The 72089-nt window shown below is 42.9% G+C and overlaps 2 non-coding genes across 2 annotated transcripts; both read right to left on the bottom strand.

The window, feature by feature from the left end:
• Positions 1 to 13596: 13596 nt before the first annotated feature.
• On the bottom strand, positions 13597 to 13734 carry LOC114812593. The gene has a single exon (XR_003760244.1). It is a non-coding gene; the product is annotated as a small nucleolar RNA SNORA7 (small nucleolar RNA).
• Positions 13735 to 43691: 29957 nt separating this feature from the next.
• LOC114812685 lies at positions 43692 to 43828 on the bottom strand. The gene has a single exon (XR_003760336.1). It is a non-coding gene; the product is annotated as a small nucleolar RNA SNORA7 (small nucleolar RNA).
• Positions 43829 to 72089: the final 28261 nt, after the last annotated feature.

The raw sequence follows: 72089 nt of genomic DNA, 5'->3' as shown, positions 1-72089 counted from the left end.
TTTGAATACAAAATTTTGCCAATATTTCTATGTCTGCCTTCTCCCTTAGAGTAAAAGTTCCTTGTGGGCAGAAAATGCATCAGTTGTTTGGTATTCTTCAAAACATTGATCTCAATACACTCTTCTTAGTGGCTGCTCAATAAATTTCAATGCCATTATTTTCTCCTCTTTGTTTCCCTAGAGTGAAGGGGTGAATCTGATATTGGTTAAATAAATGAAATCCCAAAATCCCTTCAGAGCCTGAGTACAAATTATGTCCTCTAGGTAGCTAGATAAAGGACTGGTGGGCCTATTATTTTCCAGCCCGAGGCTCTATACAGGTAACTGCAACCTAGTTGTTTTAGAAGAGGTTCATAAGCAGTAACGCTTAAACAGCAACCTTTTCAGTGGGTTGCCACTGTAGCTTTAAGGATGCTTCATTTTCTAAGAGAGCTAAGAACCATGGAAACATACACCAGACCCCCAAAGTGTTACCTGGATTCTAGGGTGTGAGTCTCCAGAGAGAAGTAGGTAAGGAAGAAGATGATGGGGGTGGAGGAGGTATGTGAGGGACAAATGAAAGGACCAAGGAAAGTGAAGTTTCACTAGAGGAAATGATCGCTAAGCAGTGTTCAATATAAGAAACTCACTCACCCCAGAGGAGATGAACTAGTGAAATCTGTTGCAGGAAAGATGTGTAAGGTAAGATTCTTGGACTTTGCAAGGCAAAAGTGTAAGGGTTACATGTTGGGATGATAGAAAGCAGCATTCTGAATCACAAAGAAGGAAATGATGGTTATGGCTCACTTTGCCATATTTGCCACCCAGCAAGCCGGGGCCAGAGCAGAATTGAACAGTTACTGAGGCAGCAGGCTGGATCCTGGGCCTCGTTTTGAATCATGGGGAATGAAAATTAACATGTAAAAAGCCATATGGATCCAGCATCGGAAACAAAGACAGGAGGAACGTGGGACAATGTGATTACCTTGTATCTAGCCCAGTGCTTAGAACAGTGCTTGGCACATAGTAAGCACTTGACAAATACCAACATTACTACTATTATTATTATTTTTGTTATTCGATGATTGTTAAATGATGCTAAATTACAAGGGTAGTTAGGCCTTCCAGAATCTGGGAATGTTCGGAATGAAGAAAAATAAGTTAGCTCCTATTAGACTAGAATATTTATGAAATTTTACAACTGGGGAGAACAAGGCAATTCTCCAGATATCAGTCTTAGCTTTAAAAATATCATCTATTCTGCCACTGATCCCTCGCCTACGTTCCCCCTCAGTTCTGGAACTCCTTCCCCTTCATATCTTACAGTCTACCACTCTCTCTTCCTTCAGAACTCTCCTAAAATCACATGTCCTCCAATAGGCCTTCCCAGACTAAGCTCTTTATTTTCCCTATCATCCTCCCCTCTGTGTCAACTATGAACTTGGCTGTGTTCCCCTTACGAACTTGGATGCTCATCCAAGTTCCACATTTCCTAAGTAAATATTCTTACACTCCACTATTTCCCCTATCCCTAATCTATTTTGATATCTGCCTCCCCTTGTAGACTGCAAGCTCACTGTGGGCAGGGATGGCATCTACCAACTCTTTGACATTTTACTTTCCCAATCATTCAATTAATCATATTTATTGAATGCTTACCATGTATAGTAAGTGCTTAGGAAAGTACAATATATCAGAGCTGGTAGATGTAACCATAAATTATGGTTACGAACATTATTGCTGTCGGTCTGATGGGGTGGATGATAAAAGGTACAGAGTGCTAAGTACAGTGTTCTGCTCATCATTAGAGTTAATGCTCTATAAATATCACTGATTTAACTGATCAGTATCCTAGGGAGAGAAGGTGAACAGAGACATGTGTGATTTTTAGAAAAACTGAAGATACAGAAGAATTTCAGACACCCACCAGACAGGCCAGATAAACTATATAAATTATGTATATATATATATCTTATTATATGTACATTTCTTCATATATGGTTGGTTTCCCTAGCTGCTTCATTTAATGTCAGTCTCACCAACTAGATTGCAGGCTTCTGAAGGGTAAGAATCATGTCTACTTATCTACTTATTATATTATTCCCTCTCAAGTGCTAAATTCAGTACTCCTCACACTGTAAGGGCTCAGTAAATATTACTGATTGATATGAAGTAAAATCAATTTCTAACTGGAAATCTTGGGATCATACCAAGCTTCTCTAAATGTGGAATTTTGTCATACACTTCTGAAATGAATAAATATAAACCCTACTCTTCTCAGCAAGGAAGTGTATTTCTAAACAATACAGTGTGCCTCAATTCAAAGATTGACATAAAGAATGATCTGAAACCTGAATTACATAGTGCAGAATAACGAAGTGAATGTTCGTCCATGTATCCCAACCTTATCAACACTTTAATTGCCTGTATAGAAATATCATCTATTTATAACCTATTCTGTGCCCAAGCATTCTAACTAAGCAAAACTAGGAATGACTGAATCACTGTGACTACGAAGAGTTGCAAAATTATAAGCAATATCAGAAGCAGGGTTGCATCTTGGAAAGAACACAAGCCTGGGAGTCAGAGGATCTGCCAGCTCCACCACTTTCCTGCTTTATGATCTTGGGTAAGCCACTTAAGTTCTCTATTCCTCAGTTTTCTCATCTGTAAAAAGGGGTGATATTCCTGTTCTCCCTCCTACTTAGCCTGTGAGGGACAGGGACGGTGTCTGACCAGAATATCTAGTATCTACACCAGTACTTAATACAGTACTTAGTAAGCACCTAAATACTGCACTTATTATTGTTATTATTATTCTATTGTTATTATTATGAGTCCTATGTGGGACCTGATTATCTTGTACTTAATCCCATGCTTAGTACAGAGCAGGGCAGATAGTGCTGAAGAAGTCCCACAAATATTACTATTATCATTATTAATCAATCGATGGTATTATTGAACACTTATGTGCAGAGCACCGTACCTAGTGCTTGGAAGAGTATAAAACAACAGAATTAGCAGACCTGTCCCTGCCCATAATGAGCTCACAGTCTAGTATTATTACTGTTACTACTCTTATTGTTATTATTTTCAACTATTCATTATTAGGACCTGAAATGAAAACACCTCACCAAGAAATTGTAATCAACCTCACTTGCCAAATGTTAACATGTCAGTCTCTAAGAGCACCTGAAGCTGTTCAGTCAAAAGTTAACATGTCAGTCTCTAAGACCACCTGAAGCTGTTCAGTCAAATGTTAACATGTCTGTCTCTAAGAGCACCTGAAGCTGTTCAGTCAAGCATGTGATATAAACCACTATCTCCCAGTAGCGTAACCTCCAGCTCTTGCTCATCCCAAGGGTAGGAGGGGCCCTTTGCTCCTGCTAATGTTCCAAGAGAGGGTTCAGTGAACAGTTCTGGTATTTAGGAGCCATTAAACTTTCTCTCAATCCTTCAAGCATAATAAAAACAGCAGCCCATGGTTGGAAACTTCTGGGGATTACCATAGCCTAAAGGCCAACAGGGGAACAAACATTCAGTGGAGACCATTTTAATTACTAATAGGAAATGTTGTGCAGGCATAAATGAAAAAAACTAATAAATTTATCAACAAAGATAGGAATAAGGAATTCAAATTCCTGTGAAAAGAAAATGTATGATGATTGTATCTAAGTATCAAACTGAAAGAGCAAAGACTCATTAACAGTGGAGACAGATACAGATTTGCAGGGGCAATAAATACATCTGTAGAGGTGTTTTTCGGGTAAAAAAATGACTAAATTCCCTGAGACAGTTCATTGGTGATATTCAACAAATGTTTTGTTCTAAACACAAGAATCATATTTTGTAGTTGTCTTTCATATTTAAAAGATGGCTCAATTGATGGTGGCTAGTTTGTGGGCATGTGGTTGGCTAAAAATGTGGAATTGAGAGTGCTGGCTGCCCTAAACATATCCAGAGATTTTCCTTTGTTGTGTTCATTCATTCATTCATTCATTCAATCATATTTATTGAGCACTTACTGTGTGCAGAGCTCTGTACTAAGCACTTGGGAAGTCCAATTCAACAACAAATTGCTTTATTTTATTTCATTTTTATTTTAGTGTGTTGAAAACTCATTGGGGGCAGGGAACATGTTTACCAATTCCGCTTACATTATACTCTCCTAAACTTAGTACAGTGCGCTCTCTGCAAACAGCAAGCACTCAATAAATACAACTGCTTGCTATGTTTGCTGTTTGCTTGTGATTGATTGGGTTTTGGACTCTGTCTCACAATCCTTTTGAATCTTGGAATGGCTCTTTTCTTGATTTCACTGTGCAGAGCTGGTCTGCCTGTCATAGGTGCCTCAGTTTTCAGATGTGATACCATGTCATTCGAAACCCCAATTGACAGTATCCTGAAAGCAATTCCTCTTCCTCAGTTGCTTTTGGCTTCTATACTGCAGCTGTTGAGGTATCCTACTGACATGCATTCTCCTCACATGGCTCACTAAGGGAATCTGTGAGGAGATGAGCAAAACTTTAATACTAGAAACCTGGCTTTCTTCCAGGACTTCATTGTGATGCTCTTGTCACTTTGATGTTAATGTATTTTATAAATTAAATTCTGCCTACAAGTATAGAGCACGTCAACAGGTTTTTCAAGCCTCTTGCATACTGAAAGCATTTAAGATTTCCCCCCTATTATTCTTCACCCTTCCTTCTCTTGGCCCATTTCCATGTCCTCCCCACTTCTTCCTCCCTTCTCTCTCTCTCTCTCTGGAAATGTCCATGGCATTTCATAAACCTGTTGATTTTAAGATGTCTGGCACAGCAATGAAAAAATATGTCCAAGTATGGAGCATTCTGGAAAACTCAGACGTTTGAAGGAACTAGGGTTTGAATCTAACACTGCAATTTTTTTAAAAAAAAAAACTTGTGTTTCTCATTTGGGATTGAGGAAAAATGGGAAATTTTTTAATGCCAAACAGTTTTACTAAAAAGCTGAGAGTTTTAAAGTTAATTCAGACTCACATGAGTAGGAAAGACAGATCAATAAATACAGTTTGATATCCATTGTATAATAAGGATGTGAATCTAAGTTGCAAAAAATGGAGCAATTTTCTGGTTCTCTGAAATGGCTCAGTTCCAATAAAGCACTTAGTGAGTCTTTCCCTTGGCAAGGTCAGACAGAGGAGACATTTCTTGCATTGAAACAAAAATGGTTTGAGAGAAGATCTATGCGTTTTACCATAATTTCTACAACTGAGCAGATTTTACAATAATCCACATTGTTTTCATTATGGGAATGAGTTGCTGATTCTTGAATGTGGCCCTGGATATCTTTGCTGTGAATTTTGACCTCTCAGATGTGTTAGTGTAAGCCTCTCCCAATCACACTGAAGAGTGATGAATTTATGGACCGTAATACAGTGTAGCAAATACCATTAGAGTAGGATGTTCTGAATATTGGAATATCCAAATCCATAAAGTGATGATGATTATTGATTAAATGCCAAAGGAAAGGTCAGAAGGACATTTCTACATTGGGGTTTTTACAATCATGTAAGCAACAGTGCAAAAACAAAAAAGGCAAGCTTCCATTTAAATGCCTTTAGAGCTTTGGATAGAATAATGTGAACAGGTGAAACACAGAATTGTTATTCCCTTAATCCCAAATGGGATTCAAGAAGTCTCCCATTGAAGGACTAAAGTCCTAGGTTCAAAATAGAAAAAAGGCAACATTTCTTCACCCAGCAATAGGTTCATGGTTGTTTTTACTACAGGAAGTAATGCAGGACAAAAAAATCACTTGATTTGAGAAAGGTTGATTGTCTTCATTAAGGAGAGGTTCATAATGAGTTTTAGAGATGTTAGAGTTAAAGGTTAAGGATGTTAAGTGTTTACAAAGATTCACAGGTGATGTGTCCATGGAGGGCTATTCAAGGGAAGAACTAAGGATGATAAATGTATGTCCGCAGTTCTGAGGATGGGTCATGAGAGCAACCATCACATGGTTCCACCAAGTAACTTGTCATTTCAAGATAAAGAATAGTGGGATGGATGGAAGGCAGTATGGTCTAGTGCAAAGAGTACAGGACCCAGGTTCCACCTCCCGCTATTCCACTGACCTGCTGTGGGCTTGGGCAAGTCATTTAACCTTTCCTTAACTGTAAAACGTAGCTGAGTCACTTGATCTCCTCTCCTCTTAGTCTGTGAGCCATGTATCTGATCTAATAATCTCTGTCTACCCCTGTTCTTAGGCATGTAGGAAACTCTGAATGCAATAATTAATACTTCAAGGATAAAAATGTTAATAGGGTAATCATAGTATTTATTAAACACTTACTACTTCCTCTCCCTTCTGTGTCACCTATGGCCTTTCTTCTGTACCCTTTAGGCATTTGCTATTCACCCCATTCTCAGCCCCAGAGCACTTACATCCTCAGCCATAATTTATTTTAATGTCTGTCTCCTCCTCTAGACAGTAAGCCCTTTATGTCTACCAATTCTTTTGCACTGTACTCTTCCAAATATTCAGCACAGTATTCTTCAATCAGAAATTGCTTAACAAATACCATCAATTGATCGAATGATACTTTGTGTCAAAGACAGGTATAGCTATAGATTGGACACACTCTCTGTCCCATATCATCTCACATTCTAAGAAGGAGGGAGAATAGGTATTTTATCCCTACTTAACTGATGAGGAGACTTTAGGTCCAGAGAAGGTTTTACTTGTTCGAAGTCACCTAGCCATCATGTGGTGACTCCCTGTGCTGTGCTCTTTTCACGGTTCATGTTGTCATACTCTCTTCCTATTGGTAAAGTGGAAAGGTTTTCCTGACATTTTACTGTCATACTCAACAATGACTTACAAACGGAGGAGGTCACAGGAGTGTCTGTTGAAATCTCAGAGATATTCTGTTCCATGATCTTTTCTTCCTACCAGTTGGATTGTAGTATATGCCATTGGGAACAGAGGAACTAGGATCAAAGCAAACCAAATCACTCTGACAAAGAGTCCCCACCAAAATAAATAAATAAATAAATAACCTCCAGCACATATACTGTTGGTCAAAGGTCAGTGGTGTCTGAGTGATGTTCACCCTCCATGGAAAGGAGCCAGATTGCATTGTTATGGACAGAGTTTGTAAAATAGTTTTTCTCTCTCTCTCTTTCTCTCTCTCTCTCTCTTTGTGACACAGATGCTATCTCACATCAGCATCATTGTCTTCTAATGGAAGGGCAGTTCCACCCAAGAATCTGTAGATAAAATCCTTTGCAAATTGGAAGCCTATATGTAAAGGATGATTTTGTTAATTTGATCTGATCTGAAGCAAAAGAAGGCTAGTAAAATCCAAGCAGTGTTCTTATTATGGCATTAACACACCCAGGAAGATTTCATAGTAAAATGCTGTATAATGTTGGAATCGTTTCAGAAAAAAAAGTTAATTACATACCTAGAGGACATTCACAGTATGCAGACAACCACAGTTGATGGAGGGTACTTAGCATTATGTTTTATGCAGCAGTATACATTTGGAATTATCACCAATTAATCTGTGGTGCCAGCTGAAAGCAAGACATTCAATATTTTATTCAAAGAACGAGTGCACCCTTATGACTGAAGTTAACAACAAACAATTTAGATGAAACATGTTTATGTTGGATTGACCTCTGTTGAAGACACAGTACCTACTGCAGTGCACCCATATCAGCTGTGGTTATAGGAGATTCATGCCACCAGAATATCCTTAAAGAAAGGACCATGAGATCACAAACAACATTAAGAAACAAAGGAAAAATACATCAGTCCCTTGCAGCTCCTCACGATCTTAACAGAACAGTTAAGCTGGAGGCAACAGCAGCAGACAGACCAGCAGCTGATAGCCCAGCCTGGCAGATGGCAATCAGGAGGATTTCTTTCTCTGAATGGCATTTACAGAAGTTTTAGAACCAAGAGAGAAATTTGAACTGGTAAAGATGGTTCTACAAACGATTACTGTCACTTTCAACTCTAACCCGTTTATCTGCCAAAGACCTCCAAAATGAATGTCAAAGCAGCTGACTTAGTGGAATGAGCCCGGGCTTGGGAGTCAGAGGTCATGGGTTCTAATCCTGGCTCTGCCACTTGTCTACTGTGTGACCTTGGGCAAGCCACTTCACTTCTCTATGCCCCAGTTACCTCATCTGTAAAATGGGGATTAAGACTGTGAGCCCCACGTGGGACAACCTGATTATGCTGTATCTACCCCAGTGCTTAGAACAGTGCTTGGCACATAGTAAACACTTAACTAATAGCATTATTACTATTATTATAAGCTGCCACAATTTCCTATCCATTCATTCATTCATTCATTCAATAGTATTTATAGAGCGCTTACTATGTGCAGAGCACTGTACTAAGTGCTTGGAATGCACAAATCGGCAACAGATAGAGACAGTCTCTGCCCATTGATGGGCTTATTCATTCATTCATTCATTCAATAGTATTTATTGAGCGCTTACTATGTGCAGAGCACTGTACTAAGCGCTTGGGATGAACAAGTCGGCAACAGATAGAGACAGTCCCTGCCGTTTGACGGGCTTACAGTCTAATCGGGGGAGACGGACAGACAAGAACAATGGCAATAAACAGCGTCAAGGGGAAGAACATCTCGTAAAAACAATGGCAACTAAATAGAATCAAGGCGATGTACAATTCATTAACAAAATAAATAGGGTAACGAAAATATATACAGTTGAGCGGACGAGTACAGTGCCGTGGGGATGGGAAGGGAGAGGTGGAGGAGCAGAGGGAAAAGGGGAAAATGAGGCTTTAGCTGCGGAGAGGTAAAGGGGGGATGGCAGAGGGAGTAGAGGGGGAAGAGGAGCTCAGTCTGGGAACGCCTCTTGGAGGAGGTGATTTTTAAGTAGGGTTTTGAAGAGGGAAAGAGAATCAGTTTGGCGGAGGTGAGGAGGGAGGGCGTTCCGGGACCGCGGGAGGACGTGACCCAGGGGTCGATGGCGGGATAGGCGAGACCGAGGGACGGCGAGGAGGTGGGCGGCAGAGGAGCGGAGCGTGCGGGGTGGGCGGTAGAAAGAGAGAAGGGAGGAGAGGTAGGAAGGGGCAAGGTGATGGAGAGCCTTGAAGCCTAGAGTGAGGAGTTTTTGTTTGGAGCGGAGGTCGATAGGCAACCACTGGAGTTGTTTAAGAAGGGGAGTGACATGCCCAGATCGTTTCTGCAGGAAGATGAGCCGGGCAGCGGAGTGAAGAATAGACCGGAGCGGGGCGAGAGAGGAGGAAGGGAGGTCAGAGAGAAATGTAAGCCCATTGTCTAAGCAGTTAAAACTACATAGCTGCCAGCCTAGCTACAAAAGTGTGGAGCCAGGAAAGAGAGAGGTGGGACATTTTGGTGAGCCCAGCTTCTCCCCATACCTCTGTGTCCTCTCTGTCCCTCTTCAAAGACACAACCACTTCTTATGACTCCCTCTGTTTCTTCTCTATTCTCCGGATAGATGAAGGACACAGAGGACAGCAGTTATGGGGTGAAATGCTCTGGCTGGTTATGATTTTTCTTGAGGAATTGGGAATCACCTCTGTTTTTCCTTCTCCTGAGGACCTGGGATGAGGTGGTGTGAGGTTTGTTGGGGCAGCAATGTTGGCAGCGAGACTGGAGGTAGGGAAGGATGCTGGTTTTGATTCTTCAGAAATATTCTTTCTGTCCCTTGGCCTGTGTCCCACTATGATGGAGATAGGATGAATGCTGGGTTTTGCCACTGTTTTTATGAGATGTTCTTCCCCTTGACTCTATTTATTGCCATTGTTCTTGTCTGCCTGTCTCCCCCGATTAGACTGTAAGCCCATCAAAGGGCAGGGACTGTCTCTATCTGTTGCCGACTTGTACATTCCAAGCGCTTAGTACAGTGCTCTGCACATAATAAGCGCTCAATAAATACTATTGAATGAATGAATGAATGATTTTTCAGAAACATTCTCTCTGTCTCTCAGTCTCTGTGTCCCACTATCATTTCACTGCATTAGAAGATTGGCAGATACTCCAATCAATCAGATCCTGTCTGCGGGAACCAATCAGAGGACATAGCTCATTAGCAAGTTGCCTGTAATCCAATCAGATGCACTTTAGCCACTTGGCACCTGAATTGTGCTCCCATAGAGACATCAGCCCAGCCAAAGAGACCCTGCTTTTCATTCCCACAGAGTAGGAGGCATGGTGACCACACCTAGATCTCTTCAGACACATCTGCACTCAAAGTTGAAGTATATGGATGATTTATTTGGCTGACAATCCCTTTCATAATGCAGGGAACAGCTTCTTTTACAATGATCTATTTGTTATTTTCAGGCTGGGCTGCAGTAATTGGGAAGATGCAGGAAGAATGAACTATGAGATGCCATGCTAAGGGGGGTCCCCCAGTGAGGGGCCCCTAGCTCCTTGGGACAGTGGAAATCACCTGACACCCATGAAGTGAGCACATCCCTTGGAGCTGGAAGGGGTCAGAAATGGAGGCCTCTATTCATTGTAGACCACAGGTCTCTGCAACATTATCAGAAATTGTCTGGTTTCCTCTCACCACAGCTAGGTTCCGAGATTTGGGTGCTGACTCCTTTAGCCCCCAGTCTTCCCATTCTCTCAGCTCTCATTGTCTTTTTTCATTCTTCTCATCTTCTGTCCCTGCCTCTTTCCCTCCTATTTTCCCCTCTCCCCATTGCTCACTAGTCTGCCTTTGTGCCTTCTCCTTGTTTCCCCTTTCTACTCATCCTTTCCCTAGTTCACTACCCAAGCAGAAATTCTCTCTATTAATTCTATTTTATCTTCCCAACCATTTAGAACAAAGTTTTGCATGCAGTAGGATCTCAAAAATACTACTAATCGAATCACCACTAGAGAACTTCAGATGTATCAGAAAGCATTAAGACAGACAAAAATCACTTGCAAAGCTGCAAGTGATTTGTAAAAAGGACCTCGACGAAGTTCCACATAATAAAGCTTGAAAAATTACCCCAAAATCTAGTAATCATTGCTGGGTGTAAGGGGCGAGGGTCCTAGCACTTGTATAGAGAGGATCTGCTGTAGTGCAAGACTTATGGCTTTGACTCCAAGGACATTCATGAGGCTTGAATTTTCTGGACACTCAAGGGAACTCGGGACTCTGCATATAGGACATGACACAAATGTAGCAGACATACAATTGTATTCAGCATCATGAATATCAGGGCGTCTTGTGATAACAAAATTATATCCTGTAATAATAATAATAATAGCGATAGCATGTAGGACATGTCTAGATGCTCTAGGGGTTCTTATCTCCAGGGATTCAGCATCAGCATATCCTGAGTCTGGTTTTACTTGGCAACATGACCTACCAACTGAGCCATCCTGATAGACAGGACTTGAAAGGGTAGACTCAAAAGAGGAATCACTCTGAAACCAACTTAGAGGGAACTCTAACATGCAAATCTTATGTATAACTATATAAGTGTATATGTATAGATACATACACACACACACACACACACACACACACACACACACACACACACTATTTAAAGGTCTCTATAAGAAGCTTGGAAAAAGAGGAAATCAAGATAGTCCTGGGAACAAGAATAGGGATGGCACTTAGCACAGGTTTGGGAGTGAGAGCTCATGGATTCTAATCCCGGATCCACCACTTGTCAGCTGTGTGACTTTGGGCAAGTCACTTCACTTCTCTGGGCCTCAGTTACCTCATCTGTAAAATGGGATTGACTGTAAACTCCATGTAGGATAATCTGATTACCTTGTATCCCAGCCAGTGCTTAGAACAGTGCTTGGCACAAAGTAAGCACTTAACAAATACCATTCTTATTATTATTACTTGAGAGGAGAGAGCGGGAGATGTTCCAGATAATGCATCATCCAGGGGATGGGCAGATATTGCACATAGAGAGGAATATGGAACGCACCTGAGTCAGCCTGTTGGCAGTGGCCAGCTCTCCCATTGCTAGCGCCGAGTAGGGTAGGGCACAGGTCAAATGAGGCATGCTGCGGGAAAACTTGAATTTCAAAAAATATAATTTTGCTATAGCCCAAAACTCTGTTTCTTCACTGACTCTACACTGACTCAACTTTGCAACAATCATAGGTTTGGAGGAAAGATCCTTCATAGTCATAAAACAAGGGACATGTTTAGCAGTCGCTTTTTAGAATGAAAAGTGTGAAGAGCACTCTGGAAAGCAGTACTAAAGCCTGTTTTGCATTACCTATTTAAGGAGTGTGCACCTCCTTCTAATCATGTTTAAGGCACCTAATCAGCTCTCCCTTCCCCACCTTATCTTTAATTTTCTACTAAAACCCAGCCCAGGTACTTTACTCCTCTAATGCCAAAGTACTCACTGTACTTCAACCTTGCCTTTCTTGCCACCAACACTTTACCTACATCTTCTCTCTGCCTGGAACTCACTCCCCTTTTATAGGTCATGGGTTCTAACGCTTACTCTGCCACGTGTCTGTTGTGTGACCTTGTGCAAGTCACCTCACTTCTCTGTGCCTCAGTTACCTCATCTGTAAAATGGGGATTCAGACTGCGAGCCCCATTTGGGAGAGGGACTATTTCCAACCCAATTTGCTTATAACCACCCCAGTGCTTAGTACAGTGCCTGGCACATAGTAAGAGCTTAAAAATACTATTATTATTATCTGGGAGAGTACCATAGTCCCCATCTTCTAAGCTCTACTGAAACTGTTTCTCCTCTAAGAAGCCTTCCCTGACTAAACCCTTTCTTTCCCTATCTCTCACTTCTGTGTCATCTATGCACTCAGGTCTGTACCCCTTAAGCCTTTTGATTTTCATGCCACCCCTACAGCACTTAGATACTTGTCCATCTATAATTCATTTTAATGTCTTTCTCCTCCCCCAGTCTGTAAGCTCCTTGTGGTAAAAATCATGTCTACCAACTCTATTGTATTGTACTCTTCCAAGCACTTATTAGAGTGTTCTGAATAGTCTTTAAAAAAATACCACTGATTGCTTGATTAGTTGTCATTTGTATATCTTTCTCCTCACCCGTACACTGATTAAATCTAATAGTCACTGGGCATAACAACAACAATTATAATAATGATGGCATTTTTTAAGCACTTACTATGTGCAAAGCACTGCTCTAAGCACTGGAGAGGACACAAGGTGATCAGGTTGTCCCACATGGGGCTCACAGTCTTAATTCCCATTTTACATATGAGGTAAATGAGGCACAGAGAAGTGAAGTGACTTGCCCAAACTCATACAGCTGGCAAATGGCTGAACCGGGATTTGAACCCATGACCTCTGACTCCCAAGCCCGTGCTCTTTCCACTGAGCCATGCTGTTTCACATTTGTGAGTTCTGAGGAATCACACTTTGCATTCATCTATATTTGTTTTGTCTAGTCTTATGCTGTTGAGTAGTCTCTGAACCATAGTGATTCCATGGACATATCTCTCCCAGAACACCCCACTCTCCATCTGCAATCATTTTGTTAGTGTATCCATAGGGTTTTCTTAGTAAAAATCTGGAAGTGGTTTACCATTGCCTTCTTCAGCACAGTAAGTCTGAGTCTCTGTCCTCAACTCTCTCCCATGCTGCTGCTGCCCAACACAGATGAGTTTTTACTTGTAGCAGATTGTCTTCCATACGCTAGCCACTGCCCAAGCTAGGAATGGAATGGTTATGCCTCTGCTTGATTCTCCCTCCCATAGTCAAGACTGGTAAAGTACTGAAAGCTCTCCAGAAGCAATCCTGAGAAGGATATATTTGCCTAGTCTCTTTTAAAAACATATCCCTTGTCGGGAAATAATTGCATTTTCAGGGTCATGATAGTCTTCAAATAATCTTTATTCCAGGAAGAAGAGTATAAAGGAAAGAGAAATGGATTTTTAGATTAAATGAATCACTCAATCAATGCTAACATTGTACTAATCTCTTAGGGGAAGGAGCAGGAACTGAACCACCCAACTCAATGCATGCTTAATGTGTAGCACTGACAGGGTTTGGGGTCCCTCTCAGACTTTTTCCCAGTGAAGAAACCTCAAAGTCATTTTAAAGAAGGTTCCCGGACACCTAGACGTATCAATCAATTAATTAATGGGATTTATTGAGCACCTACTACATGCAGAGCTTTGTGTCCTCTTTGGAGTCTTAAACCCTCTCAGAGTTTCCCTTCTCTATCAGGGCAAGTTTGGAAGTTCAGGACACATATCCCTAAGAGCTTAGAGAAGCATCACAGTCTAGTGGAAAGAGCATGAGCCTGGGAGTCAGAGGACTTGGGTTCTAATTCCAATTCTCCCACCTGTCTTTTGTGTAACCTTGGTCAAGTCACTTAACTTCTCTCTGCTTCAGTTATCTTATCTGTAAAATGAGGATTAAAACTGGGAACTCCTACATTCATTATTTCAGTCATATTTATTGAGCACTTACTATGTGTAAAGCACTGTACTAAGCACTTGGAAAGTACAATTCAGCAGAAAAGAGAGACAATCTCTGACCACATCGGGCTTACAGTCTAGAGGCGGGGAGGCAGACATCAAAACAAGTAAACAGGCATCAATATAAATAAACAGAATTATAGATATATGAATATATACATAAATGCTGTGGGGTGGGGAGAGAGGGGAAAGAGCAAATGGAGTGGGTTGAGATGATGCAGAAGGGAGGGGGAGCTGAGGAAAAGGGGGACATGGACTGGGTTCAATCTGATTAGCTTGCATTTAGTATAGTGCCAGACACACAGTAAGTACTTAAATACCATTTAAAAAATAAAGAGACACGCCTACCAGTCTCTATCACCACCAATTGACTGCCTCATCTGTATGTCCCAGAGTGGCCAAAGATCACCTGTGGTCCAGCCAGTCAGAACATATTTCTGCAGTGCTGCTAGAAGTTTGGAAAGCTTTAACAAGCTTTCTCTCCTCTATATTCAATTAGTCTTTATCTCCAGCAAGTATGGGTTTGTTTCACCTCCCAGATTCCCTCAGACACCCAGATAAATTATAATAACCAACTATTAATAGTTTTCAAAGGATAACGATCAATCAATCCATGGTATTTATTGAGCACTTACTACATGCAGCACACTTGATCAAACATAGTATACTTTTTGATCTCATAATAAGTAAGGTCCTCAGAGACCTTATCTACTAACTTTATTGTATTGTGTACTAACAGGGCTTAATTCAGTTCAGAACTATCACAGTTCCTTGGGGGTTAACTGCCCCTCTTCCCTAGAACCCTTGTACCTTTCTTACATTTTTGCAAGACTTCCCCATGACAGCCACTCTGAGTTCATCTTTTACCCTTCATTTCAGCTCACCACTTCCTCCATGAACTCCTCTCCTCAGGACTGCACTCTGAATTATTTCCTCAAGATGTAGCTAAACTCTCTGGTCACTTTATGTCCACAGACTCTGGGTTGCATGTCCTTTCCTTTCTCTTAAACATCAATGACCCTTACTCTTGAATCACTTCTCTGATTAGCTTCTACCTTGATGGTTCAGGTGACCAATTGACACATAATGCAAATTAACTTCCTCTAGGAGGAGGAGGGGCTCTCATTAGCATTTTCCCTTGTTGAAGAGATTTACTTGTGAGAGGTGCATAAGGTAAGTACCTTTCTGCCTTATTTTTTGTCCTCACCAACTGAATTCCTGTCTCAACTTTATTGTCTTGAATTGATGGTTAAATATGCCACTTTATCAAAAATTCAGCTTCCTACTTTGAATTTCTAAGTTATTTTTTTCCTCATTCATTCAGTCATTTTTATTGAACGCTTACTGAGTAGAGAGCACTGTACTAAATGCTTGGAAAGTACAATTCCTCAGGAGTGTTTTTTCCTTCTTTTCTGTCTCCCAGGTGTAGGGGCTACCTAGGATGATCATTCTTAAGGATTTATATCGGATTAGCTGAATTTCAAACAAAAATCATCTCACTGTTATTCCAGACTGAGACAGAGTATGGAGACTCCCCTTCCCTAAAAGAAATATAGAAATGATCGAAGTTACAAAGAGATCAGTCGAAAGGAAAAATATTTCATGTTCAGGTGAAACACTTTTAATAATAAATCACCATCAAGAGCAAACCAAATACCAACATGATTCTCTAAGGGAAGAAAAACCTGAAACAGAATTTTTCATATTCCACCTAATACATGGATTGATTTGATGAGGTGTTGGGTTTCCTATAGAAGAATTAACAGTTCTAGCTAACAACTCTAAGACATACTCCTGTGTTGTATTCTGGGAATTAAGTACCTCAGTATACACCTACTAGGTGTCAGACCTATCTGTAAGAGACTAACTTCCTGTCACATGGACAGGATTTTCACATCCTTAAGAAATCCCTTTCCTCTCTCCCTCCTTCTCTTCTTCCCTTGCTCTTTCCTCTTACTAAGATCCAGAATCCAGGAAGGTAACCAAGACTACCTTAGTGCCCCTAGCTGGTTAAGCTATGGCTGACTGAAGTACTGGGACAATATGCTCCCCATCAGGGCATAATACATTCACATTTGAATTTCCTTTTGATTCTTAGCCAACCTTAGTATTTTTGTTTTTTTTAGTATCCCATTTCCCAGTATTACCTTTAAGCAGATGGTGGGATAATTCATTCTTGATATTTTCCAGAGAAGAAAAAGGATCAATTACTTAAGGTGTTAAAACGGGCAGGATATTTCCTGGTTTAGCAGTAAAAACAACAGGCTTGGGAGTCAGAGGACATAGGCTCTAATCCCGGCTCTGCCACTTGTTTGCCATGTGACCTTGGGCAAGCCACTTAACTTCTCTTTGTCTCAGTTACCTCATCTATAAAATGGGCATGATGACTGCAAGCCCCACGTGGGACAACCTGATTGCCTTGTATTTGTAAGCACTTAACAAATACCATTATTTGAAGTTTGAAGAGGATGCTTTTAATTGTAAGAGTTTCCCATGTTATGTGGGTTTGGATGAACAATCCCTATCACATCAACTAATCCCAGATTAAGCCCTGGTTTTCCTCTGCTCCCACTTCCCTTCCCATTGTCCCGACTCTTTCCCTTCACTCTACCCCCTCCACTCCCCATAGTGCTTGAGTATGTATTTATAATTATAATTCTATTTGGTTTTATTAATGATGTGTATATATATATAATTCTATTTATTTATAATGATACTACTGATGCCCATTTACTTGTTTTGATGTCTGTCTCCCCCCTTCTAGACTGTGAGCCCACTGTGGGCAGGGATTAACTCTATATGTTGCTGGATTGTACTTTCCAAATGCTTAGTACAGGACTTCCCACTTCAGTCTATAGTTCACTCTGCTGCCTGGATTATCTTTCTACAGAAACTCTCTGGGTATGTGTCACCCGTCGCTGGGGACAGGTTCTTTCGGAATCGGCGGGGCAGAGAGAGAGAGAGAGAGGGTGGAGATGGAAGACCTGGGTTTTGTATAGAATTTATTCCGTGGGGCGGATTGAATTAATTATTTAGACGCGACAGTCGGCCTTCCCTTTTGGGGGAAGTATGGTGTTAAAACTTCCCTTTTGGGAGGAATTTGGTGTTAAAGCTTCCCTGATGGGAGGATTACACTAGTATGTTACTCGAGTGTGGGCGGACCAGGGCCCGCCCAGGAAGAGCTCGTTAATGGTTTACTAACAACGTGGTGAGGCGGCTAGTTCCCATCATGTGCACACCCACTTGGGAGGAATCCACTTAAGCGTTCAATCTACTTACGCGCCGACCTCATTTAGGCCTTAGATTTATTTATGTGTTACACACTCGTGCGTTAAACTCACTTGCGCGTTACACTCGCTTGTATGCTACCCACTTACGCACTAAACTCACATGTGCATTATACTCACTTATACATTGCCTGCTTATACACTAAGCTCACATATGCGTTACACTCATACATTACCCACTTATGTATTTAACCCAGTTATGTGTTACACTCACCCGTCCCGTGACCCCTGTCTCTGTGCGTTGTTACTGGTGGCAGAATGGCGTCTGGTGCTCGGGACAGGAGAGACACATGGGTGGCCGTTGCTACTGCTGTGATCTTCCCAGAGAGAGAGACCCGAGCACCAGAGGCAATAGGTATTTATTACCTTGGTTTGGGTGGTCCCCACTTCCTTCCTGTTCAATCTCCGCCCCCTTCCACTCCCTTCCCTTCCATACCTTATTGGGTGGGCACGGAGGTGAGGGACACCTATCTTCCCGTCCTGCCTCCTCTGGCCAGAGAGGTTACGTCACCGATGGCATTTTGACCTTTGGGTAGCCAGTGCCCAGGTCCACCTTGGCACAGTATGTCACCCCCTTCCTCAAAAATGTCTATCAACCTTCATATCGAGCAAAACTCCTCACTCTTGGCTTCAAAGCTCTCCATCACCTTGCCCCCTCCTACCTCACCTCTCTTCTCTTCTTCTACAGCCCAGACCGCCCATTCTGTTCCTCTGCTGCTAACCTTCTCACTGTGCCTCGTTCTCTCTGGCCCACGTCCTACCTCTGGCCTGGAATGCCCTCCCTCCTCACATCTGTCAAACTAACTTATTTTCCCCTTCAAAGCCCTACTCTGAGCTCACCTCCTCCAGGAGGCCTTCCCAGACCGAGTCCCTGTTTTCCTTTGCTCCTCCTCCCCTCCCCATCACCCCTACTCCCTCACTCTGCTCTACTTCCCTCCCCGTCCCACAGCATTTGTGTATATATGCACATATTTGTTATTCTGTCACCCAACACATCCAATCAGTCACCAAGACCTGCTGGTCTTACCTTTATAATATCGCCAAGATCTGCCCTTTCCTCTCCACCCAAACAGCTATCTTACTGGTATGGGCTCTCATAATATCCCGGCTGGATTATTGTGTCAGCCTTCTCTCTGATCTCCCTTCCCCCTGTCTCTCCCCGCTCCAGTCTATTCTTCATTCTGCTGCCCAGCTAATCTTCCTGCAGAAACGCTCTGGGCATGTCACTCCCCTTCTTAAAAACCTCCAGTGGTTGCCTATCAACCTTCGCACAAAGCAAAAACTTCTCACTCTAGACTTCAAGACTCTCCCTCACCTTGTCCCCTCCTACCTCTCCTCCCTTCTCTCTTTCTACTGCCCACCCCGCCCGCTCCGCTCCTCTGCCACCCACCTCCTCACCGTCCCCCATTCTCACCTATCCTGCCGTTGACCCCTGGCCCACGTCCTCCCGCTGTCCTGGAATGCCCTCCCTCCTCACCTCTGTCAAACTAACTCTCTTCCCCTCTTCAAAGCCCTACTGAGAGCTCATCTCCTCACAGAGGCCTTCCCAGACTGAGCTTCCCCTTTTCCCTCTGCTCCCTCTGCTGCCTCTCTGCCGCCCCTTCACCTCCCCTCAGCTAAGCCCCCTTTCCCCCCCTTTTCCTCTGTTCCTCCCTCTCTCCCTTCCCCTCCCCTCAGCACTGTGCTCATCTGCTCATTTGTATATATTTTTATTACCCTATTTATTTTGTTAATGAGATGTACATCCCCTTGATTCTATTTATTGCTATTGTTTTTGTCTGTCTGTCTCTCCCGATTAGATTCTAAGTCCATCAATGGGCAGGGATTGTCTCTTTCTGTTGCCGAATTTTACATTCCAAGCACTTAGTACAGTGGTCTGCACATAGTAAGTGCTCAATAAATACTATTGAATGTTTGAATGATGTATATATATATGTATAATTCTATTTCTTTGTATTGATGCTATTGATGCCTGTTTACTTGCTTGGTTTTGTTTTGTTGTCTGTCTCTCCCCTTTCTAGACTGAGCCCATTGCTGGGAAGATATTGTCTCTGTTTGTTGCTGAATTGTACTTTCCAAGCACTGAGTACAGTGCTCTGCACATAGTAAGTGCTCAATAAATACAATTGAATGAATGAATGCTCTGCATGCAGTAAGCACTCAATAAATCGATTGACCGAATGAATGCTCTGTGCACAGAAAGTGCTCAGTAGATACAGTCTAATGAATTGAATAGATGAATGAATAACCAAACCAAACAGCACAATCCAAGCTTAAATGAAAAAAGATTGACCAAAGTTCATGGATCAGTACCAATATCCATCGATTACTCAATGGTATTCATTGCACATACAGCCCTGTACTAATGCCTGGAAGAGTTCAGTACAAGAAAGTTGTAATGAAAGCAGTTGGTAGCAGCATGGTGTAGTGTGAGCCCCACGTGGGACAACCTGATTCCCCAGTGTCTACCCCAGCGCTTAGAACAGTGCTCGGCACATAGTAAGCGCTTAACAAATACCAACATTATTAGTGGATAGAGGTCAGGCCTGGGAGTGAGGAGGACCTGGGTTCTAGTCCTGACTCTGCCACATGTCTGCTGTGTGACCTTGGAAGAGTCACTTAACTTCTCTGGGCCTCGTTACCTCTTCTATAAAATGAGGATTAAGAGTGTGAGCCCCATGTGTGACCGAGACTGTGTCCAACTTGACTAATTTATATCTACCCCACTGCTTAGAACAGTGCTTGGCATATATTAAGCGCTGAACAAGGACCATAATTATTGTTAAACATATTTCCTGCACTCAGTGAGCTTACAGTCCAGAAGAAAATAAATTACAAATACATACTGTGCTGTGGGGTCGAGGGTGGGGTAAATATCAAATGTTTAAAATGTATAGCTTCAACATGTGTGTCTATACATATCTAGCTATCTCTCTATAAGTGTATATTATGTATGTATACATGTACCCACATTTGGGGATGTAAGAGATAATTTCTCCAAAGGTTGGCTTCATAACAAGGCTGATCCATAAAATTGTGGAGAATATCATAACATTTCACTGAACAACGGTTTTATTAACATGAAAATGTCAATCCAAATCACTATTCCAAGCCAGGAAGCATAGTAAGGGACACAAGTGGATGTGTAAAAGATGCCAACTCGGGACAGATGTCAGCAAGCTTCTTTTTCTCTCAGAACATAAGAAACATATGGAAGGGCCTACCAGGCCCAGTCACTGAGACAAAACATTAGGATCTTTCAAGAAACAATTAGATGCCATTCTAAAGGAATGGAATACTTAAAAGAGTCCTGTGGGGCCTTCAGTCCTGGTAGGCAAACAGCTCCAGTTCAAAGTGCTTTACATTCTTATCTCGTTGGAATGTAAATCTCATTCCAATCTGCTCTTCAGAGTTAGAAATACTCTTTTGATAATGGAGGGTTTGTAATTTTCCATTTCTAAATTTTAAGAAGTCTACATTTTCTCTCTTTGAGGTTGAGAGCTAACAAGATGGTCTGAGAGCTAGGGTCTCCCCCCAGAGATGTCTCAAGTAGGAGGTTTTTCTCAGTTGAGGCAGTAGAGGCATTGTGGGGCTAAAACCCTTTCAAGACATTTTTTCAAAAAAAAATTATATGAAAAGGGAACACTCTTTCTGGGAGAGAAGCGAAAATTTGGAATTATACGTGAAATCACGGGAAAACAGGTTATATAATCTTTCCGTCCTTCCTCACCCCAGCTGCTTATGGGGAGGATGTAGGTCTTGGAACAGGATGAGTTTATGTGGTCAAAGCAATCTCTTTAGCCAGAGGAGCCAATAGAGAATAGAAAATTGGCATGGCCTAGGGGTGTGGCATGGGCCTAAGAGTCAGAAGACCTGCGTTCTAATCCCATCTCTGTCTCTAGTCTGTTGTGTGACCTTAGGCAAGTTACCCTACCTCTCTGTGCCTCAGTAATCTCAGCTGTAAAATGGGGATTACGATTGTGAGCCCCATGGGGGAAAGGGACTTTGGCCAACCTGATGATCTTGTATCTACTCCAGCGCTTAGAACAGTGCTTGGCACATAATAAGGATTTAGCAAATACCATAAACAGTGGAAAATAGTTTATGTGTTATCCGGTTAAAGAGTAGAATTCTCTCAGGCCCATTTATCTCTCTTCGACTGTGAGTGACAGGACAGATATTAATTTGCAATGTACCCTAGTGGCAATCAATCATCAGTGGTATTTATTGCGAGCTTATTAAGTGAACAGGAGAGGGAATCAGAAGATCAGATCCAAATTCCAGCTCTGACATTGGTCTGTTGTGTGACCCTGGGCAGGTCACTTAACTTCCCTGGGCCTCTATTTCATCTTAAATGAAAAGAGAATAAGATAGATTGTGAACTTCATGAGTGAGGCTGTATCTGATCTGAAAAACTTTAATTTTACCCCATTGTTTAGTACACAGTAAGTCTTTAATAAAAGCCATAATTATTTGAAAACATAAATTCATCTCTACAGGCTAGCAGGGACAAGGGTGTCAGACACACACAAATTGTCTTACAAACTCAAAACGTCATCATCAGTATTTCTTGAATAAGTGCTTATGGTGCCCAGCACACTATCAATCAATCAATACTATTAATTAAGTCTTTACTGTGTATAGAGCACTAACAGGGCACCTCCTTAGTGTAGACCCCAGTAAGAAGCTTTTGATTAGTTTACAACTAATAGGGAAGACAGATGCACACAAATCATATACATAGAATGGGAAGAAGAGGGGAACACAATTGATAAAACCAGAGTAAGAAGTGAACTGCATTACTGCTCTTTTGACCTTTTTCAGTGTCTCTGGTTAATCGACAGTTTAGGTACAAACTGCCTTCTGTTGACAAAGGGCTTGCTCTCTGATCCTGCAAATCACCAGACAGACCATGCCTATTAGTTGCTCTGTTGCATGTTCTGCTTTTGCGAGGTTGATCAGCGACAGTGTATTCCCACAAGAGTTTCCCTTGACTTTATTATAAAACCATGTCAAAAGACCCTGGACCTGAGCAAATTAGACTGGGATATGAGAAACAGGGCACCTTGGCTTACTCCAGCACTTTTAAACCTGTATGGAGTTGGGACAGCAAGTTTACACTGACCCGAACTTCCACGCCCTTCAAAGTAATGGAGGACTACACTCAGTGTGTGTGAGGAATAGATAATAGACTCATCGAGTATTCAAAGCAAAACGATGGCAAGTAATGGATATGTCCTGGTAGATCACCACTAACAATCTCATTTTCCTATAATGGGACAGTTCACTTTAATGAGCATATGCCACTCTGTCTTTCTCCTCCCCAAAAAGAGACACTTAGATATTATCTGCAGCTCTGGTGCTATGTAGCAAATATGAAAGATGAAGCACCAATGGGGAACCTGCATTTAAAAATAGTTGAACACATTAGAAAAGGAAGATTAGACAAAGGACTAAGAATAGCTTTTCCTACTTTCTTCCATTTGACAGAGAGGTCACTGCCAAGGACAGACTATTAGACTATTGTTATGGTGAGGAACATGGTTCCTATTCCTAAGTGGGTGTCTGAAAAGGTCTGGCATGGACTATCAGGTTATTTTTGCATGAGAAAAGTGTGATGGGAACTTTGCTTTTTTTTTTAATGGCATTTATTAAGTGCTTATTATGTGCCAGGCATGGTACTAAGCACTGAGGTAGGTACGAACTAAGCAGGTTGGACACAGTCCACGTCCCACATCAGGCTCACAGCCTTAATCCCCATTTTACAGTTGAAGTAACTGATACCTAAAGAGGTTAAGTGAGTTGCCCAAAGTCACACAGCAGACAAATGGCAAACAAATGACACCCCCACACACACACATCCATAAACGCAAACACAATACTTTAACTTTTAAGACCTCGCTCAAATCAGTCACAAGAGATCATAGAGCCAAATGAGGAAATTTGCCCAGAACTTGGGTGGGAGCTCAAGAGGAAAAAAAAACCACTTTCCTAAGAAATAACAATGACCAGCTTCTGATGAGTGAAATCATTTTTGATATTTGAAAGTATATAAGGAAGTTGTATCTAGAGAAGTGTCTAGATACAGTGAGACCCAATGGGTAGAGTATGGGCCAGGGAGTAAGAAAGATCTGGGTTCTAATCTCTGATCCATCACTTGTCTGCTGTGTGACCTTGGTCAAGTCACTATACTTCACTGTGCCTCAGTTACCTCATCTGTAAAATGGGGATTAAGACTGTGAGCTCCATTTGGGACAAGGACTATGTCCAAACCAAATTATTTGTATCCACCCCAGTGCTTAGTACAGTGCCTGGCATATAGTAAGCACTTAACAAATACTATTATTATTATTACAATTATTATCATTATTATTATTGTTATGTTGCATTTTTAAAACAAAGCCAGAGACACAGATTGGTAGAAAATAAATGTAGGGAAACAGCTCAGAGAGTAAATATGGGGAGAAATGAAAAGACATATATCATTCCTTCACTTAGGAAAAATATTTATTTTATTTATATTTTTGAGTTTTTTGAGTATTTATATTGACTGGACTAAGCTTTTTGACCTCTCTGCCTTGATTCATAGCTGTTAATTTGAAATGCTTAAATTCTACTCTCTGGATTAGAACATGACTAGTAACTTCTCTGTCTCGGCCTCAGAGGATCTGGGCCTTACACAGCAATTGCCCTAGAATGCTGAAATACTTTAGCCACCGTTTCTTCCTTTCCCATTTCTCACAGCCATTGAAATAGAAGGGGTAGGTGTGTAAGCTGGTGATAGTGTTCTCAAGTCTCAGTGTTCAGCAAATGTATCATGGTAAACCTTGATATTCAGTAGCAGAATGTCTTGCTGGACTAAATAACAGGTTACATGCTACCAGCTTCAGTAAAACACAGAGGCTAGATGCTGTAGGCAAGGGGCCCCATTTCTGTGTTCTAGGGGAGAAGAAGCAGGCTGCAGGACATGCAGAGTTGTTGGGAAGGTTTGGGAATGGGGAGGCCCCAGGCCCCAGACTGGTGAGTCAGGAGAGTTAAAATGAGCATCTTTAGGCAGGGGTCTGGCTTCTAAAGTCAACACTTGAGGCATATTTCAGGACAGGGTTTGTAAGGGACAGACAGAGTGTGAGGGGCTATGGCAGTGGGGTGAAGTGGAAGGAGGACTAGTAGGGTCCCTTCCCCAAACCCGCTCCCCTCAAATGCTCCTCTTACCTCCCTCCCACACTGCATACCTGACGGCTTCCGGTAAGTCTTCTGGATTTGCCCAGTTCCTGGCTCCGTAGTCTCAAGCTCACCCAGGACTTGCAGGAGGGGTGATAGACTAGTTCTTGGGACAAAATAATTTATTCAAAAACACTCATCAAACCGGAAGAATAGAAATCTGACTGGTGGTGTGCCCCAGAGGGACAGAGACTGTGTATGACCTGATTATATTGTATCTAACCCAGTGTTTAGTACAGCGCTTGGCAAATAGTAAGTGTTTATTCATTCATTCAATAGTATTTATTGAGCGCTTACTATGTGCAGAGCACTGTACTAAGCGCTTGGGATGAACAAGTCGGCTTTAATTGATATGACAAAAACTCTCTTGTTTTTAAACAAGAAAGGGAAGAATGGGAGGGGAAGAAAGAAAATGCATAAAATTATCCGGCGGCTCGGGAAGTTATTGGTCCATGAAGTGCTAGGTGTCATGAGTCTGATCGGGTAGGGTCGGGTCGTCCCCCGACCCTGGTCATCGCCTGCTTATTAACACTATTGTATTGTGTGTTACTGTACCATGTTGCTATATTAGCGATTTCGCTTGTTATCGTTTATTGTCGTCAGTGCTGCCACCCACCTCTCTGGCCTCACTAGCTGCCTGACTTTCAGTTTGATCAGGTCGCCCCTTAACCGAGTCTACCCCCGACTCTGGTCATCGCCTGCTTATTAACACTACTGTATTGTATCATACTGTATCATGTTGCTATATTACCGATTTCGTTTGTTACTGTTTATCGTTGTCAGTGCTGCCACCCACCTCTCTGGCCTCACCATGTCCCTCCTCCCCCCCTCCTCCCTCCCGCCCCTTCCTATCCTCCCCTTCCTCTTCCCCTCTCTCACTCAGCTCTTTCCCCCTCTCTCTGCCTCCTCCCCCCTCCTCTCCACCGACTAAGAACCCCGCTTTGCCAGCGCCACCCCTCTTCTCCCTCCCCCTACTCTCCCCCCCATCAAACCCCCTCCTCCCCTTCTCCCCCCTTCTCTCTTCCCCACCCACGCCACATCCCAGTCCTCCTGTCCCACCGCTACCCCTCATCCCCCTCTCCCCGTCCAGGGCCCCGCCACCTCCTTCCCAACCAAACCCTCCCGTCCCCCCCTTGCACCCACAGCTACTTTCAAGTGTGGCCTCTGGAACCCCTGCTCCATTACAGGTAAGCTACCTTTTGTCCATGACCTTTTCCTCTCCCGTTCTCCCCTCCTCCTCGCCCTTTCAGAAACGTGGCTCACTCCCGAAGACACGGTCTCTGCCGCTGCTCTCTCCAGCAGAGGCCTCTCCTTCTCCCACTCCCCCAGACTCACCGGTAAGGGAGGAGGCGTCGGCTTCCTCCTCTCACCCCACTGCCGCTTCTGCACTATCCCTCCTCCCCTCTCCCTCTCCTTCCCCTCCTTCGAAGCCGATATCATCGCCTCTACCACCCCCTCCAGATACTTGTCGCTGTCATCTACCGCCCTCCCGGTCCCACCTCCGACTTCTTCAACCACCTAGACCCCTTTCTCACCTTCCTTCTCTCCTTCTCTCTGCCCACTCTGATCCTCGGAGACTTCAACATCCATATGGATGTACCCGACGACTCCTCTGCCGCCCTCCTGCTATCCCTCCTCCACTCTGCTGACCTCCTCCTCCACCATACCGCACCCACTCACCAACTCGGTCACACCCTCGATCTCGTCATCTCCTACCACTGCACTATCTCCTCCCTCACCAACTCTGAAATCCCTCTCTCTGACCATAACCTTCTCACCTGCCTCATCTCTCACACTCCCTCCCCCTGCAAACCTTCACTACTGCCCCACAGAGACCTCCGCTCTCTTGATCCCATCCGTCTTTCCAAAAGCATCTCTCCTACCCTTACCGCCCTGTCCTCACTTCCCACTCTCGATGATCAGGTCTCCGCTCTCAACTCCACCCTCTCTACTCATCTCAAATCTCTCGCCCCCCTTTCCCTCCGCTGCTCTCGCTCCACTAACCCACAGCCCTGGATCACCTCCTCTGTCCACCTCTTACGCTCCTATGCTCGAGCTGCTGAGTGCTCCTGGCGAAAAGCCAAGCACCAAGCCGACCTCACACACTTCAAATTTATCCTTTCCTGCCTTAACTCTGCCCTCTCCTCCGCCAGGCAAAACTTCTTCTCCTCCCTCATCGACACCCATGCCCGTCATCCCCGCCAATTGTTCCGGACCTTTAACTCTCTCCTTAGGCCCCCTGTTCCTCCCCCTCCCCCATCCCTCACCTCCAATGATCTGGCCACCTATTTCATCACAAAAATCAACACAATCAGGTCTGAGCTCCCCAAAGTCACCCCTCCGCCTCTCCCCTCCCCCCCACCAACCCTCTCCCCTACTTTCCCATCCTTCCCTGCAGTATCCTCAGAGGAGATCTCCTCCCTCCTCTCAAGTGCCACCCCCTCCACCTGCGCCTCGGACCCCATTCCCTCTCACCTTAATAAAACCATCGCCCCTGCCCTCTTCCCTTCCTTAACTTCTATTTTTAACCGCTCAATCTCCAATGGCTCCTTCCCCTCTGCCTTCAAACATGCCCACGTCTCCCCCATCCTAAAAAAACCCACTCTTGACCCCACCTCCCCCTCCAGTTATCGCCCTATCTCCCTACTACCCTTCCTTTCCAAAATCCTAGAACGAGTCATCTACAATTGCTGCTTAGAATTCCTTAACTCCCATTCTCTCCTGGACCCCCTCCAGTCTGGCTTCCGTCCCCTCCACTCTACCGAGACTGCTCTCTCTAAGGTCACCCATGACCTCTTTTGTGCCAAATCCAATGGCTCCTACTCCATTCTAATCCTCCTCGACCTCTCTGCTGCCTTTGACACTGTCGACCATCCCCTCTTCCTCCACACCTTATCTCACCTTGGCTTCACGGACTCCGTCCTCTCCTGGTTCTCCTCTTATCTCTCTGACCGGTCATTCTCAGTCTCCTTTGCAGGTGCCTCCTCCCCGTCCCATCTTTTAACTGTTGGAGTTCTTCAAGGGTCAGTTCCTGGCCCTCTTCTGTTCTCCATTTACACTCACTCCCTTGGTGAACTCATTCGCTCTCACGGCTTTGACTACCATCTCTACGCAGATGACACGCAGATCTACCTCTCCGCCCTGTCCTCTCACCCTCCCTTCAGGCTCGCATCTCCTCCTGCCTCCAGGACGTTTCTACCTGGATGTCTGCCCGCCAAGTAAAACTCAACATGAGCAAAACTGAGCTCCTCATCTTCCCTCCCAAGCCCGGTCCTCTCCCAGACTTCCCTATCACCGTGGATGGCACGACCATCCTTCTCGTCTCTCAGGCCCACAATCTCAGTGTCATCCTTGACTCGTCTCTCTCGTTCACCCCACACATCCTATCCGTTACCAAGACCTGCCGGTTTCACCTCTACAATATCGCCAAGATCCGCCCTTTCCTCTCCACCCAAACGGCTACCTTACTGCTACGGGCTCTCGTTATATCCCGGCTAGACTACTGTGTCAGCCTTCTCTCTGACCTCCCTTCCTCCTCTCTCGTCCCGCTCCAGTCTATTCTTTACTCCTCTGCCCGGCTCATCTTCCTGCAGAAACGATCTGGGCATGTCACTCCCCTTCTTAAATAACTCCAGTGGTTGCCTATCAACCTCCTCTCCAAACAAAAACTCCTCACTCTAGGCTTCAAGGCTCTACATCACCTTGCCCCTTCCTACCTCTCCTCCCTTCTCTCTTTCTACCACCCACCCCGCACGCTCCACTCCTCTGCCGCCCACCTCCTCACCGTCCCTCGGTCTTGCCTATCCCGCCGTCGACCCCCGGGCCACGTCCTCCCGCGGTCCTGGAACGCCCTCCCTCCGCACCTCCGCCAAACTGATTTTCTTCCCCTCTTCAAAACCCTACTTAAAAATCACCTCCTCCAAGAGGCCTTCCCAGACTGAGCTCCCCTTCTTCCTCTACTCCCTCTATCACCCCCCCCTTCACCTCTCCGCAGCTTAACCCTCTTTTCCCCCCATTTCCCTCTGCTCCTCCCCCTCTCCCTTCCCATCCCCTCAGCACTGTACTTGTCTGCTCAACTGTACATATTTTCTTTACCCTATTTATTTTGTTAATGAATTGTACATCGCCTTGATTCTATTTAGTTGCCATTGTTTTACGAGATGTTCTTCCCCTTGACTCTATTTATTGCCATTGTTCTTGTCTGTCTATCTCCCCTGATTAGACTGTAAGCCCATCAAACGGCAAGGACTGTCTCTATCTGTTGCCCACTTGTTCATTCCAAGCGCTTAGTACAGTGCTCTGCACATAGTAAGCCCTCAATAAATACTATTGAATGAACTTAACCGAAGTATCTTGAAGTCTTACTCACCTATAATGACAACCGTGACATTGGCAGTGCAAAGGCTTATAATAGTCTTTTAGTGTTACACTTGGGAAGTGAATAGATCCAGTTTCCTTATAATGATGGAGTGTCAATCTTGTCAAACGTTAAAGCAAACTACTGCTGTATTCATCAAATCTGAACCCACACAGTTCCACTGGTACATGCTCACAAATCTTTTCTTCCAACCCAGTGGCACATTTCGTCTAAATAGGTTCTTGTCGGATGACACCTCTCTCATTTCCTAATAATGGTCTAGCCAAAACCAGTACTGATAATACGCGCTTCCACTGAAATAAACATACAATTAATGGATTGTTTAAACTCTACAGTCACTTAAGATTGTGATTCCCTACCACTGCATCAACTCCTCTCCGACTCGGCCAACTTCCCTTCCGAGCAGGGAGAGGGAGGGGATGTGGATGTAAATGGAAAAGGAGCAGCAGATGCTGTTAAAGTAGAATCACTGAGCATGTATGTGACTGTCTTGCACTTGTGTGCCAAGTCATGAAGCTTGTTAGGTATTTGTGAGCATTTCCGTGAGCTACTAATGATACAAAAGAAAATTCAAAGTACAAGCACCTATGAATTCCCTAGCTACCCTAGCAATTTCACCCGATCCATCTCTGGCTGAAACCATCCAGTGACTGAGTGATTAAACATATCTGAGTGTTATATCTTAGTCTTGCCTAGTCTTATGGTAAATTCTTGGGGAAGTTTCCTAAACTTTCTGAAGCTTTTAGCAAATAGGTATAATGTTTCAGTAATTCATTTTAGAGGAATAAGTAATAAAAGTGACTCAAAAGGAGTTTATAAACTATGAAAAAACACATTAATATTTAATCAAGTAGAATGATGTACAGGAATGATTTTTGCTTATGAACACAGGTTATGAATTGACATAATATAGTCAATTAATTTCAAATATAAATGCTTGAAAGAGCACACATTTGCTTTCCAAAGTAATTTGCTTTTAAAATAATTTCTTTTTGAGCAGCTGTTTAAAAACAACTTCACCTTTCTTTAATAACCCAACTTTAATTTTATTGTCCTACTGATATTTAAGTAGGCATGTTTTGTGAATAGCTATATTGTCATTTGAGCAGTCACTGGGAACTGCTGAGGCTTTTATAACAAAACTAGCAAAAGATGGCTTTTGGAAATAATGGAAAGAGAGAATGTCATTTTTAATCATTATTGAAATTTATGCCAACTGTCTTGCCTTCCTCAAACATGCTACCTAGGGAATACTGAGTAAACACCTATTTCATTTATGAATAAATTTATGTACTAGCTTTTAGGGTCCATATGTAAGTGAAAGAATTGGGGATCAGTTAATGAAGACATCTCCATATTGATCCTCCCACATTGCACTAAAGAGTGAAGTAATATGTTCTTTTTAATGATTCAATTTCTGGGATGATGTCTGTCCAAGGCAAAGAGAGAGAATATACGTATCTCCCGATGATTAAAATACATTTATTTAGTATATAAAGCAGATCAATGGAGAGCATCTCCCATAAACAGCAGAGTTCAGCTTATCTTTACTGACTGTAAAGGCAGATAACTTAATGATGAAAAAAGTAATATGACTAATTAATAGTCTGTAACACTTTTTCAAAATCAGAAGTCTTTAAAAGATTATTAACCTTTGCAATTCCATCTGGCAACTTGCTTGGTCTGGATTGCATAGATGAGGTAAAGTCAAGATTCAGGATGTTGTAAAGGGCCGCCTCAAATGATTCATTCAGTTGTATTTATTGAGCACCTACTGTGTGCAGAGCACTGTAAATGATGAGGCACGGTGGGGAAAATGAGGGCGTGAGCTCTGAGATGGGTTCAGAGAGTGGTCACAAAAGGTTGGCAAAGGCAAGTTTGGATCAGACCCTCAATATGGTGAGCACTTCACTGGCGGCATGATCTTGGGGGGACATGTTGGACCAAGAAGTCACTGGACCTGGATTCTAATTCTTGTTCTGTATTTTCCTGCCAGGTGACCTTGGGCAAGTAACTAAATTTCTCTATGCCTTAGTTTCCCCATATACAAAGTTGGGATTTTGATATCGGTTCTCCTTGACTCATACTTAGGCTGTGAGTCCCATGTGAACATGGACTAGGTCTGACTAGATTATCTTACATCTATCCCAATACTAAGTACAAAGCTCAACTTATAGTAATTGTTTAAAAAAATCTTTCCTTCTTCTTCTCCATTCTTTCTTTCTGCCTTCTTTCTCCTTTTTTCTTTCTTCTTTCTTCTTCCTTCTTCTCTGATTCTAAGCTGCTCATGGAAATTTCTGCCTGCTACCACCACTGGCTCCAAGTGTTTCTTATTTATGCAGTGATGTTTTGGGCAAAGTAGGAAAGTTTGAGGGGAAAAGACGGCAGAGCAAAGGAGGGGCCAGTCCTTCCCCCTGTCTCTAAGGTTCTTTATGAGGATTGGGAGCAGCCTGAGAATCCCTGAACAAAGGGAAGTATGGAAGAGGGAAGTCATAGGTGCCTATTCATTCATTCATTCATTCCATCATATTTATTGAGCACTGTACCATCTGCTTGGGAGAGTACAATACAACAATAAACAAACACATTCCCTGCCAACAGTGAGCTTACAGTCTAGAGGGGGAGAGAGACATTACTATAGATAAATAAATTCTACATATGTACATAAGTGCTGTGGGGCTGGGAGGGGCATGCACAAAGGGGGGCTTTTTCAGGGAAGGCCTCTTGGAGACATTGTGCCTTCAATAAGGCTTTGAAGTAGGGGAGTGTAATTGTCTGTCGGATTTGAGGAGGGAGGGTGTTCCTGGCCAGAGGCGGGACGTGGGCAAGGGATGGGCAGTAAGGTAGATGAGATCAAGAAACAGTGAGAAGATTAGCATTAGAGGAGCAAAGTGTGCAGGTTTGGTCTACAAGGAGACTGATATACTTCTCTTTTGCTCTACAACCCCTGAGTGGTGTTTGAATTATTAATTTTGCCCAGAAACTCCTGGGTTATGTGTGGGGGTTTATAATGAGCATCCATTAGTATAATCCAACTGGGAAAACTGAGAAAATGACAGAATAATTAATATTTATTCCAAAGCACTTATGTATGAAAGAGCCCGGGCTTGGGAGTCAGAGGTCAGGGGTTCTAATTCCGGCTCTGCCACTTGTCAGTTGTGTGACTTTGGGCAAGTCATTTAACTTCTCTGTGCCTCAGTTCCCTCATCTGTAAAATGGGGTTTAAGTCTGTGAGCCCCATGTGGGACCACCTGCTTACCTTGTATCTACCCCAGTGCTTAGAACAGTGCTTGGCACATAGTAAGCACTTAACAAATACCATTATTATTATCTGTAATTCATATTAACATCTGTCTCCCCCTCTAGAATGTAAGCTCACTGTGGAAAGGGAATGTGTCTATTATATTGTTATATTGTACTCTCCCAAGTGCTCAATACAGTGCTCTGTCCACTTCAAGTGCTCAATAAATACAATTTATTGATTGATTGAGCTCACTGTCTAAATAGGAGGGAGGATGGGTACCAAATCTCCATTTTCCAGTTGAGGAAACTGAGGCACAGAAAAGCTAAGTGACTTGCCCAAGGTCACACATGGCAGGCAAGTGGCAGGGATGGGATTAGAAAATAGGTTCTCTGAAGTAGGTTCCCAGGGCCATGCTTTTTCTAATAGGCCATGCTGGTTCCCTGATATCAGAAATTATGAAAAAAGGAAAAGGAAAGCAAGAAGGGAGGCAAAAAATGTTACAGAAGGGTTGATTTGGCATTTTGTACCTTTCCATTTGCTAGAAATGCTCTAGTAGGTATATTTTGCTTAAGACATTTTCATTTTCTTACTTTATTCCTACACAATTTGATGGAATTCAGCGCATAATTCTAATTGTTTTCCATTTTCTGATTTTTCTTTAGTTTTATCCTTTAGGACTAAGCGTTTATAGGGCCACACATCCCAAGATTTTTGAATTTCTAAGTGAAATATTTTCAATTAGTTTTTTCTTAACCAAATTTATAACTCCATCTCTTCAATAACTGCATCCACAAAGGCTAATTGAATTTTAATAATAAAAACCATGCTATAAAATATAATAATAGATGCCTTGTAAAATCAAAGCAGTGATTGCACCCAGAAGTAGCTGATTGGTCTTAATTGGTCAATTACAGGTGCAATTATTTGGGCTTATAGTTTTGGATCTACAAATAATCATAGTCAAAGAAAATACATGAACCAAAGAGGATATTCCACCACCCCTTATAAAATGTACCTCTTAAAAAGTGCTTTTTAATTTCATGCCTTAGCCCCTAAGCCTATATGCATTTTCTTGTCATTTAGCAGCACAAACATGTTTTGCACATTTTGAAAGGAACTTATCTGTGAGGAAGTTTTCCACATTGAGCCACTGGGAAGATATAGCTATTAGACAGTAAGGTTCATTCATTCATTCATTCAATCACATTTATTGAGCGTTTACTTGTGCAGAACACTGTAATAAGTGTTTGGAAAGTACAATTCATCAACAAAGAGAGACGATCCCTGCCCACAATGGGCTTACAGTCTAGAAGGGGGAAGAGAGACATCAAAACAAGTAAACAGGCATCAGTAGCATCAATATAAATAAGTAGAATTGTAGATATAAACACATCAAAACAAATAAACAGTCATTAATGTAAATAAATAGAATTATAGATATGTACATATTTACACAAGTGTTATGGGGCGGAGGGGTAGAGCAAAGGGAGCAAATTGGGGCTACGCGGAGGGGAGGGAGAGCTAAGGAAAAGGGGGGCTTAGTCTGGAAAGGTTTTGAAGGGGGGAAGTGTGACTGTTTGGCAGATTTGAGGAGGGAGGGCGTTCCAGGATAGAGGTAGGATGAGGGCCAGGAATTGATGGTAGGACAGAAGTGAACGAGGAACAGTGAGAAGGTTAGCTCCAGAAGAGCGGAGTGTGTGGGCTGTGTTGTAGAAGGAGAGAAGGGAGGTAAGGTAAGAGGGAGCAAGGTGATGAAGAGCTTTGAAGCCAATAATGTGAAGTTTTTGCTTGATATTGAGGTTGATAGGCAAACCATTAGAGATTTTTGAGGAAGGGATGACATGCCCAGAACATTTCTGTAGAAAGATAATCCAAGCAGCAGAATGAATTACAGATTGAACTGGGGAGAGACAGGAGGTTGGGAGGTCAGAAAGGAGGCTGATTCAGTAATCCAGTCAGGATAGGATGAATGATTGTACTAACGTGGCAGCGGTTTGGATGGAGAAGAAAGGGTGGATCTTGGTGATGTTGTGAAGGTGAGACCGGCAGGTTTTGCCTGACGGATTGGATATGTGGGGTGAATGAAAGAACGCAATCAAGGGTGACATCCAGCTTGCGGGCTTGTGAGATGGGAAGGATTGTAGTGCCGTCCACAATGATGGGAAAGTCAGGGAGAAGGCTGGTGGTACACTGGCTAAGACACAGTGCAGCTGCAGAGACAGTGCCCAGAAGGTGGGCACTTGGCACAAGCACTCAAGCGGATATATACCTAATGTGGGCAAGGTTCTCGAGGTCAGGGGCCTCGTCCTCTTCCTTTATATGTTCCTAAAGCGCACACTGTAGCGTTGTGGTTTGCTAATCTATGGCCCCTGCATAGTGAAAGGCTTCCAGGCAAGTGTTGCTTTTCTGATTTCTCCTATTAACATATCAGCTTCAATTTGCCTCTCCCATCCCTTCTTCTGATTGGTACCCCCAGGCAGGATCTGACTGATGGGAAAATCTGTCTGTTGAGTACTTGTCATGACTAGACTGGATCTGATTGGTTCAAAAATCTGGCTTTTGAGACATTGACACCAGTGATGCAGTCCCCTCTGGTTGAGCAAGTTACCACTCCCAGAGAAATATAGTACAGAGATGATCAATCCATCATTCAGTTAGTGGAATTTATTGAGCACCAGTAAAGTGTGAAGAGCACTCTACTAAGTGCTTGGAAGAGTTCAGTATAACAGAGTAGCCTGCCCACAATAAGCTTACAGTCTAGAGGGGATGCAAACCATAATGTAAATTAATACCTTTCATATATTCATTCAATCGTATTTATTAAGCACTTACTGTGTGCAGAGCACTGTACATAAGTGCTCTGGGGCTGGGGGGAGGGTGTGAATAAAGGGTGCAAATCCAAGTGCAAGGGTGACACAGAAGGTAGTGGGAGAAGAGGAAATGAAGGCTTAGTTGGGGAAGGCCTCCTGGAGGAGTTGTACTTTCTCTGAAGGTGGGTAGGGTGATTGCCTAATGGATATGAAAAGGGAGTGTGTTCCAAGCCAGAGGCAGGACGTGGGTGAGAGTTTGCGGTGAGCTACCAAAGTGTAGGTACAAGGAGCAGTTTGTCATTAGAGGGGCAAAGTGTGTGTGCTGGCTTGTAGTAGGAAAGATGTGAGGTAAGTTCCAGGAAAGGTGGTCGAATGTTTTAAAGAGTATGGTAAGGAGTTTGTCTGATACACAGGTGGTTGGGCAATCACTGGAGGTTTTGAAAAGTGGGGAAAAATAGACTTAACAGTTATGTGGAAAATGTTCTGGGCAGGAGAGTGAAGTACAGACTGGAGTGGGAGAGAGAGGAGGTAGGGAGGTCAGCGAGGAGGCTGATGGAGTAATCAAGGTGATGTGTTTGGATGAACGTGGTAGCAGTTTGGATGGAGAGAAAAGAGTGGATTTTAGAGATGCTGTAAAGGTTGAACCGAGAGGATACGGTGACAGATTGAAAATGTGGGTTGAATGAAAGATGTAAATTGAGGACAAGAGCAAAGTTATGCACTTGTGAGACAGGGAGGATGGTGGAGTTGTTTACATTGATGGGGAGTAAGGAGGAGGACAAGGTTTGGATGGGAACAAAAGGAGTTCTGATTAGTAGACATTAAGTATGAGATGTTCTGAAGGCAGGAGAAAATGTAAGATTGCAGAGAAGGAGAGAGGTCAGGGCTGGAACTATCAATTTGGGAATCATCTGCATAGAGATGATAGTTGAAGCCATGGAAGCGAATGAGTTCTCCAAGGGAGTGGGTGTAGAGGGAGAATAGAACGGAACCCAGAACTGAAGATGGGGACAGCAGTTTACTCCAAGGCAGGGACCTTTAGTCCCGTACTTGCCCAGAGGGTCTCAGGACCTGACTGCGGTTTGCTCAGTACATGGACCTGTGGTCAGGTCCTGAGACCTCCTGGGCAGGTTTTTAAAACATCTGTACATTTACATATGCCAATCTCTAGCTGACATAGTCAATTTCCCGTGGTCCTCCTGTAGATGACCCCCACTGACCCACACCAACATTAGTCTCCATGCTGTTACTTAGGTTCTGCAACTTCTCATTGGTAGTTGAGCAGGAAGTTTGGCCCTCCTCGGTCTCCAATAGGACCCACTCATCACTCTTTGTGTCTCCTCCGATGTTCCCACTGGCGTGAAAATTCCACAAGAACTTCTTGATAACCCAGAAACAAGCTTCTTGATCTTCACCTCAGGGAGGGATCCACAATTTTAGAGTCCTGTGCCCCTGAGTTTCCCCAATACCAAGATGTTGGGGAAACCCAAGGTGCTAGAGTCAATCCCAAACTGCAAAGGAATGGTGCAGGAGGTGTCCTGTGGTGTCAGCAGCTCCAGAAAATGCTGCAGACTGTGTTCCAGGAAAGGGCTGGGGTGCACCATGACACCTTGGCAGTGGGGTGTGCAGGTGTTCATGTGTATATGAAGGAAATGGGAGTAGTCCTGAAGTTCTCAAGCTGCCCTGATAATAGACCTGGACCCCAGGGACTAAAAGTGGGGTGAGGAGGGGCGGCATTGTGTGCAGACACAGAGGCACTGGTGGACCACTGACATACTCCATAGTGTCAGCGGCTTCACATATCGGGCCCTTTCGGGGCGCCATGGATGAGAGGAGAGAGGAGGAGTGTGGGGCTGACCACAGAAGAAGCAGCTCCGAGCTCCTTCTTTGTACCATGAAGCTCACCCCGGGCCATGAGGTTGAAATGTGGAGATTGAGAAGAAAGGGACCAAAGGAAGGTTCCCATGACAGGCTGGGAATGCCCTGTGAGAGTGGCTGGTTCAGGTGTAGGTCCCTGAAGCACCAACTGGAGAAGAGGGAGAGGAATGTGGGAGAGGGAACAGGGTTGGAGGATGGGGGAGGAGCTGCTATCAACTCCAAGATGGAATTGGCTCAGAAATCCTCTCTGTGCTGTGGAGCTCACTCTGGCTGGGGAGATGAAGAGGGTGAGAAGAGCAGGAATGAACAGTCCTGCCATGGCAGGCTGGGAGTCACTCGTGGCAGCATTGGCTCCATGAGTGGGGCTCCATTACCCCAAGGGGTTGATGGAGACTGGCATTAGCTCCTTGACAGAAGGGGCTTGGGTGTTAATTTCTTGGCCTTTGAGGTAGAGCCAAAGAATGGCGAAGGGTAACAGAGCAGCTGATTAGTGGTAGTGGTGGAGGAAGAACAGACAGGTATGCTTATTCCCAGTTCCCAGGAGCTTCTTTTTTCTCTTCTCCTTCCAGCTTAGGTGCTACTAGCCAAACTCTCTCCCTCAAATTCACATACCATGCCTCATTGTCAGTCTGCCTTATATTACACTCAGTGGCCATTGTGTCCTGCTTCTCATAGCAACAGGTGTACTCATCTTCCTGGGACACCTGACTATCAATCTTGTGCTCTTTCCATAGGACTTTCAAAAACAACAACAACAAAAAACTGGAAAAATGGCATATGAGGAAAATTGAGGGTAAATGGGAGGTCTCCGGCCAGGCAGGGAGTTTTCACTTGACATGGCCTAGGAGAAACTTCCTGATGCTTTTTCCCATATTTACCAATGAATCCCTTGGCAAATATCAGGTATGCTGCAGTTGTGGAATTCTTCCTGACTGGGGAAAGCATAGGAGGGGGCAGAGAACAACAGTGGAGGGAAGAGCAAAGAGGAGAGGGGGTAGAAATGGTGAGAGGTTATCCCAGGCTCCCAGATCAGGAAAATTGGAGGTAAATGGATAGTCTCTGGGGAGGCAGAGAAGACGCCCCTGTAGAAAATGGAGCAGGTTGCTGTTACATGTTTTTTCCTTTCCCCTATGCCAACCCCTCTTCATTTGCAGTGCCAAAATTGAGCCTCAGTAGAGATGAGAAAGGAAATTATTGCTTTATAAAGCTGTCTCTAAAATATTCAATTTGGAGAATTGCCATTTATGAGGGTGACTATCCAACAAGTCAGATTAGCTTCATAGTTCTTGCCTAAGTGCCTAGTTCACTGTTCCACATACAGAAAGTCCTAAATAAATACTGATGATGATGTGATGATGGGCTGATGAGGAGATTATGATCATGATGAAAACCTGTCATGCAAAAGATGTCTCTCACTTTAACACTGTGCTGTTTTGCTTTGGGTTGACTTCTTCCCCATCTGACTTCTCCCAACTGCCTTGTCATAATGGATTTTAATCCTGGGTCCACCAAGTGTTTGCCATGTGACCAACTTGCCCAAGGGCAAGTCACTTCCCTTCTATGTCCTCATCTGTAAAATGGGGATTGAGATTGTGAGCCCCACATGGGACAGGGACCGTGTCCAACCTGGTTTGCTTGCATCTACCCCACTGGATAATGCAATCCCTGGCACATAGAAAACACTTGAATAGCAGTTATTATTAGATGTGATCTCTACTGTGAGATAAATCCAAGAAAAATGCAATGAGCAATATTAAGATCTTCTCCCTAAAAGGCCTTGACACCATTGTAATAATAATAATTGTGGTATTTGTTAAGCACTTACTATGTACCAGGCACTGTACTAAGCACTGGGGAGGATACAAGCTCATCGGGTTAGACACAGTCCCTATCCCACATGGGGCTCATGCTCTCAGTCCCATTTTACTAATGAGGTAACTGTGGCACAGACAAGTAAAGTGACTTGCCCAAGGTCATACAGCAGACAAATGGCATAGCCGGATTTAGAACCCATGACCTCTTACTCCCAGGCCCGTGCTTAATCCACAAATGCCATGCTATTTCTGCAGGCCTAGATTTGAGTTGCTGTTAATTAAGCAAACATGGATGTTGGAAGGAGAGAACAATGGAAGGACAAGAGTGTTTCCTATTTTTAAAAGATTCTAGGTTAAATGTGATCTCCCTTGTTACCTTCCCATGACTGCCATAGCTCCAGTAACATGATCTAATTTGCTTCTTTAGAATAGAATTCAGAAAAGCTGTTTGGTAACTGTTTCTGTCCAAGGGAAACCAGCTGAGAAACCCCTTCCAGTATTAATTGAAAGCTGTATGGCATTTTCAGTAGTATTTAGAAGCATTTATTGCATGCAGATTAAGTGCAGATAAAGGTACAAAGGATATTAATTCAAACTCAGAGTTTATCAATGAGGAGGAGGGGAAGGGTGGTGAAGGAAACATAAGATTGAAATGATAAAACAGCATAATAGGCTCCCCCTAGTCACTTAATGTCTTTGGGCCTCAGTTGCCTCATCTGTGAAATGTAATGTTTGGTATATAGTAGGGGTTAGTAATAATAATAATGATGATGATGGTATTTGTTAAGCATTTACTATGTGTCGAGCACTGCTGTAAATTCTGGGGTAGATATAAACTAATCAAATTCAATTGTATTTGTTGAGCGCTTACTGCGTACAGAGAACTGTACTAGATGCTTGGAAAGTACCGTTCAGCAACAAATAGAGACAATCCCTGCCCACTATGTGTTCACAGTCTAGAAGATTGTCCAATCTCCTGTCCACTCTGTCCCTGACTGACATGGGGCTCACGTTTAATCCCCATCTTACAGATGAGGTAACTGAGGAACAGAGAAGTGGAGTGATTTACCCAGGATCACACAGCAGACAAGCTGTGGAGCTTAGATTGGAGGCCAAGTCCACTTGACTCCCAGGCCCATGCTCTGTCCACTAGGCCATGCTGCTTACTAATAATCCTTGGTGTCCACCATTATTAATATTGTTTTATTAATAAGGGAGCAGTTTTCATGTTGTCTGACACTCAGGCAAGCCAGTCCAGAGCCCAGCAGTCACAACGGATACAACCTCCCCACTGTTGGTTAGTGCTGTATGGAGCAGGGTCTCCTCATCCTCCATGTCCCTTGTGTCCTCACACCCACCCAGCCGGCCAGGGCAGGATCCCCCAGGTGGCACTGGAAGAGGGGAGGCTCCTCTGTCTATGACACTCTTGTTTTCTATAAACGTGGCAAGTGGAATGAACAATCCTTCTGGAGTCCCAGGAAAGGCTGAATTACTACTTTCCCCATGGGCTTCCTTTCTTCTATGACATCTTCAACCATGCATAGTAGAGAAGGAGCGTGGCTTAGTGGAAAGAGCACGGGCTTGGGTGTCAGAGGTCATGGGTTCGAACTCCGGCTCTGCCACTTGTCAGCTGTGTGACTGTGGGCAAGTCACTTAACTTCTCTGTGCCTCAGTGACCTCATCTGTAAAATGGGGATTAAGACTGTGAGCCTCACGAGGGACAACCTGATTACCCTGTAATAATGTTTATAATGTTGGTATTTGTTAAGCGCTTACTATGTGCAGAGCACTTTTCTAAACGCTGGGGTAGATACCTGTAATCTGTATCTACCCCAGCACTTAGAAAAGTGCTCTGCACATAGTAAGCACTTAACAAATACCATCATTATTATTATTATTATTGAAATCAGACTTTTTAAACTTTTGTGTGAAGCTCCCAGGGCCCAACTCTGTGCCCTGTGTAGTTTTGGTGGGCAGAAGGCCCTTGGCAACTCCAAGAGGCCTTCCCAGACTAAGCCCCACTTTTCCTCATCTCCCACTCCCTTCTGCCTCACCTTGACTTGCTCCCTTTGCTCTCCTCCATCTTCCTGCCCCACAACATTTATATATATATCTGTAATTTTATCTCTTTAAATTGATGTCTATTTGTATTGATGTCTGCTTCCCCTCTCCTCAGACTGTGAGCTCACTGTGGGCAGGGACTGCCATTCTTTATTGCTGTATTGTACTTTCTAAGCGCTTAATACAGGGGACCTGGGTTCTAATTGAGGCTCCACCATTTAACTTCATGAGCCCCCAGTTCGTACCAACCGGGACCTTCCTGGAGCAAGGGCGCCTCAGTGACACGTAGTAGAGTTCAAACCACATATCTGATCACCACGATTACTGTGGAAAGATTTTACTTAGTTTTACCAGTGTGCCAGGGAGTGATACATACACACACTCACTCACTTCACTCCACCAAGGGTCTAGTACCAATCTGGGATCAAAGAAGCCCGATCTGCCAATGTTTCTTCTTGCTGCTGCCTTCTGCTGCTGCTCTCAGCTTGCTTCCATCTTGCTTCTCTGCGTGCTTCTGCTCCTTGGTGCCTGTGTGTTGCCTCCAGGTACCACTGCATCTCAGCTTGCCCTTCTCTGATTCAAAATGTCCACCTTTCATCTACCTTAGGAGTCGCAACTGTGGCCCTGTGTGGCAGTCATTGATTAGTCCAGGCCCATTACTGGGTAGAACAGGTAGAGAGAGCCCCTAATACCTCCATGCTCCACTCCCACAGGCCCACAATCACCTGCCTTAAATAGAGCACCTCAGTGTCTTGTGAGTCTCTTCCTCGTTGATGTTCACAGGATCAAAAACAGTCACTAAAAAGGCAGTTTGTTGTGGGCTCACCACACTTAAAAGTCATGTAGCCTGGGGCAGGTCGCTTAACTTCTCAGTGTTTCGGCTTCCTCTGTTGTAAAATGAGGATTAAGTACATTACTTAACCCTCTTCTGTTCTCCATATACACTCACTCCCTAGGTGAACTCATCCGCTCTCACCGCTTCTTCAACTATCATCTCTATGCAGATGACACACAGATCTACATCTCTGCCCAGTCCTCTCCCCCTCCCTTCAGGCTCGTATTTCCTCCTGCCTCCAAGACGTCTCTACCTGGATGTCTGCCCGCCACCTAAAACTCAACATGACCAAAACTGAGCTCCTCATCTTCCCTCCCAAGCCCGGTCCTCTCCCTGACTTCCCTATCTCCGTGGATGGTACAACCATCCTTTCCGTCTCTCAGGCCCGCCTCGGTGTCATCTATGACTCGGCTCTCTTGTTCACCCCACACATCCAATCTGTTACCAAATCCTTCTGGTCTCACCTTTATAATATCGCCAAGATCCGCCCTTTCCTCTCTGCCCAAACGGCTATCTTACTGCTATAGGCTCTCGTAATATCCTGGCTAGATTACTGTGTCAGCCTTCTTTCTGATCTCCCTTCCTCCTCTCTCTCCCCACTCCAGTCTATTCTTCACTCCACTGCCCGGCTCATCTTCCTGCAGAAATGTTCTGGGCATGTCACTACCCTTCTTAAAAAACTCCAGTGGTTGCCTATCAACCTCCACACAAAACAAAAACTTCTCACTCTAGGCGTCAAGGCTCTCCATCACCTTGCCCCTTCCTTCCTCTCCTCCCTTCTCTCTTTCTACTGCCCAGCCCACACGCTCCGCTCCTCTGATGCCCACCTCCTCACGGTCCCCCGTTCTCACCTATCCCTCTGTCAACTCCTGGCCCACATCCTCCCACGGTCCTGGAATGCCCTCCCCCCTCACCTCTGCCAAACTAATTCTCTTCCCCTCTTCAAAACCCTACTTAAAGCTCACCTCCTCCAATAGGCCTTCCCAGACTGAGCTCCCCTTTTTCCTCTGCTCCCTCTACCCCCCTTCACCTCCCTTCAGCTAAACCCTCTTTCCCCCCCTTTCCCTCTGCTCCTCCCTCTCCCCCTCCCCCCAGCACTGTACTCATCCACTCAACTGTATATATCTTCATTTCCCTATTTATTTTGTTAATGAGATGTACATCACCTTGATTCTATTTATTTGCTATTGTTTTAATGAGATGTTCTTCCCTTCATTCTATTTATTGCCACTGTTCTTGTCTGTCTGTCTCCCCCAAATAGACTGTAAGCCCGTCAAAGGGCAGGGACTGTCTCTTTCTGTTACCGATTTGTACATTCCAAGCGCTTAATACAGTGCTCTGCACATAGTAAGCACTCAATAAATACTATTGAATGAATGTATGAATTACAGTACATTCTCTTAGACTGTGAACCCTATGAGGGACAGGGACTGTGTCTTCCCTGATTCTTTGTATCTCCCCCAACACTTAGCTCTGTACGTGACACATAGTGAACACTTGACAGATATTACAGTTACTATTAGTAGTAGTCTTGTCTTTTATGCAGGCAAGTCATCTCTGACCCATAGCAACGCCATTGACACAGCCCTCCCAAAACACCCCACTTCCATCTGCAATTGTTCTGGTAGTGTATCCACAGAATATTCTTGGTAAAAATATGGAAGGGGCTTACCGTTATCTCCTTCTGCACAATCAAGTTGAGTCTCCCCCTTGACTCTCTCATGCCGCTGCTGCCCAGCACAGGTGAGTTTTGACTTGTAACAGATTGCCTCCACTCACTAGCCACTGCCCAAGCTAGGATTGAAATGGACAGGTCTCTGCTTGACTGTCCCTCCTGTAGTCGAGACTGGTAGAGTACTGGAAACTCTCCAGGTGCAACCCTGAAAGGGAATTATTAGTTGTAGAAGTATTATTATGACTACTGATCCATGGGACATGTTCATTTGAGGGGCTAAATTACATCCATCCCCTTTAAATATTCATGGTTAAAACATTTTAAACTGTAGGGTATTTAGGGTGAAAACATGTTCTAGGACCATAGGACACCTCTCTCCCCTTAGATATCTTTGGTTGTTTAAAAGACAGTGATGCTCTCAGCATCCTCCTCCACTGTATTTACTGAGCACCTGCAGAGTACAGAACGCTATGCTAGTTTCTTGGGTGATGACTAAGTAATTAAGAAGGACAGATCCTGTCCTTGAGGATCTTAGTGTTTGATAGGAAGAGCCAGCCTACATAAATATGTACGTAGAGGTTAGATTGGAGAGCAATAGTGCTGATTTATATGTATAGTCAGTAAGCTGTGTTGGTCTGCTAAAAATACCAACATCAGGAGCATCCTAAATGCCTGGCTTTGAAGAAGACACTACTTACAGTGACATTTTAAGAAGCTAACAAAGATTGTTGCATATACATATAATGGCACTGTTGTTCTCCAATCTTTCCTAGAATCAAAAATCATCTGTATCCCTCCCTACTCTTTTGGGAGCCTTTTTTTTAAAGCAGCCAAAGCTGTCTGTGAAATTCCCAGCCTTTTAGAATAAAACACAATGCAACGGTGGCTTTATAATCAAACAATTTGAGCCCTAAAGTTCAGCTCTGAAGTAGTGTATTTTCCCAATGGGTGTAATTGTATGAAAAAGCCCTTAGATGGAATTGAATGCCTTAAAAATCCATGTTTAGCGTTGCATCATGTATAGCATTGCCGTAATCTGGGTCGACTGTCTACAGAGATTTTGTAGGCTGTTAGATTTACGATTGCTTGGTAAACAGTTGATGTGCCATCATAAAAATAATGAAATAGCACATTTATTACCTTCCCTAATTGTATCTTTCCTAAAAGTCTTTTAGAAAGAGATGTTTAATAAGATTAGAGTTATTAGAGTCCCTATTTCATTTTTCAAAGAAACTGTACACAACTGGATGTTTTAGTTGTGTACCTTTCTCCTTACAGTATTTTCTACTGCCAGACCTTTTCCTACCTCACACTATAAGAAACTCATTTCTATAATCACGTTTTCACAATGTCAATAGATGTTGGGCCAGATGAAATGCTATATTATATGAAAATGAAACAGGAAGCATCTAAAAGAATATGCCATCCTTATAACCTACTCTACTTTGTTCCATACACTTCTGTACTTTATAACATGACCCGTGCTAATGAATCTTGTTGTACTCCTCTTGTTGTATAGAATCAATCAATTAATTGATTATATTTATTGAGTGTTTCCTATGTTCAGAGCACTGTACTAAGTGGTTGGGAGAGTACATTTCAACAGAATTAGCAGACACATACCCTGCTCATAACAAGCTTAGAGTCTAGAGAAGGAGACAGATATTAATATGAAGAAATAAGCAATTTATAATACATAATTTTAAGATATATACATAAGTGCTAAGGGGTGGTGGTGGGGTGAATATCAAACATCTAAAGGTCACAGATCCAAATGCACAGTAAACATAGAAAGGAGAGCGAGCCAGGGAAAAAGGGGGCTTAATCAGGGAAGGTCTCATGGAGAAGAAGTGACCTTAATAATGCTTTAAAGGTGGATAAAGTGGTGGTCTGGCATATATACTCAGGGAGGGAATTCCAGGAAGACTAGGGGGAAGACTTGGGAAAGGGGTTGATGGTGAGAGAAACAAGGACAAGGCACAGTGATTAAACCAGTGCTAGAGGAGCAAAATGCTGGCTGGCCCATGGTAGTAGGAGATAATTGGGGTGAGGTATGGTGGAATAAGCTGACTGAGTGCTTTAATGCCAATGTTAAGGTGTTTCTGTTTGATGTGGAGGTGAATGGGCAACCACTAGAGTTTCTTGTAAGAGTACTTATAGAAGTACTTCTCAGTTTGATTACTGTAGAATTAAACTTGTAAAATTGTAAACATGTAATATGTGATAAAAGTAAGGCATTAACTGAATAAAAATGAATCAGTAATTAGCACACATGAATGCACATACATTATAGTGTGTTCAATCATATATGTGCGCCTACATATATGTATATGTATATATGTGTATGTGTGCTATATATGTATATGTGTTAAACTGATTCTCTTTCCCTCTTCAAAACCTTACTTAAAAATCACCTCCTCCAAGAGGCCTTCCCAGACTGAGCTCCTCTTCCCCCTCTACTCCCTCTGCCATCCCCCCTTTACCTCTCCGCAGCTAAAGCCTCATTTTCCCCTTTTCCCTCTGCTCCTCCACCTCTCCCTTCCCATCCCCACAGCACTGTACCCGTCCGCTCAACTGTATATATTTTCGTTACCCTATTTATTTTGTTAATGAATTGTACATCGCCTTGATTCTATTTAGTTGCCATTGTTTTTATGAGATGTTCTTCCCCTTGACGCTGTTTAGTGCCATTGTTCTTGTCTATCCGTCTCCCCCGATTAGACTGTAAGCCCGTCAAACGGCAGGGACTGTCTCTATCTGTTGCCGACTTGTTCATCCCAAGCGCTTAGTACAGTGCTCTGCACATAGTAAGCGCTCAATAAATACTATTGAATGAATGAATATATGTGTATATGTATATGTGTGGCTATATATGTGTGTGTGTATGTATATATATATACACACACACATATACATATACACACACATATATATAGGCACACGTATATGCCATCACATACACACATTTAGATATATGCAGGTATATGGGCTATGGTATTCAATGAAGTTATTGTTTGTTTATGGTATTTGTTAAATACTTACTATGTGCTATGCACTGTTCTAAGCACTAGGGGTAGATACAAGTGAATCAGGTTGGGCACTGTCCCTGCCCCACATAAGGCTCACAGTCTTAATCCCCGTTTTACAGATGAGGTAACAGAGGCACAGAGAAGTAAAGTGACTTGCCCAAAGCCACAAGGCAGACACAGGGCAGAGCCAGAATTAGAATCCAGGTCCTTCTGCCTCCTAAGCCTGTGCTCTCTCCACTAGGTCACACTGTTTCTGTTTATGGAGTGTAGGCGATACTCCATAAAGATATTGGTTGGAAGGTCCTCTGAAAGTCATGCCTTTATATTTTTTCCTTTCATTTGCATTAGGTTTTTTTTTAATAGTATCTGTTAAGTGCTTACTCTGTTCCAGGGACTGTACCGATCCCTAGCGTAGACACAAGTGTAACAGATTGGACCCAGTCCTTTCCCACATGGGGCTCACCATTTTAATCACCATTTTACAGACAAAGTAACTGAGACACAAAGAAGTTAACTGATTTGCCCAAGGTCACACAGCAGACAAGTGACAGAGTGGGGACCTTCTGATTCCCAGGCCTGAGCTCTATCCACCAGCCATGCTGCTTCTCTATTTTAACCACTAGGCCACATAGCTTTTCTTCTTTATTAATTGAATTGTAAATGTTGGAGGCAACCTGACCTGTTGAAGAGAACACCAAGGAATTGTGAGGAAACCCTCATTTGAGTTCCCCCTTCACAATTGACCAACTTGATCATCATGGACAAAATACTTCACTTCTTTATATGTCTGTTTCTCCACTTGCAAAAGGAGGGCCCTTATATGTCTTACATGGGAAAAGGACTAGATGACTGCTACTTCTGAACAGGAGGAGAGAAATGAATCTAGGTAAGCCGAAGCAGTGACTGCAGGTGGAGGGTGAACCTGTGGGAGGTGCAAAGAGGCTGAGGCTTTGGAGAAGAAGCAGCAAGAGATTGCTGTAAAGAGGCAAACAGGCAAAATCCAAGGCAACTGTTTCCTGACAGAGAGGTAGCCAGTTGAGCTTCGGGGTTTCAGATAGAAAGTCGAACAAAAAAGAGGACAGAGATGTCCTTCTTTCTGATTTCCCTAAATCTAAAGAGGAGAAAACAAGTACCCCGCAGTGGGAAAAAAAGATCAAGATCGAGTCCTTGAGAGTTAAAGGGGAAATCAAGAAACCATACAAAAGGCAATTCATTACCACTGTGTGATTCACAGGAGAACTATCAAGTGCCCCCATAAGGAATTCAATCGAGGGATCCTTGATTAGAAAGTCACCGAGGATGACTCAGAGGCATTTGTGTGGTGATTCAGATGCCAGGAATGAACTAGTATGATTAAGCTTCAGAAATGGAGCTCTTATTTTGGAAGAAAGAGCCGCATGGAAAAAATAAATGGGAACCGTTTGCTGGACTTTACAGTATTACCATTAAACAGGCCATTTACATATTCTTTAGTGATAAAGTGGTTGCTAGAGGTGGCATAGTTGAATGGTTAAGAAGACATTACAGAATTTGCAGTTGAGTGAAAGGTAGAGATGTAGTAAGGAAAGGGTAGGGGCAAAGAAAGTGAAAGAACAGGAAGCCCTGATGCCCTTACAGGATTGTGAGTCTGGAAGAAGATGCCGAGAAAGGACATAATCAAGGAAAGGAGGAGCCGAAGCAAGACAGGACAATGCAACCACCAGAACTGGTGATGGAAGCTGAGTGGAACCCTCCAGGACAATATTGGCAGGAGGAAAGGGGGAACTAGGAAATGACCCACTTAACTACTGAAGAACATGTTAGAGATGAGAATGAAGACAATCTGAGAGGCAGGAAAGGGCTTTTTCACCTGCAGATCAGACACTGAGCCTGAGGTTTCCAGAATTGGATCATCTTATATTCCCAGGCCACCTCTGATTCCTCTACACATAAAAAAGGTGAATATATAGGTTTTTCTTTCCATTTACAGGATAGAAAATGCTAGAATTTACCAGGAGGCAGAGGGAAAAGAAAGTTGTCATGGCACTGAAGGACAAAAATAGACAAGTCAAGAAAAGTTAGAAGTAATGGGCAATTTTTTTTTTAGCTTCTTCAGGGAAAAGGAAAGTGAGCATGAAACAAAAGAAGAGATAACTTCTTTGTTCCTCCTATGATACTATTGACTGAAGGGGAGTCTGAAGATTGAGAGACAGTTATAACTGCCTGAGAAATAGAAAGCCTAATGAAGTTTAGAGCATGTGCTCCTGAAACAGATGGCTCCAACTGACTTTCTAAAGGAATTCACCCAGTTTTGAAAGTTGCTGACAGAGAGCTTTAATTTAGCAAAACAGGAAAGGACTGAGTCCATGGCACTAGGACTAGGGTTGATTTTGTTTTATCAGAGAAAGAGGAAAGCTATCAGGAACTGTATAGCATTATTTAATGTCATTTGTTAAGTGCTCACAATGTTCCAGGCACGATACTAAGCACTGGGGTAGATACAAGCTAATAAGGTTGGACACAGTCTCTGACATAAAGGCTCACAGCTTAATCCCAGTTTAATTTGACAGATGAGGTAACTGAGGCTCAGAGAAGTGAAATGGTTAACTCAAGGTCACACAGCAGGCAAGTGGCGGAGCAGGGATTAGAATCCAGGTCCTTCTGATTCCCAGGCCTGGGTTCTAAGCCATGCTTTTACACAAATAAGTTTTAGGAAGGAAATTGCAAAGGCCAAAGATGGAATGTTGCTCCATGCCATACCCCAGGTAAAAGAAAATATGTTTCAGATGACTTAGTCACTTTCAGAGAAAGAGAGAAACTTGCTGAAAGTAGCGTCGTGACGATGCCTCAGTTCAATGCAGACTATATGGGTGGTACTCTGATTTGGAAAGGAATGAGAGCAGGCTAGCTCAGTGTGACTAGGGAATAGAGGATCAGAAGGGACACAGAGGTCACAGGGGACCAGTCTGAGGCTCCCAATCTAGGCCTTGGCAGGACCCTCTTTCAGTAGAAAATATACAGCAGAGCTAGGGTCAATCAAGCACATAAGGAGAAAGAAATTCTTATGCTGAGATATATACCCAGATGATATTGCAAACTGATTAAAGGCGAATTGGATATCTTATGACCAATCTTGAAAAGCAGCATGGCCTAGCAGATAGAGTACGAGCCTAGGAGTCAGAAGGACCTGGGTTCTAATTCCAACTCTGCCACTAGTCTGCTGTGTGACCCCAGGCAAGTCAGTTAACTTCTCTGTGCCTCAGTTATCTATAAAATGGGGATTAATGTGGTGAGCCCCATGTGGGACATGGACTGTGTCCAACCTGATTAGCTTGTATCTCCTCCAGTGCTTAAAACAATGCCTGACACACAGTAAATGCTATACTATTATTATTTTTATTAAAAATTAGAAACAGGGGTGGAAATTAAAAACAGATCTCAAAAGTCTTAAGGTAATTTTCATGGTAAAAGATAGTACAAAGTAAAATTGGAAAGAGAGGCTGGGGTAAACAAAGAGAAATTGAAATCAAGGGAATTTTGGATCATAAGGATCCTTAAACAGTTTTTACTGTGAGAGCTCATACATAGTTATGTCTGCATAATCTACCTGGTTATGGTGCCTGAGATTAATTTTTAGTACCTAGGGAACAATAAGGCCTACTTTATTAGAAGACCATTAGGTTCATAATAAGATCCTTCAGAGATGGCTTTAACTTCAAATTTAGTAAATAATGGGAGAAAGACTAGAAGAAAGTGTTTTAGGGTTCATCTTTCCTGACTGACACTATAGTTGGAGTGGGTAGAATAGTCAGCAACATCTACAGATGAAACAAACAAAAAAGAAAAACTACTGGATGTGACAAAGATGGCTTTTTATAATTTTTGACTGGTGTATAAACGAGACAAGAATTGGTTTTAACACTAAATGATTGAATTGTTTGAAAAATATGTGATCTAAAGGGAATTTTAAAAGTATCAAAAAAGATTCATGGATGGACAATTCAGGCCTGCAGTTCTCCCTTTCTCAAAATTTTCTTCCATGATGTTCTTTGTTCCTGCATTAGATGAGCAATTAAAATAATATACAACAAGCCTCTTACATCATTTTTTTGTAACTTTAGAAATGCTTTATATAGGAACCCCTTTGTATGCCTTCTTTTGATTATTTCCAAGCATGTTTATTTCTAAAGCTTTCACTTTTAGAATTAAGGAAAAATGGTGCTAGCCTAAGAAAGCATGGGTCATAGAAGAGGTTTTATTTCTTAGCACTGCAAACACTTCTTCAACTTAATGTTAGGGGTTTTTTTCATCGTTTATATTCCAAGTTTCCAATTTGAAGCATTCACTTGACCTTGGAAATACGTAGTTTCTCCTAGGTGGTTTTCAGTAGAGTAAGGGAGAACACTGAGTTCCCATGAAGAGACGGTAATGTCAAAAATTACAGCCTCATAAAACCTTTAATTCTCCCCATAAAAATAATATATAAAGTAGAGAACTATGAGGATGCCTCACATATCGCAATGTCAGGTTTAAGAGAGCGACTGTAAAATTTACAATACCTATCTATTTGATAGTGGGTTAAAAAAAAAAAGTGTTCCTTAAATGTAGCTGTATTACAAACAAAAGTGAAAAAAGAAAGAAGGAAGAAAAAAGGAAAGTTGGGGGTGTGGAGCAGAAATAAAGGAAGAAAGAAAGTAAGAAAAAGAGAGAGGGAGAAAAAGTAAGAAGGGAAGAGAGAGAGAGAGAGAGAAAGACAGAAAGAGAAAGAGAGAGAAAAAGAAAAAAGGAAAAAAAAAGAAAAAAATTGGCTCTGAAGTATAGTGTCTTGTGGTTTGAACCATATTTTAAACGGTGATATGAAGAGTGCCATCTCCCCAAGATGTACCTTTTTTATGGGTTTCATCATTTAAACATGATGAACTAAACTTACAAAATATGGCACTCCATATGTTCCCGGGTTGCCGGAAGAAAAATGATATGCAAGGGTACATGAGCGAGAAACAGGTCCATGAAAATGTCAGAGCCTTTCCAAAACATGAGCTAACTTCTCTCCTTCTGGATAATCCCTGCCTTAAGGAACACTCACATTCTGATGGAGCCTGTAGACACACTGAAGTTAATACTTCAAAGGAAATAAACAGATGAAATTTTTAAAATTGCATTCAGCTATTGAGAAAGTTGTTCTGTCTAAATAATGTCTAAGAAGGTCATCTACCGTAGATCATTCTCCTCCAAGAGGCATTCCCTAAATAAGCCCTCCTTTCCTCTTCTCCCACTTCCTTCTGCATCTCCCCGATTTACTCCCTTTATTCATCCCTCTTCTCAGCCCCACAGCACTCATGTACATATCTGTAATTTATACATTCATAATAATGTCTATCTCCCCATCTAGACTGTAAGCTCGTCTACAGGGAATGTCAGTTTATTATTAAACTGTACTCTCCCAAGTGGCTTAATATAGTGCTCTGCGCATACCAAGAGTTCCATAAATATGATTGATTAGTTGACTGATAGACTAAATCATCTGAATAATAATTATCCAAACCCTGGGTCCATTTTCTAGTCCCTTCTCATCTAAATGTTATAGGCCACATAATGTCATTTGGACAAAATTCCTACTAGATTTAGACTAATTGGCTTGTTCGGATGAAATGACTGGGTTTATTTTTTGGTTTGACTTAACAGTAAAATTGTTTATCGTGTTTATGGCCTGGGTATTCCTGAGAAGACAATCTTTATCCTCTTTCACGGAAAGTTTCCCCTTCTTCCCACTGTCTCCCTTCCATGTTCTACTCTTCCCCTTCCCCATTGTTTGAGTTTTCATTATCAGACCATCTTTCCCACAGAATCTCTTCCTGAAGCGCACAACAGCGTTTTTCATTGTCACTTTCCACCCACTTGTCACTCTGGTATTCCACCTCTCTCATTAGTCTTGTCATCCCACTCGCTTCATGCATCCTCTATATGTCCACTAGTGAAACCCTAAGTGATTTCCGGAGTCAAAGGCTCTGAACCCTAACTCACCATCTGGAAATCTCTGGAGAACCTGGACTGTATAACTAATAGGCCTCTCTCATCCTTCCCACTTCCACAATGAGCAGGAGTTTGGATGAGATAGGAGGAATATCCGTGTCAGAGCTCAGTGAGAACAGAAGGCAATTTGGAACCATCCCTCCCCTTACGCACCTGGGTTTTGGGCTAAAAAGCTATTCCGCTCTTGTTTGTGTTCAAGAAGGCGGTCATGGAACACATGCCATATTGAACACCTGCTCTCTACCCAGATGAATATTTTTGAACACTGCAAAAATAGGCAGAGAGTAGGTGCAGATACAATTATTGCTGCAGATTCGTAATTTTCAATGGGAAATTGCAGCTTTCATTTCTTTTGGCTAAATTTAGATGCATGAGAGCATCCGCTAAGTCAGTTTAAAATGTACGGACAGAAATTAAGGAAGAATTTGCACTGGTTACCGTGTTTGTCATCGTCCTTTTGCTTTTCTTTCATGTTTAAGTGAATATTCCAGAAACCTTTGGAAGTCTGAAGCCCCAGAGGATTATCTAGGGTGGATCTGAAATATGGCAGTGGTGGACAGTTCCTCGACTACCAACTGGTCTACTGTAGTGCTGCAGCTTTCCTAAACTCTCCCTGCAGTTTAAGCCCATCTCTGTTAAAGTACTATTTTCAAACATTTAGACATTCCTTGCTCTTCTCCAAACTCTTTGCAATCTCTTCACGTAGCCGAGTAAGCTCAGGAGTGAACAAATGAAGATTACTAGGACCCATAAATAAATCTCTTGACTAGTTAATAGCAGGGAAAGCAACACACAAGGGAAGGCAGTCCCTAAGAGGATGAGACTTTCCCATAAAATCTTACAATATATGGTCACTTCCTAAGGTTTCAAAGATTGGAATCCCACTGCAACTCATAGGTGCTAAATTTAAAACTCTCGGGAAACCCACCTGGGTTGTAAATAAAAAGCAATATGGGAACATTTTCAGTCCATCAAAATTCCATAAGTGGACACAAATGGAGAAAATGTTTTGTTCTTTTTCATGAACACAGACAGATATTTGGAGCTGGATTCCAGTTATTTTATAATCCAACCTGCTGACCGATCCCAAAGTGAGAAAAAGTATTACTTGCTAATTTCCTAGATGCAGGCCAAATACAGTGCCCAAGACATGTTCTGGCAAAGAAAAGAGCTTAAGAAGAATACCTAATAAATAAGTGCTTAATGAATACCATAAAGATATACATAATGAGAGCAAAGTAAAGCACTAAATGGAGATGTTATTTGAGAAACAATGTCAGATAGAATGCCAAGGCCCCAAGTAAGGGTAGCATGAGGAAAAGGTAACTTAAAAGATTAAAATGGAATGGGAAATTGAAACATGGGCAGTTGGTCTATTTAAAGGCAGAATCTTTCCACTGTCTGGATTTCTCCAAGAAAAGTCATTCCCTTAAGGGGAAGCTGGGTAGCAGTGGGTTTGGAGCAAAAATTGGGGGACTGGGAGGCAGGAGACTGGGCTTCTAATACCAGCATGACCACATGTCTGCTGATGGCATTGGGCAAGTCACCTTATTTCTCTGCCCCAGTTCCCTTACCTGTAAAATGGGGATCATTCATTCATTCAATTGCACTTACTAAGCACTTGGGAGAGTTTAGAAGAGGTTCTCCCTCCCTCCAAGACTGGGGAACTGGGACTGTGTCTGATCCAATTTTCTTATATCTTTTCCTGAATTTGGCAGAGTCAGATAGGCACATCGTCATCAACATGAAGCAGCGTAGCCTCATGGAAAATGCATAGACCTGGGAGTCAGAGGACCTGGGCTCTAATCCTGGATCTGCCACTTACCTGCTCTGTAACCTTGGGCAAGTAACAACTTCTCTGGGCCTCATTTCTTCATTTGTAAAGAGGGGACTAAATGCGACTCCCTCCTATTTAGAATGTGAGGCCTAGGGGAGCCTGATCTCTTATATCTACCTCAGGACTTTGAACTCTGTTTGACACATAGTAAACTCTTAACAAATACCACACATTATTACTGTTATCATTGTCCTCCATGGTATTATTAGGACAGGAAGTGGGGGGGGGGGGCGTTTTATTTACCTCACAATAGGGGCAAGCATTTGGGAATTCAATGTCACCAGCACCTGACATGAAGCCACCTAGGCCCCACCTTCTCCCCTAAGCCCCCACACTGGAGTTGAGGTGATTGTAGCAGGCATAAAGTTTCTGTAAATGTTTAGAATGCAGAGGGTCATTTTATAACTGGACTAGGGATCGGGAAGGAAATACAATGGGTTTGTGCTGGCATAAAATTGTTAATTGAGGTTAGAGGATGGAGGAACATGGTGAAGGATCCACAGGGAGGAGTGGATTGTCTCGAGCACTGGAGATGGTAGTCTCTCTCTGAGTGTGTATTTAGGGATGGCAGGGAAGTTTCCTCCCTCCTCCTGTCTCTTTCTAACCAAGACATTGCTCCCCTGCCTTCCACTTAGCTCTGCAGAGTGTTTTCTTCTTTTGCTTTTTTTTTTTAACCTTACCCTTTTAAAGACTCAAGGATTGCCTCTGGTATACTCTCTGGGGAAAACAACAACAACAACAAAAAACTTCACTTTAAAAGAAAATATAAATTCAACATTCCAGGTAGCCCCTAACTCTTGCCCAACAGTGACTGGCTCTGGAAGTTTTTGGATTATGATAATCACTCACAGAATTTCTTTAAAGGTGATGATGAATGTGTTTCAGCACTCCCTGAGATACTGAAAAATAGTGTGAAAAGTACAAAATATTTTTAATCAAAACCCCCAAATCTTCCCCCATGAATCATTAATTTTCTATTTGCACGGAGGTCAGCCATTGCCCTTTTGGACTTCCTAGAGGCAAGGTGTCACCCCCACGCTGGAAGCAGCCTTTGCAAGAGGTTTCAGCAAGATCAAGAAGCAGCGACGCCTAGATCACAGAACATGGGCCTAGGGGTCAGAAGAATCTGGGTTCTAATCCTGATTCTGCCATTAGTCTGCTGTGTGATCTTAGGTAAGTCACTTCACTTCGCTAGGCCTCAGTTACTTCATCTGTAAAATGGGGATTAAGGCTTGTGAGCCCCATATGGGACAGGGATTGTGTCCAACTTGATTAGCTTGTATCTACCCAAGGCCTTAGTACAGTGCCTAGTATGTAGTAAATACTCAACAAATACTCATTAAAAAAAAAAATAAAGAGAGTCTGATCCAGAGACTGGAGGAGGCCCAGGGGATGCCTGATCCACTGCCTTTTGGCAAACAGGGCCATACCCCAAATATTCCTCAATCTGACTCACCAGAACAAAGAATGGCTTTAAGGTGCATCACCAATCCTAAACCCCTTGGCCAACCCCCACTTGTAAAGAGGAAATCGAGCCAAGTTTATTGCTCTTTCTCCAGATATTAAAACCTGGTTCTTTCTTAAACCTATTGTATGTTGGCAGTTTGCAACTGCTCATCTACACCTTTAGACTGAGAGCCCCTTGAGGGTATGAAAAGCATCCTTTACTTCAGTAGGCTCCCAAAGAATGTATTACAGTGCTCTGTTCCCAAAAAGTTTTCAGTCAAAGCTGTTAAAGATGATAGTCACTGTCCTTGCCCTGCCTTTTCTTCACTTTGAGAGGAAGATTCTCGTCTTCATGTTATTGTTTTATATCACTAGAATTTGATATTATGTATCATTCCATGCATTCAATATTACTATATTACATTCCCTTCATTGTCATCATCATTAATTACATTTCTTGCTTAATTTGTTCAAAGTATTACTGGAAACAAGTGCAAGGTTTATTTCTTCAAATATGAAACAGCATGGTGTAGTGGACAGAGCATGTTCCTGGGAGTCAGAAGGTCGTGGGTCCTAATCCTGGCTCTACCACTTGTCTGCTGTGTGATCTTGGGCAAGTCATTTCACTTATCTGGGCCTCAGTTACCTCATCTGAAAAATGGGGGGTTAAGACTGTGAGCCCCATGTGGGACTTGACCCGTGCTCCTCCCACTAGGTCACGCTGCTTCTCGCTGCTAAACCCTTGTCCATGTTCTGCTTCTGGCCTGAAATTCCCTCCCCCTTCATATATGACAGACCACCACTCCCCTTTTTCAAAACCATATTTAGTTCACATCTCTCCCAAGAAGCTGTCAGTAATTAAGCTCTCTTTCCTGCTAGTCCTTCTCCCTTCTGTGATAACTATGCACTTGAATCTGTGCCCTTTAAGCTCTTGATTTTCATCCCACCCTCAGTCCTGCAGCAGTTATATGCATATCTAGAATTCATTTATTTTAATGTCCGTCCCCCCCTCTAGACTGCAATCCCTTGTTTGCAGGGAATGTGTCTACCAACTCTATTGAGTTGTACTCCCCCAAGTGCTTAATATAGGACTCTGTACACAGTAAATGCTCAATAAATACCACCTATTGATTGAGCTCCTCTATCGTCCAACAGTTACAGCCTGGCTAGTATTCCACTATCTGTTATGAGTTTGCTGCAATTTCATCCCTGGTATTTACCTCAGGTGTGTTGGGCCAGGGAGAGTTGCACCATAATTAGGGTTGAGAGGAGTTGAAGTTCACTGACCTCTCAGCACTGGGAAATAATAATAATAATCATGGTATTTGTTAAGTGCAAAGTACTGTAGGAGGTGCTGGAGTAGATGCAAGCTAATCAGGTCAGACACAGTTCTTGTCACACATTGGGCTTACAGTCTTGCAAGGGAGGAAGAAGAGATATTTAATCCCCCATTTTACAGATGAGGAAACTGAGGCAAAGATAAATTTTTTGACTTGCCCTCGATCACACAATCAATGAGTGATAGTCAGGATTAGAACCCAGATTCTCTGACTCCTCAGCCCAAGCTATTTCCATTAAACAATGTTTTTTTAAATCTTAAAGGCACTGGAAGGAGAGCTCTTGAATACCCTAGCATGTCCTTGGAGTCAGAGAACTCTTGGAATTTTCCCTTCTTAGGTCAAGGGCAGTGCTATAAAGTATAATTCCTGGACTCTGAACATTTTCCTCCAAATTTCCCAGCCAGCCATAACCAGCCTACTTGGTCTTTAAGCATCCCTCAAAAGCCGGGGGTAACATGAGCTTCATCCACCAAGTCCCTGCTTCTAGGGGACTGTGCTAATTTGGGGACATGTCTTCGCTTCTCCCCCATCCCCCCCCCCCCACCATATTCTTCAGTAGCATTTTATTTTTATCAAGCCTAGGGTCTTTTCCACTTTTTTAAAAAGTGATATTTGTTAAGCACTTAGTACGTGCCAGACTCCTGACTAAATGCTGGGGTAGATACATGCTCATCGGGTTGGACACAGTCCATTTCCCAAATAGGTTAAGAATCTTAATCCCCATTATACAGATGAAGTAACTGAGGCACAGAGATATTAAGTGACTTGCCCAAGGTCGCACAACAAATACCCAATACCATTATTAATATTATTATTATTATTATTATTGACAAACAAGTGGAAGAGCCAGGATTACAACATCTGTACTAGGTTAGAATTTAATATACAGAGTGCAAAAAGCATTAGAACATATGTTTAATCAGAGACCAACTGAAAAGACCTCCTTACAATCACTTGTTCCTACATTTTGATAGTTCCTACTATCACATTGGACCCCTGGATCACATTCCCTTTCAATCAATCAATCACTGGTATTTATCAAGTGCTTACTGGGGGCAGAACACCCTTCTTCTGTCCTTTTTGCAAGAAGTGCTCGTGTTTTTCTAAACAGTCCCCTCCACAGCTGTAGCTCCCTTGGCAACTTCCAGCTTTTTGGGTTCCTTCCCGTAGGGTACCTTGAGAAAATTCAGACAGTCAGTGACTGAAGTCTTTCTTAGGAAATAGGTTTTTCCTTCAGATGCAGAAAGTCCCTGACAACCCATGTCTCTGAGCCCTGTTTAAGAACATGGCTGTAAGCTCATCTTCCTTCCTATTGGTGTCTAACACCCTACAGGGGTCACATTACCTCAAGTCAGCCCAGCTCCTTGTCAGGAAATAGCCATAGACTAGTGCAACTTGCATCTGGAAGAAAAAAACTGAGTTAATGTGGCCATATGCCTCAATTTAGATTTTGCCCATTGACCACCACCCAGATTGTGGTTCGTTGAATTCACAAAGGCCTATCTTGGGGCTAGGTCTGTGTCAGTGGTGGAAGGCATGGCTGTGGGCAGGGAATGTTTCTACCGACTCTGTGTAGTGTACTCTCCAATGCTTAGTACAGTGCTCTGCACACATTAAGCACTGATAGATCGATTAATGGCACTTCAGGGCAGTCCAGAACCATGGCTGCAGCAGCGGTAGCCATTAAGGAGAAGACTTTCCCTCTGGAAATCCACTGTCATCATGTTCTCCATCTAACTTTGACTTCTAACACCATTTTCACTGCAACTCCCATGGAGTAGCACAGACTCACCATGGAAATGACCTGAAAATTCAAGATCACTAGTTGGGTTGATGTCCATGATGGGAAGCATCAGGTAAGAATATTCTCTAATCTGGCAGGGCTCTTCTCTCTCCTGGCTACTTCTTGGCTGTTAGCCCCGGCTTCAGCCCTACCCCAGCTACAGGTCCGCTATGGGTAGCAATGTTGCTGCTAACTCTCCACAACCACTGCCATCAAGATCTGCCCCCTGAGGGCTTCCAGTTATTGGAGACTTCTGGCTTAGAAGCACAAAGGACAGTGGGATATACTTCCTGCTTTGTCAAGTGTTCTGGGCTGAAGATTCTCAGCGTGCTGATTTTCATTTTGTGTGCAAGTTTGGCCAGGAGGAGAAGTTGCCCTGGCATCCTTGACTTTCTTTCTATATCATTTTCTCCCCTCTCTGTTTATATGTATTTTTCTCTATTTCTCCCTCTCTCACACTCTTTCTCTCTCTCTAATAATGTTGGTATTTGTTAAGCGCTTACTATGTGCCGAGCACTGTTCTAAGCGCTGGGGTAGACATAGGGGAATCAGGTTGTCCCACGTGGGGCTCACAGTCTTAATCCCCATTTTACAGATGAGGGAACTGAGGCACAGAGAAGTTAAGTGACTTGCCCCCAGTCACACAGCCAAGTGGCAGAGCTGGGATTCGAACTCATGAGCCCTGACTCCATAGCCCATGCTCTTTCCAATGAGCCACGCTGCTCTCTCTCTTTCTCCCTCTCTCTCTTCTTCCTCTCTCATCCCCTCTTTTTCTGTCCTTCTTTCCTCTGTTTTTCTTCCTCATCAATTTTGAATTCCTTATTCCCCTTCCATTGAAGCCTTTCCCCCTGCTGCTCCAACCTCATCCATCTTTATGCTGTATTTTACTGGTTCCCAATGGCCCAAGGCAGGAAATTATAGTCCTCTTACCTTCAATTTCAAGGTGGATTTTGACTCCTGGGATTTTAGTGTGCGAGCTGTGAAGTGTCAGAATATACTGTCTGTAAGAGATCGTTTATGGTTTTACAGGGCAGTAAAGTGTATAAAGTTTCCTCTTGCACATAGTTCACTGCATGTTGCAGTATTATTAAACATATATCTGCCTAAGGTTTTATCTAAGATGATTGTGATGGCCAGGGCAGAAGTTTTTCTTACCAACATTCCAAACACTGGTGCTCAGGGCAAAATAAAGTAAAATGTCTCCATTTTTATTGGGAATTGATATTCTCAGTCAAGTAGTGAAACAGGGCATTGAGATTTTTCTACATGGAGACAAATCTCCATTTTCTGCATGTAAATGATGACAAAAGTCTGTGGGCATCTGATATGACCTGGGGCATTATGCCAGAAATAAATACAAATGCAAATGCTGATTTTTTTTATGGTATTTGTTAAGTGCTTACTATGTTCCTGACACTGAACTACACACTAGGGTAGATATGAGCTACTTAGGTTGGACCCAGCACCCCGTCCCAAACAGGGCTTATAATCTCTATCTTCATTTTACAGATGAGGTAACTGAGTCACAGAGAAGTGAAACAAATTGCCCAAGGTCACTCAGCAGTCAAGTGGCAGAGGCATGATTAGAATCCATATCCTTTTGACTCCCAGGCCCATGATCTATCCATTGGACCATACTGTTTCTCTGATTTTCACGGAGAAGCAGCGTGGCTCAGTGGAAAGAGCACGGGCTTTGGAGTCAGGGCTCATGAGTTCGAATCCCAGATCTGCCACTTGTCGGCTGTGTGACTGTGGGCAAGTCACTTAACTTCTCTGCGCCTCAGTTCCCTCATCTGTAAAATGGGGATGAAAACTGTGAGCCCCACGTGGGACAACCTGATTCCCCTATGTCTACCCCAGTGCTTAGAACAGTGCTCGGCACATAGTAAGCGCTTAACAAATACCCACATTGATTTTCATAAAACACGCTATCATATAATTAATGATGGCTACCTGAGTCTTCATCTTGTTCATATGCTCCAGTGGTTTTTAGCCACCTTTCAATATTGGAATTCCTCCCAAAGCAAATACTGGCTTGTGATCTGTTCCCTTCAGTGAGTCCCTGCTCTGCCATCCTATTGGTCCCTCAGCCAGATTTGATTAATGGACAGATATGCTTGTTGACCCGCCTCACCTCTTCCTCTGATTAGTCCCCTGCATCAGTCCTCAGCTGCAGCCTGTGGAGCCGGAGGATATGGGAAACATGCAGCTGATGGAGCAGTTTAAACATAATCTGGGCCTCAGGCCTAGGAGTCCAGGGAATCTAGGGAAAGTGGAGTGAACAGGGAAGTGGCACAGAAGACCCTATGGAAGAGAATTGATCCAGACTGGGGAGATGGCATTCTGATAGGTTGGACAGAGCTATCATAATTTCCTAGAGATACTCCCTCTCTGCCTCTCCCACCCCACCAGAGCAATCCTTGGTTTGCCATGGTGGGTAGAAATTCATATGACTTGATAATGTAGACCTTTTGAATAGCTGGGAAATCAGTCCATAAACACACTGCCTGGCATAAAGTAGTGCTTAACAAATATCATAAAAAAAGTCACAACTATCCCAAAATAATGATCCTTTTCAAGAAACTCACCCTAGCTGGCACTGTACCATTTTTATATCCACAGGAAAGAATGTGGCTTTCTTTAGAGCTAGACTCTAATAATGTTCTTCTCTCCTCTCCTTCTCTACGTGGGATTTAGGAGCATGGCTAATTACCCCGGAAAGAAAAATTGAGGCCACCCCAATTTTAGAATATCCTATGACTTTGAAGTTCAGTTCAGTATAAATTTATTCTTTTTTTGCTTTCAGAACTAATGCCCATCAAAAGAAATCTGCCCTTTTTCCAAGATTTTAAATGAGGTTGGTAATTATTATTTTCATGAATGATTAATCTCTAGCAAAAGAAAATTAAAAAGGAGCAAATACATCTAAGGAAAAATTAAATAAAACAAAATGTTGCCCAGCTGAGCAGCAGGTGTTAAATAATTTTCAGACTACCTGGGACTGTTTGTGGGGTACTGCCAGGTCTGTAGTGACAACAGAAGTACGTTCCTCAAGCCCCGATGGTGCATTTGATCAGAGCCCTGGTGGCAGGTGACGTTCATTAGTTCATTGCTCAGCAGGTGTGGACCTACAGAAATGCTTGTCATTAAAGTTTGTGCTGTGAGCCTGCTGCTGCTGCTCTGATCCAAATGGAAGAATTATCAGCTCCACACCTGGCCTGGTTGCAGGGCTGAGGTTAGGATAGGTCCTCTAATAAGGGCTCCCCTCCCCTGGGTCAACTCCATACATTTCATAACCCCTGGACAATCATTTCTGGGTTTGGGGTGAGGTCATTTCCAACGAAGGAGTAGAGGAGGAAAGAGATTACTACTATAGTAGACTCTCTTCAACCATCCTCTCAGGTGCCTGTTGTTCCCTAGGTGTCAGCCCTCTGAAAAGGGCAGCTCCAGGCCTTGAACTCCTGAATTCTTTAAAATAGCAGGAACTGAGAACTCAAATCACAGTACTACAGTTGTTACCCGTGAGGCATAATGATGATAATAATAATTGTATTTGTCAAGTTCTTACTATGTATCAAGCCCTGTACTAAGCACTAGAGGAGTTATTAGATAATCAGTTCAGAGTCCCTGTCCCACTGGGACTCACAGTTTATGTAAGAGGGAGAACAGTTATTGAATCTCTATACTACAGGTGAGGAAAATAGGTGCTGCCAAGTTAAGAGTTTGAAGCACAGAACTAAGTGCTTGGAAAAGAACAATAGAATTAGATTGGTAGACATAAATCATAATCTTGGCTTTAGTTAAGTACTATGTACCCAGGACTGTGCTAAATGTGGTGGTAAATACAAGATGACAAGGTTGGACATAGTCCCCAACCCTCTCAGTCTAAGTAAAAGGGAAAACAGGCATTGAATCCCCAGTTTACAGGTGAGAAAGCTGAAAGTCACACAGCTGGCAAGTCAGTGACAGCAAGTTTACTATTTTTGCTTCATTTTTTAATGGTATTTGTTAATAATGATAATAATGGTATTTAAATGCTTACTATGTTTCTAGCACTGTTCTACAAGGTAGATACAAAGTAATCAGGTTGTCCCACGTGGGGCTCACAGTTGTACACCTCATTTTACAGATGAGGTAACTGAGGCATAGAGAAGTGAAGTGGCTTGTCCAAGGTCACAGAGCAGACAAATGGCAGAGCTATGATTAGAACCCATGTCTTCTGACTCCCAAGCCCATGCTCTTTCCACTAAGCCATGCTGCTTCCCAGCACATACTATGTGCCAGGCATCAGGTTGGGCACAGTTCCTTTCCCATATGGGGCTCACAGTCTTAATCCCCATTTTTACTTATGAGGTAACTGAGCCATAGAGAAGTGAAGTGACTTGCTCAAGGTCATACAACAGACAAAAGGCAGAGGCAGGATTAGAACCCAGGTCCTGCTGACTCCCATGTCTGTGCTCTAATTGCTTATAGTGTCTGTCTCCCTCACTAGGCTGTGAGGTCATGTCTAAGGATCAAGGAAGCAGCATGGCCTAATGAAAAGAGAACTAGCCTGGGAATCAGAGTACCTTGGTTCTAATTCTGATTGCAAGGTACCTGCTTTATGACCTTGGGCATGTCACTTAATTTCTCGGTGTCTGTTTCCTCATCTGTTAGCTGAGGTGGGGGCTATGTCCAACCTAGTAATTTTGTATCTGCCCAGAATTTAGCACAGAGTTTGGCACATAGTAAGTACTCATCAAATGCTACCGTTAAAATTATGTCTACCAGTCTACTAATTCTACTATATTCTCCCAAGCACTTAGTTCTTTGTTTCAAACATGAAGAGTTCAGTGAATACCACGCTTTTGATTGATTGCTTTATTGATTACCTCAAGAATCAAGGAGGGTACTGCCAGACATTTTGCGAACACTCCTAGATCAGGTCCAGGAATGTGGTTTACTCCTGTAGGAGAGAAGAGGAAATTAAACCAGAGCCAAGTGCTCACACTTAATTTATTACATAATTTGTTTTCCTTAGGTGCAGATGACTGCACTGTCTGTGAAGTATATCTATGGTACATGTGTGCCTTAATACACTGTAAACACACACAAAGACTGTATTCTCCCAAGAGCTTAGTACAGTGTTCTGCAGATAGTATGTGCTCAATAAATACAACTGAATGAAAGACTGTTCGTTGTTGTGTCACTGTGATTACTTTTTGCAAGGGTCAGCATGGCTCAGTGGAAAGAGCACAGGCTTGGGAGTCAGAGGTCATGGGTTCAAATCTCACCTCTGTCACTTTTCAGCTGTGTGACTGTGGGCAAGTCGCTTAACTTCTCTGTGCCTGATACCTCATCTGTAAAATGGGCATTTAAATTGTGAGCCTCACATGGCACAACCTGATGACCCTGTATTTACCCCAGCGCTTAGAACAGTGCTCTGCACATAGTAAACGCTTAACAAATACCAACATTGTTTGCCTTTTTTTTTTTTTGCTTTGATCCTTTATCTTAAGATTCCACTCAAAAAGAGCAGTGTATTTTGTGTTTGTTTGTTGGTTATTTTAGTTGCTCGCGCTGGACTGTCTATTGCAGGTGTCTCACCTTTCAGCTGATAGCATATTGACTGAGGCTTCACTTTTCCTGGTCCCTAAAAGTTTTTTCTGATCCTCTTGTTTTTGGTTAACTTATTTCATCTCACCACCCATAAACTGTTGGGAGATTCCACTGCCAGATGTTAGTAAGTGTATTCAATAGTATTTATTGAGCGCTTACTATGTGGAGAGCACTGTACTAAGCACTCGGAATGAACAAGTCGGCAACACATAGAGACAGTCCCTGCCGTTTGACGGGCTTACAGTCTAATCGGGGGAGATGGACAGACAAGAACAATGGCAATAAATAGAGTCAAGGGGAAGAACATCTCGTAAAAACAATGGCAACTAAATGGAATCAAGGCGATGTACATTTCATTAACAAAATAAATACGGTAATGGAAATATATACAGTTGAGCGGACGAGTACAGTGCTGAGGGGATGGGAAGGGAGAGGGGGAGGAGCAGAGGGAAAGGGGGAAAAGAGGGTTTAGCTGCGGAGAGGTGAAGGGGGGGTGGTAGAGGGAGTAGAGGGAGAAGAGGAGCTCAGTCTGGGAAGGCCTCTTGGAGGAGGTGAGTTTTAAGTAGGGTTTTGAAGAGGGGAAGAGAATCAGTTTGGCGGAGGTGCGGAGGGAGGGCGTTCCAGGACCGCGGGAGGACGTGGCCCAGGGGTCGACGGCGGGATAGGCGAGACCGAGGGACGGTGAGGAGGTGGGAGGCAGAGGAGCGGAGCGTGCGGGGTGGGCGGTAGAAAGAGAGAAGGGAGGAGAGGTAGGAAGGGGCAAGATGATGTAGAGCCTTGAAGCCTAGAGTGAGGAGTTTTTGTTTGGAGCGGAGGTTGATGGGCAACCACTGGAGTTGTTTAAGAAGGGGAGTGACATGCCCAGATCATTTCTAAGTGCCCCTCCTGATGAGGCTATGTTGAGATGAATATAGTTTCAGTGCTGGTAAACTCACCTATTCCAGTTTTGTTGTCCATGTGATTCCACAAGAGTGCACATTTTTCAATATGGCACATTACTCAAGCAAAATCCTTAAATGGCATTCTTAAATGTTTCCGGGGATACCAATCTCTCTGTTTGAATTACTAGTCTCTCCAATCTGGAGAGAAGGGGGAGGATCTGGGGAAAAGGGAGGCATTGCTTAGTACATGCTCTGCACACAGTGAGCACTCAATAAATATGATTGAATGAAATAAAGCTGCGGAGGAAGGAACTCAATATGATCATGGGTGCCCACACAATTTCCTCTGAAACAAAAGCATGAACAGGTGAACTTGGAGCTGAAACTCATGGCAAGAAGACCTCCATAACAATAATAACTGTGGTATTTGTTAAGCTCTTACTACGTGCCAGGAACTGTACTACTGACAGGGGTGGATACAAATTCATTCAATAGTATTTATTGAGCACTTACTATGTGTAGAGTACTGCACTAAGCACTTGGAACATACAATTAGGCAACAGATAGAGACAAACCCTCCCCAATGATGGGCTCACAGTCTAAACGGGGGAGACAGTCAGCAAAGCAAAATGGAACAAAACAAAAAACAAGACAACATCATCAAGATAAATAGAATCAAGGAGATATACACCTCATTAACAAAATGAATAGGGTAATAAATAGTATATACAAATGAGCACAGTGCTGAGGGGAAGGGGGAAGAGCAGAGGGTGGGGGGGAGAGGAGAGGAGGGAGAGCAGAGGGAAAGGTGAGGCTTAGTCTGGGAAGGCCTCCTGGAGGAGGTGAGCTCTTAAAGGGCTTTGAAGAGGAGAAGAAAATTAGTTTGGCATATGGAAGGAAGGAAGGAGGGCATTCCAGGACAGCAGTAGGACATGGGCCAGGGGTTGACGGTGGGACAGGCAAATAGGGGATCATGAGGAGGTGAGTGGCAGCAGAGTGAAGTGCACAGGGTAGGCAGTAGAAAGAGAGAAGGGAGGAGAGGTGGGAGGGGGGCAAGATGATGGAGTGCTTTGAAGCCAAGAATGAGGAGTTTTTGTTTTGTGTGAAGATTGATAGGCAACCACTGGAGGTTTTTAAGGAGAGGAGTGACATGCCTAGAGAGTTTCTGAATGATGTTGTGAAGGTGAGACCGGCAGGTGTTGATAACAGATTGGATGTGTGGGGTAAATGAGAGAGCTGAGTCAAGGATGACACCAAGATTGTAGGCCTGTGAGATGGGAAGGATGGTAGTGCCATCCACAGTGACAGGGAAGTCAGGGAGAGGACCGGGTTTGGGAGGGAAGATAAGGGGCTCAGTTTTAGACATATGGGGCTTACAATCTCAATACCCATTTTACAGATGAGGTAACTGAGGCACAGAGAAGTGAAGTGACTTACCCAAGGTCACAAACCAAACAAGTGGTAGAGCTGGGATTAGACTTGCAGCTAGTGTCTTTGGACTAGCCACAAAGAGCTTCTGCTCCTGACACCACCTCCACTGAAGCTCTTGGGGCCATGGGAGAGAGGGGGAGGGAGCTGGAGAGCTGCCATTACTGTCCTCTTCCGTGGCTCTGGACTCCGATGAGCCAGAGTGTGGCTGCAGGTATGGAGAAGTGTCAGCCCCAGCTCCAAATCCTTCCGACTGCAGGAACAGTGGGGTTAGGGATGAGAAATGATACCAATTTTGATTTTTCAGAAATAGTCTCTCCTTCTCTTGGTCACTATGTCCCATTGTGAACTCACTATTCCCTGAGAATGGGAGGATTTTAATAAAACTTCAGTGCTCCAATTCCTGCCTCAGTTAGGGACAATGCATGGGGGATAGGGAAGGATACTGATTTTGATGTTTCTGAATTATTGTCTCATTCACTCATTCAATTGTATTTACTAAGTCTTTACTGTGTGCAGAGAACTTTTCCAAGTGCTTGGAAAGTACAATTCAGCAATATAGAGAGACAATCCCTGCCCATGACAGGCTTACAATCTAGGAGGAGGAAGTCAGACATCAAAACAAGTAAACTGGCATCAGTATAACTAAATACAATTACAGATATATACGTATATACGTAAGTGCTTTGGAGCGGGAAGAGCAAAGGGAGCAAGTCGAGGTGACACCGAAGGGAGGGAGAAATGAGGAAAAAGTGGGCTTAGTCTAGGAAGGCCTCTTGGATGAGGTGAGCCTTCGGTAGGGCTTTGAAGGAGGGACTCCATCTCTCTACCTCAATAAAAGTTTTAAGAAAGTTTCCGTCCCCGTAGACAGGAACCAATGGAAAGGTGTAGCTCATGTCAGCAGGAACCAATCAGAAGAGGTGGATCAAACCTGTTCCATAAATGCACCCCTGAAGCTGAATAAAGGAAGGTCAGGTTGGGGTGCCTAGGCAGTTCACACCCATGTTGTGGTTATCCAGGTCTCACCACCATAGAGAAGATCAAACAACACTACAAACCTGTAGACCTCCAGTTTGGCTTTTGGCCTAATGATCTGATGTGGCTCCATTCTATCAGATATTTTCCCAAAGAATATGCTGGCCTTAGTGATTGATAATAGAGATTATACAGATTTCACACTTCCAGATAATTCAAGGCCATCTACATAGACAGGCTATCTAATCTACACAGATTGAACACATGCAGAAAGCCAGATTCAACCCTCCATTCACTTGGGTTGTGTAGACACAACGTGATTGTGTGATTTTTTTCATGAACTGGTTAAATTGAACTCAAATAGAAAACAGCACTGCTGCATTGCCTCATTCTGAGGGAGTTGTTGAAGCAGAGCTTTGATATATATTTATAAAAACACAGATGCAAACTGGGCACACTGCTGAAATGATGGATGGGCAGTCAATGGAAATCTTGAAAGTGATCATAATGCAATAGTTTTAGAGTCTGTGCTCACACTATTGTGCTAAAAAGGTGAAGGTGATTTAGAGCACCAGCCTGGTAATCAGAAGACCTGGGTTCTAATCCCAGGTCTTGGCAGTTTTCTGTTGTTGTGTGACCTTGGACAAGCCACTTAACTCTTCTGTGCCTCAGTTTCCTTATCAGTAAAACATGGATTAAATACTTGTTTTCTCTCCTACCCAGTGTGGGACAGGGAATCACTCTGATCTGATTTCTATGTATCTACCCCAGCACTCACTACATAGTAGTAGTAAATTTTGGATGTGTTGAAATGTCCAATTCAAATTCAGAAACATCCCCCTGAAGCAGAATTGGACATTTCAAGAAAAGCAGAAGATATGAAAGATGAAGCATTTTTTTTGCTGACCTTCTTATTGAACTCCTGGCATCTGTTCCAGATAATGTAGTCAAAGATACATTAATTGATCTGGACCACCTGCCCACAGATATTCTGAGCAACTGTTTTCAGTAACCATTCATTCCTATAAAAACCCCTTTCTCTTGATCTGTAGAATGAGGCAGTTCCAAATTTAACAAGACAGTTGAAAAGAAACTTTTTTCCACAATGAAGAGAAGTCAGAACTGCCAAGAGAGACCCACTTGTTCCCTTAAGTTAGCTGGGATATGTTGGCTGATTGAAAGTTCCTTTAACAGTTACTCTTCAGACAGTTGGGCTCAATAATTGTTAACTGACTGACTCACTTTGTCCCACCCTGTTATGCTGTGGGGATTGAAACTATCACTTTTTTTTCTTCAGGATAAATGGTCTAACAACTTCATGCAACATCAGAAAAGAAATACTGAAGCTCAAACATCTCACTGGTTCTCTAGAGGAAACTGTATATTGGTCTTAAAACCCTAATACTACCTTGAGAGGTGATCACAGACATCCTACATGTACAAACATATTTTAAGAAAAGCACTCTTTTGTGTCACTCAATTATTTTTGCTACTTTTAGATGACTGTCACATAATTATCCTTTGGGTAAGAATGAGGTGCTTTCAAAATCTCCAAAGAAATCTAATTGATAGCTGGAAAACTTCTTGAGGGTAAGGGATGGTGTCTACTCATTTTATTATACTTTCCCAACCATTTTTTAAAGTGCATGGCACACAGAAGACATTTAGTAACTACTATTGATTGATTGATTAAATAATTGAATAAATTACAGCATAAGAAAGGAAAAAAACACTACGTGACTCAAGAAGCAAAAAAGCTGGTCAGCAAAGGAGTTTTCCTTCAGTGCCAAGGAAGAAAACCATATTCAATCATGGCTGAGGCAGAAATAAGATTTTATAAATAATGACACAAAAGGAAAATTTCTCTCTTTCTCTGTCTCTGTCTTCCCACCCCTCTCCAATCCACACCTCCCTTTATTTCTCTCCATTCTCTGTCAGTGTGTAAGTTCTTGCTCCTGTTTTTGTTTAGACTTATGGTGAGTTTTCTCTCTCTACTTAACTAGTACTTGTGGTAAAGTAGGGCATGAAGCTAAGAATTTACTTTGGGAATTTATGACACCACTCTCATCCCAAACAAAACTTAGTTTAAAGGTGACCTTGTTATCTGATAGTTTGGTTCCAGACTCCTGCTAAAAAGCTTCCTTTAGCTCTCCCCTAATCCCTGGGTCTGTAGTAAAGACCTCAATCTGTGAATATCCACTGAACACTCTGTTGTTGTTTTTCCCACTGACTTTGGCCATTATTCTTTTTGTCTTTTTGTCTAGGAACTTATTTTCAGTCACCATTCCCAGAGCTGTTCTAGGGCTTCATTGGAATTTTGGCCAGATTTCCTAATGTGTTATTTTATTTAGAATGCACCCATGTACTCTTTGTATTATTATTATAATTATGTAAGTGTTAATATGCCTCATATTGTTAGTCCTTGTCCTGCAAAAACCAACAAGGTGGCCCTAGTCTCATAAAGTATATGCAAATGAACTCCAAGTTATTTTGACAGTTAATTTGTAATTACATTTTAGAATTTAGGTTGGTTCAGCTGTCTCTCCAGTCCATTAGTGGGCATAGATCTAGAATAACTTGGAGAACTCCAGCAGTGGAACTATATAAGCTTTACTCCTCAAATGCAATTGCTGAAGGCAGGCTATCCTGCCTTCATGACACAGTCCACCCTGGGGAAATCTTCCCTACTGGATAAACAGGAATTCCTGACCAGTGGAGTCTCTGAACTGGAAGTTTAAGCAGTACCTTGAATATAGAGGTCGAGCAATGCTGTCTTCCTCCCCCATTCAGCACAATTTCATAAATATCTCCAGGAAATAACTTGGTCTTCCCCGATAACACAATTACTACCAAGACATTTAAAATGGTGGACATATCTCAATGCATGCATGAAGCATAACTCACCTACTGCAGTCTTAAGGGAGTAAAACTTCATCTCCTACGTCTTGGTACTGTCTGCATGTGTTTGTGAGTGAAAATGTAGGGTGCTTGCTTAAAAAAAAAATATTAGCAGTTCAAGTATTATCTATTCTATATTTGGTGTTTTTCATGTAGCTGGGTATTTAAAAAACAATTTAGGAAGGACATCTTTTCATTCTCCCCTAATTCCCGTTAATGTTAATGAGATTTGTGTACAAATCAAGGACAAAATATAAGACAATCACCAACTAGTTGGTTTACTAATGAAAAAAAAAATTTATATTTATGTTGAATCCTTCATGCTTCAGCAAATTAGATATAGACCCCAGCTTCATTAAAAGGGGGCTATCAATAATAACAATGATAATAATAATTGTAGTATTTGTTCAGTGTATACTATGTGCCAGACACTGTGCAAAGCACTGGAGTAATAATAAAAGTAATAATGGCATTTGTTAAGCACTTACTATGTGCAAAGCACTGTTCTAAGCACTGGGGGGGGATACACGATGATCGGGTTGTCCCACGTGGGGCTCACAGTCCTAATCCCCATTTTACAGATGGGATAACTGAGGCACAGAGAAGTGAAGTGACTTGCCCAAGGTCACACAGCTGACAATTGGTGGAGCCGGGATTACAAGATAATCAGATCGAACCCAGTCTTTGCCCCATATGGGACATACAATCTATAGGAGGAGGGAAAAAACATATTGTGATTTTGATTTCATTTTTTACAGATGAGGAAACAGGCTCAGAGAAGTCAAGTAAATGGTCTTAGGTCACACAGTGGACAGTGGGGGAGAGGGATTCAAATCCAGGTCCTCTGACTCTCAGGCCCTTGCTCTTTGCATTAAATTGTACCTGCTTCCCATCCTGCTCTCCCTCTGAAGCAAAAAGACATACACTTTGGGGAAGGGAAGGCCCAGATTCTGTCTAGCAACATTACTGCATTATGGGGTCTCACCTGAATTCATCTCTGGGGGATGAGATTTATGTTTACTCAACATCTTGCCAGACTTCATTGAGTCCTCAGAAATACTGCTCTGAATAAGCAGTCTAGTCAAAACTTTTTTATGGTCTTATCAAATCAGTAATAGAACAGAAGATCACAATTAGGCTCAACCATAACATTCAAAGAAATATATATTTTTGATGCTCAAAGGAATCCACATGAATGTATTTGTTACCCTGATTATAAACAGAAACCTTTTTCTGTCAAACCCTCTAA

The sequence above is a fragment of the Ornithorhynchus anatinus genome, chromosome 5, assembly GCF_004115215.2.
Source record: "Ornithorhynchus anatinus isolate Pmale09 chromosome 5, mOrnAna1.pri.v4, whole genome shotgun sequence".
In the NCBI taxonomy this organism is placed as follows: domain Eukaryota; kingdom Metazoa; phylum Chordata; class Mammalia; order Monotremata; family Ornithorhynchidae; genus Ornithorhynchus; species Ornithorhynchus anatinus.
Note: the sequence above shows the minus strand (reverse complement) of the source record. Positions and strands in the feature narration are given on the sequence as shown.